Consider the following 64705-nt stretch of genomic DNA (forward strand, 5'->3'; position numbering starts at 1 on the left):
GTTGGGCCTGGCTCTGAGAAAGCGTCGCCTGTGCTTCTGCCGCCGCTGAGGAACACAAGGAGCGGGACCCAGCGCAGCGTGGCGATGGGCGGGAGTAGAGCGCCGCCGGAGAGGCTGGGCGGCTGCCGGTGACAGGTGAGTGCGCCAGAGCGTGTCCCCGAGTTCCCCCCCCTGCGATGGTCGCGTCCAGGTCCCCCGCGGTGCCGCGCTGGGCCGTACCACCCCTGTCCGTCGGACGGGGATCACGGTCCTCGCGCCCCCCCACCCTTCCGGGACTAAATGGGGTGATTGCGCGGGGGCGGTAGCACTAGCCCTGAGGGTCCGGGGGCGGTGGCAGCGGGCCGTACCATTGAGACGGCAAGGGTACCTTACCAAGTGCGAGAGAACCGAACCACTGAGGCCCTGCGGGTTCAGATCTGGCGTATGCGGGCTGGTGATTGAGCCAGTAGGGCGAGGGGAGGTCGTGGCTTCTGTACGAGGAGGCGTTGCGGGGGCGCGCCACGCCAGGTGGAGGGGGCTGTACCTTTTTGGGTCTGTGGGAGCCGTTCCTTCTAGGATTGTATTTAGAGGGGAGGGGGGTTGTACCAAGTGTGCCCGGTGTAGGGCTGTCTGGGTTTTACCACTGAGGTGCTAGAGCGGGGAGCCCGCCTTCGGATGCAGAGGGGCGCTGTGTTAGCGGAGGAGGGCTGTGATGTTTGTAATCTTTGAGGGGTTGGGACGGGCCAGGCTTCAGTGGGTGCTTAGGGACTTTTTTGGAATGTTGTGATGTCAGGTGTTAGGGGCTTATGTCTCCTGTGTTAGGTGGGAGTGCTGAGTGTTTCGATTGGCTGGGAAGAGGGGAAGCTTACCCGTTACTGCACTTTTTAATGACTTTGGAGGGAACCGAGATGGTTTACTGGAGTGCTTGGAACTAGGGGTGCCTGTGGTTTACCCCTCCGGCAAGTTCTTTCCTTCCAGACTGGGGTGGGCAGAGTGTTTTAGAAGCCACTGTCTGAAGTTTCCTGAATTTTTGTGTCCATCCTACTCGACTTTAAGGAAGGGAAGGGCATTGGGCTTGCGTTTGAGGAGGTGTGCTCTGGTGGCGCAGTGATTAAAGCACTAGGCTGCTAAGCAGAAGGCTGGCGGTTGGAACCCACCAGCTAATCCATGGGGAAAAAGATGAGGCAGTTCTGCTTTTTCCTGTAGGGCCGCTGTGAGTCCAAATAGACTCTGATGGCAGTGGGCTCTCGCCCCTCCACTGATTTAAGAGTTGGGAGGAAGGTGCCTTTGGAAGGATGCTTCTCCCCCATGGCAAGGTGGGTGGGGACGTCTAGAGCCTTGGGATGCTGAAGACCACCGTCCCTTTATTTGGATATGGCTCCTGGCTCAGTAGGCCTGGGCTGAAGTCATTAGACTACCTTTGGGCTGCATTTCAATCTTGTCCTCTCTTCCCTTCCCAGAGAAGCAGCGGGTATCTAGTCCTGTAGCCTGGTCCGGGTTGGCATGGGTGTGAAGGGGCCCAGCACCAACCCAGACCACTGCAGGTCCTGCCCCCTCAAGTCCTGAGGCTGTGTCTCTGCGTCAGCAGTCCAGCCCGTCATGTTTACCCTTGCCACCAGGTGATACCAGTTGGCACCACCATGAGCTGTTTTCCCAGCTGTTGTCTCTTCATAGGCCAAGGGGACTTGGGGGGGGGCGAATGCCGCTAGCCTAGCCCAGCCCAGCCCAGGAAGGAAGGGCACTCTGAAGGGCTTGGGGTAGTTAGATTCCCTATGGGTCAGGTCTCTCAATGAGCCAGCTGGCCCCTGCTCCCAGGCCAGCTTTTGACCTTGGCTTGCTCTGTAGCCTTTGTCCTGGGTCTGGAATTCTGGAGGGCTGGCTGCAGTCTCTGACTGACCCAGGCGACACGGGGTGGTGATGTGGTCAGAAGGGGCAATCAGTTGCTTCTGGTCTGCAGCAGCGGCTTCCAAACTGACTGGCTTCCGTGGGCCGTGGTTCCTGGAGAGAAACGGCCCTGGGTCTGGGAGGCAGCGGTGGCTCTGTGGGATTTCTCTTCACTAGGGGTTTGTTCCTCGGTTTTCTCCTTCTGCCAGCTTTTAGAGGATTTGCCTGATGATGTTAACAGCAGTAATAAAAACAAGCCTGAAAACAACGACTGACGTTTACTGATTGCATTTTGTGTGCCAGGCACTGTTCAGAATGTGTCATGTGGCTAATAATATTTACATCCTAGAAAGGTAGGTACAGTCGGCAGGATCTTTGTTTTAGAAGGGGAAACCAAGGCACATCATTTTCACAGCTAGTGACTAGTCACTGTCTTCGGCATCTGCCCCATACCAGGCACGTGACAGACCTTTTGCATATATGATTTTATTGGAATCTCGGAACACACCAAGATGTATGGCTATGCCCAATGGTTAATACTCTTGGCTGCTAACCAAAAAGTTGCAGGTTCAGGTCTACACAGAGGTGCCTTGAAAGAAAGGCCTGGCAGTCTGCTTTCCTAAAATCAGCTGCTGAAACCCGACGGAGCACAGTGCTACACCTACACACGTGATTTGCCATGAGTCAGAGTTGATTCAACGGCACCTGGTAACTGGTATGAGGCAGGTAGAAGTCTTGATACTCATTTTACAAATAAGGAAACCGAGACAGTCACTGTAAAGGGAAATGACTTACCCAAGGAAGCTGGAAGTAGTCATGCTGACGTGTGAACCTCTGGCCTGGCTTAGCCTCAGAGTAAGGCTCTTGTTACACTGTGGCTTTTGGTTCTGGGTGTGTGTATACGCAGCCTGGCCCTGGGCTTGGGCTTTGCACAGCTTGTTGCACTCAGGGATGGATATGCTGAGTTAGAAATTGAGGCTTCAAAGGGGGAATTGCTTTGCCTGGAGGTCTCTCAGACCCACAGGGACAAAACTGGGGTTTGAACGCAGGTCTGCTTGCCCCTGGTGCTATGGGCTCTTTGCTCACCAGGTCCCAGGCAGGAGTGAGTCCGTCTGTTACCTTGAGACGTACCAGCTGCATCCCTGGCATGCCCCCCCCCCCCACAAGTGAACGCCTCCACTGGCAGCCAGTTCAGCAGTGATGAAACGCCCCTCCTCAGAGTGGAGCCGGGGCATCTTTTAACCCTGGACATGGTGTGTGCTGGCAGCAGGGAAAAGAGAGAGCGAGGGTGGGCATGGGGGACATGGGTTAGAGGTAGGTTGGTATGATGAGTATGTGTGTAGGCGCTGGCACTTTCACGGCCTGGGTATGTGACTTTGGGTCACAGTGTCCACCTCTGTACAGTGGCCTCAGAAGAGCACCTCACCAGTTGCGAGGATTAAAGGAGTTAATCCTTGAGAGGCTCCTGGGACAGTGCCTGGGGCTGGGTAAGTGCTCAGTCAGCAGTGGGGCTTCTGATGTTACAGGACCGAGGCATCTGCCTTCCCTGCTCAGCCCTCTCAGGGGTCTTGGTATCCAGCGCCCCAGCCAGGATCCAGGAATCTGGTGTCCTGGTTTCCACCTGCTGTAAGGAGCTGTACTGATTGAGAGCACGGGTTCAAATGCAGCAGCCCTGCCCTGCTCTGGCTGTGTGACCTTAAGCAAGTTCCTCAACTGGTCTGAGCTCTTTTTATCATCTGTGTCCTGGGGATGATGATAATTCTCACCTGATAGGGTTGTTCTGAAGGTTAAAAGGATTAAGTTGTGGAAAGCACTTACACTGTGCTGCCATGATAGTAAGGCTATGGTGTGTAGTAAGTGTTTCCTGTTTTCACTATAGAAGAGTGCCTGACACCTGGCCAGGCCTCAGTTTGTATTATTGTTGTTAGATGCCGGCAAGTCAGTTCTGACTCATAGTGACTCCATGTGGAGCAGAACAAAGCACTGCCCAGTCCTGTGCCATCCTCACGGTCCTTGCCATGTTTGAGCCCATTTGTGTAGCCACTGTGTCACTCTGTCTCACTGAGGGCCTTTCTCTTTTTTATGGACTCTCTGCTTTACCCGACATGATGCCCTTCTCCAGTGCCTGGTCTCTCCTGTCCAAGGTAATTGAGACAAAGTCTCTCCATCCACCCTCCCTTTTTTTTTTTAATTGTGATTTGGGTGAAAATTTATGGAGCAAAATCACTTTCCATACAGCAGTTCACATACACTTGGTCTCATGACTGACCACCATCCTCCCTTCTGAGGAGCATTCCTGGGGTACTTCCACCATGGCAGTCCATGGCGTGTTCAATATTCTTTGCTAACACCATAATTCAAAGGCATCAATTCTTCTTCGGTCTTCCTTGTACATGGTCCAGCTTTCACATGCCTATGAAGTGATTGAAAATACCATGACTTGGTAGAATATTTTGGAAAAGAATAACAATTATGGTGGCACGATATGAAAAATGTCATCAATGCCCCTGAGCTGTAAGTGTGGAAGTTGTTATGTTGGTGAATGTCTTGTGTATATTTTCACCACAATGAAAGTGAAAAAAGAAGATACCATGGCTTGGGTCAGGCCCACCTTAGTCCTCAAGGTCACATCTCTGCTCTTTAACATTTTTAAGAGGTCTGTCTTCTGTGGCAGATTTGCCTAATGCAATATGTGATTTTCTTTCTTAACTGCTGCTTTTGTGAGTGTTGATTGTGAATCCAAATAAAAGCCCTGACAACTTCAATCTTTCCTCCATTTATTAAGATGTTAGGCGGTGCAGTGCTTTAGCTGCTCTGTAGACGAAAGATGTGGTAGTCTGCTTCCATAAAAATTATAGCCTTGGAAGCCCTATAGGTCACTTCTACTCTGTCTTATAGGGTCAGTATGGGTCAGAATTGACTCGACAGCATTGAGGTATTTTGTGTGTGTGTGTGTGTGTGTGTGTGTGTGTGTGGTTATCATGATCTTGCTTATTGGTCCAGTTGTGAGGACTTTTGTTTTTATGTTGAGGTGTAATTCATACTGAAGGTTGTAGCCTTTGATCTTCATCAGTAAGTGCTTCAAGTTCTCTTCACTTTCAGCAAGCAAGGATGTGTCATCTGCCTATCACACAGGTGGTTAATGAGTCTTCAATCCTGATGCTGGTTTCTTCTTCATGTAGTCCAGCTTCTCAGATGCTCAGCATAGAGATTGAATAAATATGGTCAAAGGAGATGACCTTGACACACACCTTTCCTGATTTTAAACCATGTTCTGTCCATGCCTCTTGGCTTATGTACAGATGGCTTTGGAGCATAATTCAGTGTTCTGAAATTCCTGTTCTTGACAGTGGTATCTATAACTTGCTATGATGCATCCAGTTAAATGCCTTGGCATAGTCAATATGTAACATGTAAATGTTACATGTAAATATAAATGCCTTGGCATAGTCAATAAAACACAAGTAAATGTATTTCTGGTTGTCTTAGTTATCTAGTACTGCTCTGACAGACCACAAAGGAGTGTCTTTAACCAGCAGAAATATTCTTTCTTTAAGTTTAGGATGTTGTTGTTGTTGTTGTGTGCCATCGAGTCGGACCTGACTCATAACGACCCCTTCTTTGGGTTTCCGAGGCAATATCACTACGGAAGTAGGTTGCCCAACCTAATTCAGGGTGCCTGCCCTGGGGGAAGGTCCTCCTCTCTTCAGCTTGTTTCCTGGTTCCTTGGAGATCTCCATGTGGCTTGGCATCAGTCTTCCCCCATCTCTGCTTGACTGGCCGTCTGGTTTCAGCTCTTTTACATTTCAAAAGAGATTGACTTAAGACACACCCTACACTAATTATTTAACATGACAAAGGGAGCCCATTCCCAAATGGAAATATGACCCCATTCCCAAATGGGAATATGACCCCAGGCATGTTGTTGTTGTTGTTGTTGTGTGCCCTTGAGTTGGACCCAACTCTTAGCCTCTTGGACCCCTCCTTGGGTCTCCCGAGGTAGTATCACTACAGCTCTTAGTTTACAGGGACGCAAGTCCGTGATACTGGTATTCTCTGCTTTCAGCCAAGATCCATCTGACATCGGCAGTGATATCCCTCATTCCTCATACTCTTCTCCATCTGACTCAAATTTCTGACAGTTCCCTGTCGATGTACTGTTGCATCTGTTTTTGAATTTATCTTCATGTAACGTAATTTTACACCCATGTGATGTTAATGATGTTGTTAGCTAATTCCTGCATTCTGTGGAATCATCTTTCTTTTGGAATAGACATATATATGGGAGCTCTGGTAGCAGAGTGGCTAAAGCACTTGACTACTAACCAGAAGGCTGGCGGTTCAAACCCACCAGCCACTCCTCGGAAGGAAGGTTGGGCAATCCTACTTCCGTAGTGATACTGCCTCGGAAACCCAAGGAGGGGTCGCTATGAGTCGGGCCGACTCGATGGCACATAACAACAACAACAACAATGGATCTCTTTGAATTGATTGGTCAAGTGTCTAGCTTCCAGATTTCTTGGCATAGACGAGTGAGAGCTTCCAGTGTTGCATTTGTTTGTTGAAACACCTCAATTCATATTCTGTCAGTTCCCGGAACTTTGTTTTTGCCAGTGCCTTCCGTGCAGCTTGGACTTCTTTCTTCAGTGCCGTTGGAGTCTTGATCACATGCTACCTCCTGAAATGATGGAACGATGACCAATTCTTTTTGGTATGGTAACTATTCCTTCCATCTTTTTAGGCTTCCTTCGTCTCTCAATGTTTTTGCTGATGGAATCAGTGTGTATTAGCAATTGTAAAGAAGTCATCTTATTCCTGCTGAGACTTAGAGGGGACCAGCTGCTTACTGAGCCTTGTCACCTAACAAACAGCAGGAGGAGGGCAGGGTGGAAATGAGTATCTCCATTCTCCAGACAGGGAAGCAGGTTCTGGAGGGGAGGGGCTGTTAGGTGCTGTCGAGTTGGCTGCAATAGCGACGTGATGTACAACAGAATGAAACGGCGCTCAGTCCTGTGCGGTCCTCAGTCCTTGCTATGCCTCAGCCCGTCATTGCAGCCAGGTGTCATTCCGTATCATTGAGAGTCTTTTCCTTCTTTGCTGACCCTCTGCTTTACCAAGTATGATATCCTTCTCCAGGGACTGGTCCCTTCTGACAACATGACCAGAGTATGTGAGACAAAGTCTGGGGCCATTCTCGCTTCCAAGGAACATCCGGCCGCACTTCTTCCAGGACAGATTTGTTTCTTCTTCTGGCAGCCCATGGTATTTTCAGTGTTCTTTGCCAGCACCACAATTCAAAGCCATCAACTCTTCTTCGGTCTTCCTTATTTGTTGTCCAGCTCTCACGTGCACACGAGGTGCTTGAAAATACCATGGCTTGGGTCAGGTGCACCTTAGTCTTCAAAGTGACATCTTTCCTTCTTAAAGGGTGGGGTCGGGGAGACAGATAATCAAGTGAAAACTCGCAGACCAGGCAGGTCCTGTAGCTCCCTCCGACACTGCTGCCCCTGCGGAGAAGGCGCAGTGTCTTCTCCAAGGTAGACATTCCAGATCCTTTCCAGATGTCAGGCTCTGTGCCGAACTGAGCCCCCTTCCTTCCGATGCTTTCACTGAATGTCCACCACGGCCTGGGAGCGGCATTGTGGAACTGCAGAAAGGTTTTCACACATCCTGTCACCACTCTTGAACACCTGTTGTATGCCCGCCATTGCTCCAGGTGCTGGGGATACATCAGTGCACTTGGTAGGGACCCTCACAGAGCCCAGGAGGAGGCAGCCCCTCAACCAGATGAATAGGCAAGGAGCAGGGTAGACGTGATGAGCTAGGCTGGGAATTAGAATCAGGTGTGGTGTTGGAGACTCACTGGGTGCTTCTTCACACCGGGCAGCAGGGAAGGCCAGAATGACAAGGGGAGGCAGTCATGTGGGTGGCGAGGAGCAGGAACAGCCTTCCAGACAGAGGGAACTGTGGTACAAAGGTCTGAAGAGAAGACTGAGCCGGGAGGCCTGCCTGGCTGGGCCCAGTGAGTGAGGGAGAAGGCAGGAAGTAACCCTGCCGTCCTGACGACTGGTCATTTGGAGCCTTGCAGACTGCCATCAGGAGCAGGTGGACATTGGGGCAGGAGTGACCTGGTCAAGAGTCTGGGTGGTGCAAATGGTCAATATGCTGTGCTGCTGACCATGAGGTTGGAGGTTCACGTTCACGCAGAAGTGCCTGGGAAGAAAGGCCTGGCAATCCTTTCTCTGAAAAATCAGTCACTGGAAGCCTTACAGATCACAGGTCCACTCTGGGAGTCATCTCATCGACAGCTGGTTTTAAACTGGAGGTTCAGGGCGTGGTGCCTCTTGCTGTCAAGGAGGGTCTCAGGATTCTGCACGAGGCAGACGTCAGATTCTCCAGAGCTGGTCGAGGAGTTTCGTAAGCCTCCCACGTACCCCTTGAGTGAGAATCACTGCCTTAGAACCAGCAAAGGCCCGAATGGTTGCCTCTCTCTTCTGTGGTTTTCACACTGTGTTCCTGGGGCCCCTGGCAATTACCTTTAGGGAGTGATGTTGGCAGGGCTCAGTGGGCCAGTTTTCTCCCTCCCCTTTTGTTCCTCAAGCAGCCAAGCTAGTATCAAATATCAAAGAATAATGAAGAACCACAGTGATAACTGATAAAAACAGTATTCATTCTGCCTTCCCCTGAGCTTGTGTGCTGGAGTTGAGGCCTGCGGTGTTCATGCTCTGATTTGAGAGACAAGGCCTCTTGGATCTACCTTCTCGTGAAGGCAGGTCTGTTACAAGAGAGATGTGGTAGAGCGCTGGGTCCTGAGAAACGTTGACCAGTTGTCCTCTAGTCGATTCCGACTCACGGCAAGCCATGTGTGTCAGTAAAACTGCTCCGTGGGGTTTTCGATGCCTGAGTTTTTAGAAGTAGGTCACCTGGGTCTCTTACAAGGTACCCCTGGGTGGACTTGAGCCCACAGCCTTTTGGTCAGCAGCAGAGTGTGTTAACCGCTCTCTCACCCAGGGACTCCTGATCGATGTTACGAAGGCAGGTTAAATCAGGGCTCAGGAATGGAGAGTGTGGGGATGATATCCTTATTTTGGGTGGGATAGCCAAGAAGGGTCTCCCTGAGGAGGAAACACTTGAGCAGAGACTAGAGTGAAGTGAAGAAGCCGTAGGAGGACCCTCAGCCTGCAGAAGAGTTGGCTCTGGTTCCCTCTCTCCAGTGAACACTAAGACCTGGAGAGGCTCTGTACCCTGGGCTAGGTCCCCCAAACGGAAGTGTTGGGCACGGGATCTGAACTTGAGCATTCTGGCTGTAGAGTCCCCTAGCACCCAAAGGCACTCCTGATTGTGGATGAGGGTTGCTTCCATATCACTCATTGGCTATGCCCCTCAGCGCTTGGCTTCTGTTTTTCCAAGACATGTTCCATGGTATCTTCCTAGAATGAAAAGGGCCCCATCAGAATAAACCTAGGGTCTCCAGAAGTGCCCCGGAGTGGGGTGGGATGGAAAGGAGTATCTGTCTTGGTTGATCTCCAAACCTCTGGGAGACTCAGAGACACCCCTCCCTGGGCCTCTCTCCTCGGCTTCCCAGAGCTCTTAGCGGAAGGCGCTCAGCCACCAGGCCTCTGGGCTGCACGGTGGGGTGGGGTGGTTCCGTGGCAGGCTCTTCTGGACAACCAGCCAAGCAGTGAGAGGCCCGGCTGGGGGAGCGGGACCAGGAGGGAGGGAGGAGCGTGGGAGGGGTGGCTGGGTGGGAGCTCAGCCTGGCCCCCTTGGGGCAGGACCCGCTGCCAACTCGGCACCCACAGCAGGGCCCAGGCGGGCTTGGTGTGAGAAGACTGGGTCAGCAAGCCGGGGCCGGCCAAGGGGAGACCTGCATGTCAGAGGTCTCTGCGGGAAGCTCTCAAGTCCAGTCGTCCTGCCTGGGGAGCCCGTCTGCAGATGTTTCGAAGGGTGAGGCCAGAAATTCAAGCCTGCCTTGATTTGCCACCTTGTGGGCCCTTTCTAAAGGGACTGAAGCGGCTGCCATTCCCCTGCCCTCCTTGGCCTAGCTTCAAGGTCTTCACCGTCTAGTGGTCGGTTGTCTACCCCGGCCCAGCCGGATGGGGTCAGGCCACCACTGCTTAGTAATCCCGACTTGGGGGGGCAGACAAGGTAGGTTTGAACCCTGCTCTGGCTCCGCCCTCAGTTGCTGTGGGTGCCTTTTGTGTATAGCTGTTTGGTGTATTTGTCTCTCGGAGGTGCAGTTTGCTGAGCTGAAAAAGGGAGCATTCTGTCGGGTGGGGCTGTGGGGTGGATTTGGGGAGCTGATGTGTAGAAAGTGCTGAGCACAGGGCCCGCCGAGGAGGTGCCCATGCGTCTGAGCTGCTGCCGCTGGAGATGCCGTCAGCCTGGGGCTCACCGGGTCCTAGAGAGGGGAGAAGGGGCTCTGGGGGCACCAACTTGGGCTTGTTGGTTGGCAGAGTGGGTTCACATTTGGGAGAGGGTGACGGGCCGATGGACTAAGATTCCCGCTAGGAAGGGCTTCAGACAGGAATATTAATTACTTGCACCACTGAGCCCCTGCTTGGCCAGACACTGCTCTGAGCACTCTTGAGGGTTTAGCTACATGAAGTGGGTAATAGTATCACCCCCATTTTGTAGGTAGGAAACTAAGCCATAGAAAGATATATGTATATATGGAATATCCGTATTATTACCAGAAATAGCTAACATAGTGGGCTCTCCATGGCACGGACTGCTCCAAAGCTCTACATGTCTATTCTCGTTAACCCTCATAGCAACCTGGGAGGTGGGTGCAACTTTTATCCCCAGTCTACAGGGGAGGAAACCGAGGCACAGGGAGGTTACTGGGTGTGCCCAAAGTCAAAGTGTTGATGGAATTTGGACCGAGCCCTATCTGGGATCCAGAGACAGCCTTCTTAAGACTGGACCTCTGGCTCTAAAGCAGGGGGCTGCCATTACCACCATTACCACAGTTACAATGATTCCTGTCTGGCTTTCTCTTCTGGTCAGAGCTGGCACAGAGTGGGCCTCAGCCATCCTGGGAGTGATTGGATTAGTTCCATCAGAACTGGAGTGTGGCGGCCTTTCTCCACCTCGTAGTAGAGCCCTGTCCTTGGCCAGCCCCTTTCCTTCCCTTGAGAATGGGGGAAGGGATGAGAGTGGGAGACACCCCCACACACACACCTTGAGGTATGAACTTAGCCTCCGGAGCCTGCCTGTCTTATTCCTCTAGTGTTGCTGTAACAGAAATACCACAGGAGAAGACTGAACAAACAAATTTATTCTCTCGCAGGTTAGGGAGTCATCTGAATTCAGGGTGCTGGCTCTCGGGGAATGCCTTCTCTTTCTCTTGGCTCTGGGAGAAGGTCCTTGTCTCTTTTCAACATCTGTGGGCTTGGTGCCCCTTGGAGATCTGCATGTGTCTTGGCACCAGTCTTCCTCTGGGTCTGGGAGGGTCACAGTGCAGGGACCGTGGGTTCAAACGATGTGCTCTGCTCCCAGCTCTTCTTTCTTGATTGTACTGTTGTTGTTAGGTGCTATTGAGTCAGCTCCGACTCATAGCGGCCCTGTGTGTACAACAGAATGAAACACTGCCCAGTTGTGTGCCATCCTCACAATCCCTGATACACTTGAGTGTATTGTTGCAGCCACCGTGTCAGGCCGTCTTGTGATACTGAGGTCCCCCTTGTCCACTGACCCTCTACTTCACCAAATGTCTTAGGCTGGGTTCCCTAGAGAAGCAAAACCAATGAAGCTTATATACATGTGCACATACATATGTATATAGATTTATCTCCAGAAAATGCTTAGGAGTTTGTAGAGGTTGGCAAGTCCCAAGACCATGGGTCAGATGTTAGACTGGAAGCTTTTCCTGATTCACATAGCTGCAGGGGCTAATGGACCCAAGATTGGCAGGTAAGACAGCAGGCTTCTGGCTCATGGGCTGTGGAGGCTGGTGAATCCAAGATGAGCAGGTAAGATGGCAGGTGGCTGGGGTGACTCACAGGCTGCAAGGCTAAGGTCGGCAGGCAGTATAGCAGGCAGTTGCTGGCTTGACCAGAGAACTGGAAGTCAGATGATGATGGGCCAGATGCAGGATCCAGAAAAAGCAAAAAGCCAGAGAGCTTCGCCAGAACGTCCGTCCACACCCCTGTGGACACTTCCTTTTAACTGATTGGCTGCTCATAGCAGATGTCATTATGGAGATGATTCCATTATATCAGATCTCATCACGACTACGTCATAACTGTTAAACCACTGAGAGTCATGGCCCAGCCACGCTGACACACAGCCTTACCCATCACAGTGCTCTTGGCTGGTTTTGTCATTGGTGTATTCTATTTGTTCACTACATATTTATTGAGGATTTACTTTATCCCACGTATGCTTTTGGATGCTGGGGAATGGCACCCAGTCTAGTAGGGGAGCCAGAGAAGTAACGTTTGTCCTACAGGTGCTTGGTGCAGCAAAGGGAAGGAACAGAGTCAGGGAGTCTTGGAGAAGGTTCCTGAGGAGAGAACATGTAAGTGGGATGTGAAAAACCAAAGGAATAGTCCAGGCAGAGGTACAACATGGCCTAAGGCCCTAAGGTAAGAAAGAGCCAGCCAGTGGGGCTGGACCCAGGTTGCAGGTCTGTGCGGAGGTGGGTCACAGGGCCAAGCTGAGGGCCCTGAGTCCAGGGCCCAGGTGGGACAGAGCAGGCTGGACTCGTGGTGGTAGTGGTGGATGGGCAAGGAGCAGCTAGATCATAGTCTGCTTTGGTGACAGGGCTTCCTAGGGTTGCACTTCTCAAAACTGCTGTCTATAGGACAGTGCTAGTGTCTGTGAAGTGTCTACTTTTTTTTTTTTTTTAAAGTTACGTGTTTTCATTTATTGTGGTTAGGTACCGTCAATTTGGCTCCAACTCATAGTGACCCTGTGTACAGCAGAACAAAACACTGCTGCTATTTGTAAGGTTTTCACTGACCAATTTTTTCAGAAGTGGATGGCCCCATCCTTCTTCCTGGTCTGTCTTAGTCTAGAAGCTCCGCTGAAGCCTGTCCACCATAGGTGGACCCTGCTGGTATTTGAAATCCCGGTGACATAACCTGCGGCCTCACAGCAACATGCAGGCCACCACAGTACAACAAGCTGACAGACGAGTGGTGGTGTTTTCATTTAGATAGTTCCAAAAAATTAATCCAGGCGCGTTGTTGTGAGTCATCTAGATGATTCCCTTATGCCCACATAGTGAACAGTTTTCATGTGAGCCGCCCCTTCCACGGCCCTGATAGCTGAGATTTCTGGGTGGATCTTGATTGTAGAGCTAGCCTTTGTGTAACTGTTACCTCTCTTCCTACATGCTGGCCTTATCTCCAGCTTTGTGTGGAACCCTTTCATAGGGTCTCCACAACAACCCTGAGTTGTCAAAAAATACTCTTTTGAGATAACGTAAGCACATGCTCTGTGAGATCCTACTTGCTGATGAGGAAGTTGAGGTTCAGAGAAGCTGAGGTGCAGCCCAGAAGTGGTAGAGGCAGGATTTGAGTCACCTACACCCCTCACCAGGACCTGAGATGTGCATTTGGGCCTCCCAGCTCTGTACTAGCCTAGCCTCCAGAAGGGAGGTGGCTCAGTGTCTGGGGAACAGGAGCAAGGAGGGGCAGAAGAGGTTCAGGGCTCAGGACAGATCTGAGTCCAGTCTGCCTGCATGGCCTCGGACCCACTGAATCCTTACAGTCATTGGTTAGTCATCCATGAAATAAGGATCCTCGTGGTTCCATGCAGGAGGCTCAGATTCTCTCCCTGGCCAGTGTATCTCCTGTGCAGACACCGCCTGTCTGTCTGTGCGTGGAAGCTTGCGTGCTGCTCTGATGCTGAAGGTGTCCTCAGAGCTGCCAGACTGACACAGCCTGGGAAGAAAGGCCTGGCCATTTGCTTCCAAGAATCAGCAGTGAGACCCTGTGGGTCCTGACCATCTGATCCACAGCTGGTCGCGGGGATGGCACAGGCCTGGGCAGTATTTCATGTGGGGGTCCCCATGAGTTGGGGCCTGACTGGGCAGTAGCTCCCACCCACATAGTTCTCAAATGAGTCCTGTGGAGGGAGTGTCAGGCTCTGCTGGCACAGGGCTTAGTGGGGGGACAAGAAGGTTATGACCCAACCCCTGCCTTCCGGAGGACTGCTGTCCCCACGCTTGGTTGAGGCAGGGGATTCTGTATGTTGCTTTACCCCCACCTCAGCCTCACACCAGTAGTTCCCCATCTTGCGCCCAGTAAAAGCCACAGCCCTCATGAGCCTCCAAGGCTCTGCACAGCCAGACCACCTGCTTCCCCTCCCTCCTCGCTCCCCCTCACCACTTCTGGCTGCTCCTCAGGCAGGCCGCACCGCAACCCTGGCTCTTCCCTCTGCCTGGAACATTTTTCCCCCAGGTTTTGCTTCCTCATCTCTCAGGTTTTGCTCAGATGTCACCAGCTCAGTGAACCCCTCTCTGACCACCCTATATAAATTGGAAACCCTTCCTCCACCTTCCCCCTTGCCTAATCCTCCACATGTTGCTTTATGTTTCTCCATAAATTTTGTCGGCTTCATATATAGTTATAATCTGCCTATTTGTTTTAAAGCCTGTCTCCACCCCCTCACACTGTGGGGAAAGGCAGTCAGGGGAGGCTTCCATTTCAGCTGGAACCTGAAGGAGAGAGAGGGATGGTGGGTGGCGGTGAGGATGGGTGGAGGAGCAGCATGTGCACAGGCCCTCAGGTGAGTGAAAACCAAGAGTCTGCAGGGGACCTGGACGAGGGGGAGGTGCGGCAGGGCGTGAGCTGACTGAGGCTGGAGAGTGGGCACTGGCTGGGGAGGCCTGGGAGCCTCCGTGAAGGGCCTTGGCCGTGATCCTGGGGCACTTGGGGAGGGTTGGGAGCAGGGGAGGGGTAGGGACAGAGCTGTGTTTGGAGGGGTCCCTCTGCTGAGACGTGGTGCACTTGGGCATTTGAAGCCCATAGCCAGCCAGACACGCGTATTTGACATGATTTCTGTGGGTGCCATGAGGGCGTAGGCAGTGGCAGTGAAGAGGTCAGGTGAGGGAAGGAAATCTGTCCCAGTGCTTACTCCTTTCTCAGTCTCTCTGGCAGCTGCCCACATCTTCAGCCTGCCTCCAGTCCTGTCTGCTTCCAAGTACTCAGATGAGGGTGCTTGGAGGAATGTGTGGTGTTTTAAAGAAAACAAATGTGTCTTTAATGTTTGATGGTGGAATAGATAAAAATCCACATGTTATAAAAATGTATAATGTAGGAAGTGAAATTCCCCATGACTCCACCCTCCAGAGGAAATCATCATCATCATCATCATCTGGGTTGAGCAGCTGCTGTGCTGGGCTCTGTCCTGAGGGCCTTGTGTAGATTAGTCTCGCTCATTTAGTCTTCACATTAGCCTGTTACTGTCCCTAAATCACAGATGAGGAAACTAAAGCTAAGAAGGTGACTTGTCCAAGGTCATCTAGTCAGCAAGTGACACAGCTGAGACTGAAACCTTGGTATTTGGTTCCTGAGGCCACTTGGCTCCTGCACCCCTTATTCTGCCTCTCTTAGCTCTTTGGCACAATTCCCTCTGTTTCCCCCCCACCTTTCCTTTTTTTCTATGTATGTGACATTTACACATATATTACCTCATGTGCTCAAGTCTAAGACACTGTTCCCATAAGACCTCTTCCTGATTGGGTAACTGATTTCTGAAAAAGACACTGTGCATTATGTTTATTGCCTGGATTGTGAGATGCATGTCAATTTCAGTAAGGTGAAAACTAAATATCATGGAAATTGAGATAATGTGTTTTGTGTCTTTGTGTTTCAGAAAAGGGATCCATTGTATGTTCTGTTGTGCAGTAAGCCTTTGTTCCTGAATGCTGATGCCCTCACAGTTGGCACACCTAGGTGGATTTTTGTCCTTAGAATGGTTGTGGTGTGTTCTGTTGGGTGATGGGCCCTTTCCATGGGGGTGGGGGGGTTCTGAGCCCTTCACATGTGTGAGCCCCGAGATGGAGGTGCTACTCTTGTCCCCACTGTGCAAAGGAGGAAACTGAGGCTTGGGGAGGTGATAAAGTGGTGGAGTCAGGTCGGCCTGACTGAAGGCCATTGCACTGTGTGGTGGTGAAGCCAGGACCCTACAGCCAGGCTGCCTGGGGCTGCTCCGTACTTCTGATCAGGTGACTGGGACAAGTCATGTAACTTCTTTGCTTCAGTTTCTTCATCTTTAAAATGGGGGTAATCAAGTACCTGCCTCATAAGGTTGCTTTGGTAAGATTCAGATGTATGGAGGTCATACATGTGCTTGATACCAGATTAGCTCTTTTTGGTGTAATTGTCATAGTCCACCACCACCAGGTGCCATCTGTTGATCTTGACTCACAGTGACCCTATGTGTGTCAGATAGCACTGTGCTCCATGTGGGTTTTTTTGGAAGGACATTCCCAGACCTTTCTGGGTGGACCTGAACCTGCAGCCCGTGTTAACCGTTATTATACCACACCCCTTTGCGGTGTTTAGCTTGTTTCCAGTTCGTCAATATTCCAACAATGGTATCCTTAGAACAGTAGTTCCTAACTGGGGGCATTTTGCCCCTGGGAACATACAGTGATGTGTAAAGACACTTTTGATTGTCACAACTTGGATGCAGGGGTGGGGATGCTGCTGGCTTTAGTGAGTAAATGCCAGGGATGCTGCTAACCATCCTACAGGGCCACCGCAGGACGGCCCTCACACGCAGGGCTTCAGGTCGGGTCTTCCCAGTTCAGCCGTGGCGACACAGTGAACCGGAATGACTTGAGTTTGTAAATTGTGGGTGTACTGGAACAGGAACTGGAACGGGAAGAATCCCAGATCAGTACCCTACTGGAAAGGTAACCTCCCACTTAGAAAACAAGGGCAGCATGCATGTTGTGTCGCAACCCAGTCTCTTGACCAGCAGAATCAAAAACAACAGTGGCTGGCTCAAAGATGGTGGCTGATGGTAACACTTTGATTGTGTGTTGTGCTTCACAGTGCTGGCAGTGATCTGGTCTCCCGAGTAAGGCTCCTGAAAGGACTCACTGCGCCTCTTCTGAGTCTCCCGTTCTAGGGCTTCGACCTGTGATTTTTCCTGTTTTGGTTAGGACTCTAGTACACCCACATTTTATAGAATGGGTCTGTTCTGATTTTGCTGCGTTGCTCGTGACTGAACTGGTTCAAATCAGTTCAAAGCCCTGCTCACGATAAAGACGTACCAGGGCCAAAATGTCAGTAGAGCCGAGTTGGAGCAGCCCTGGCCTAGAACTTCCATGCACTGACTTAAGCAGTGTCCGCCAGAGCGCCTCCTCAGAGGGCACGTGCACGGGCCACTTTCATCAGTTTTGCTGAGGTGCCCTCCCGAAAGGCTGCAGGTTCAGGGAGCCAAGGATGGTGGGTGAGGGTGTTGTTCCTCCACTCTTGCCTGTGTTTTTTAAGACCTTTCCCTTCAAATCCTAGCATGTAGGTGCTGCCTGTCTGCTTGACAGTAGGTTCCTGTTGTCTTCAAATTTAGCTCATGGAAATGCCCTCCTCTGGCAGTTATAGATAGGTGCAGATAAAGGGCAGGTGACAGAGGCTCCTGAGGGGTTGCCAGCACCTTGGGAAGCCTCAGCAGCAGCAGGAAGGAGGTCCCCCCAAACCCCATTTCTGCTCCAGATCCTCTGCTACTCCATCTGCCCCCATCCCATCTGTGCTGCCTGGCATGGAAACCAGGTCAGTGAGAGGGGGCGACAGGAAAAGGAGAGAAATCTAACTTATTTTGAGCCTGTGCTGTTGGCGCAGAGCTTCCCTCTGTACACATGCATTCCACAGCTGTTTATTAAGCGCCTGCTGTGTACATGGTGCCGCACAAGTCTCGGGATCCAGCAGTGACCAGACAGTAAACTGACAAGTAAACATATGTGAGTAGTTCCCAACTCAGGACATATTCAGGTTAAGGTGAACTGCACTTAATGACCTTTTTTTTTTTTTTTTTTTTAATCATAAGTAATACGTGCTATATATCATCATACAGTGTTACAGAGTGTAATTTGCTGATGTCATCATAGCTGTCTTGTTTCCAACTCCTAAAAACAAAGATCAGATTTATAAAGATACTGATAATAAAGGCAGTAACAGTGAAAACTAAAAAAAAAAAAAAGATATTTGACTTACATCAGAACTGATTCACAACACAGTCATCAGAACAGAGCCCTGTCATAAGTCACAGACTCTCTGTACAATAATATCAAACCAAACCCAGTTCACTGCCATTGAGTTGATTCTGACTCATAGTGACCCCCCCATTAGGTTTCCGAGGTGTTAAATCTTTACAGAAATAGATCACCCCATCTTTCTTCCGCAGATGACTGTCGGGTTTGAACTGCTGACCTTCTGGTTATCAGCCTTATCCATTATGTCACTGTAGCTCCTATAGTAGTATCAGTGGTGATAAACTTGTGGAGAAAAATGGAGTGTAATGGGAGATACTGTGGGGTGCTGTTTTGTTTAGGGAGGTTAGGGAAGGCTTTCCAAGGCAGGTGGTGGTACATGAACCCAGACTGAAGAGAGTAGGGTATGGCTCTGATGATACCTGGGAGAAGAACCTGCCTGGTGGGAGAACAGTATGTGCAAGGGTCCTGAAGTAGGAGTGTCCTTAGTATGTTGGAGGAGCCGCAGAAGGCAGGTGCCACTGAGGTTGGAGAGGTAAAAGGGGGACAGTGCCAGCCTCAGAAGGACCTGAGGCTCCTCTAAGGACACGGGAGGGTTTGAGCAGAGGAGCGTGGGGATCTGACTTGGGTGTTCGTGGGCGCTCCAGCTGTAGGAGGGTGAGGACAGGAGCACCAGAGCCCATCTAGGCCTCACTGGCTCCTGGAGGCAGGAGCCATGGCGACCCTCATTTTAAAGAGAAGGAGACTACGTCTGGAAGGATCTACTCCTTCCCCAGGTTTGGCTGGCTAGGATGAGGTGGGTCACTCAGGGGCCTCTCTGCTCCCCTTGCCCTGAGCTGCTAGTCTTGGCCCTGCATTGTTACATAAATCACGTCCTGTGACTCTGACCCCAGCCTGTGAGATGAAACTTCTGAGGGGCCATAGTTCGGAGACCATTGTGAAATAAGACCCAGGGGTCAGACAGATGGAAGGGAAAGTGTCTTAAATTTAAAAATAATTTACTGTGGAATGTTAGAGACGTACAGCGAGTCAGTGATGCCCACGTGCTCAGCAGCAGTGCAGTGAAAGGCCTTTGGACACCCCTTTCTAGGGGCCCCTCCCTGCTCAGAGCTCACCTCAGTGTGTGCTTGTGTCCCCATTCAGCTTTATTTCTGGTGGCGCTGATTGAGGACCATGGCTTTGGCCCAGTGCTATGCCAGTGCTTTCCTTCCCTGCGGAAGGACCACCCCCCAACACACTCCAGCCCCCTGCACCCTCCTGTCAGTGAACAGGTGAGCACCGAGGTATGCTTGCTGGGCCACACAGCCTGGGGTTGAAACTCCGTCCATTGGCCTCGGGGCTTCTCCTCCTCACCCATTACGGGTGGCTTGCTTGAGGGGGAAATCGAGGCAGGTCAGCCTTCCTGGGGTGGGAAGAGCCTAATTTTGGCTCCCCCGTATCTTCTGGACTCTCAAACCCTTTTTTTTTCCAAGGTTCCTTCTTTTGTCATAAAATGCTGAGAACTCCATTAACCCCATTTTGCACAGTGCATTGTAACAAATACCTGTAAAGCTCCTGTACACCTACCACCTGGGAAACAAAAGAGAACATGTCAGCTCCCAGAAGCCCCTTCTCCTCCACGCCTCAGTACCCTGCTCCCCGCTGTAACCACTCTCCTGACCTTTGTGTTCTTGCGTTTCTGCACAGTGTTGAGAGCTAAGATCACATCCCTAAAGAAACAGTGGGGTTGTGCCTGTTTGGAACTTGATGTGAATAGACTCTCACTCTATGTGTTATTTTGTGTCTGGCTTGTTTCTTTCAGTCTGTTGTGATGTGTTTGTGTGATTTGTTCTTTTTTATTGCTGAGGCGTATTCCACTGTAAGGGGCTCTGGTGGCATAGTGCCTAAGGCATTTGACTGCTAACAAGAAGGTTGGTGGTTCAAACCACCTGCCGCTTTGCAGAAGGAACATGGGTCAATTTGCTTCTGTAAAGATTTACCGCCTCGAAACCCAACGGGGATCACTGTGGGTTGGAATCGACTCAACAGCAGTGGGTTTTTTGGTTTTATTCCTCTGTAGGAATCAAACACATTTGTTTACCCGTCGTCTGTTGGTGGACACCGTGTCTGTTGCCAGTTCAGGGTTACTGTGAATGTTGGTGTAGAGCGTTCTTCTGCGTGTCTTTTGGTGAGCAGACGTACACATTTTGGTGTGGGGGGTGTGTCTATGGGGTAGGCCTATGGGAAGCTTTAATTCTCACTGTTTCTGCAGTGGTGGTGTGAATGTGGTGGTTTTCATTCATTTCTGTTCAGTTTTATGTCTGGTAACGCTACCCCCAGAAGTAACAGTTCTGTTTCCTCCATATCCTTGTCAACACTTGGTGTTGTCAGTTTGAAAAATTTAGCCATCCCTGTTGGGTAATTTAATTTGCATGTCCCTGTAACTAGTGAGATTATGTGTATTGCTTGGTTGTTGGGTGGGTGTCCTCTACTGAGAAGTGTCCTTGCTCCTGTCACATTGCATCCCGGGTGACCTGTCCTGTAGCCTGTAGCTCTAGCCCAGGCCCAGACCCTCAGCAGACTCAGGCCTGGATGCCCTTGGGTTCATCCCTTGTGTGCTTAGGAGGCAGTGAGTGGGGTCAGTGTGGTGCCAACACTCTACACTGTAGGGTGTGCTGCCCACGGGCCCTGTGGCTGGGGCAAGTTCCTGTGTGCTGACACCCAGACTCTAGAGGCAGCCTCCTCGAGCCTGGGTGTCCTCCGCCGGCAGCTCCCCTGTGAATAGGCCATCATCTTGGCTGCAGTGCTGGGGTTTCATCATCGCAGGACTGCGTCACAGACACCTCAGTGGAGGCACCACCCTCAGTGGGAGGAAAGGGCAGGATTCAGCCGGGACACAGGGGATCTTAAAGGTCCTCCTCCTGCCCTTGCCTCAGTGCCGCTGGCCACTGTATTGCTGAAATAAGAGTGTAAAAAGTAGCTCTGGTGAATTGAACAGTGGCCAGAGCCTCCGCCGCTTCCCTGCTGGGCGACCCCAGGTAAATAGCTGCCCCTCTCTGAGCCTCTGCCATCACTGGCACAGTCATGGCTCCTCTGGTGGGATGGTGGGGTGCACTCAGGAAAGAATCACAGGTGCAGCCAGCACCCTGCCCAAGGCCACCCAGCTGGCCAGCTTAGGGTCTCCTGGACTCTGGAGCACTGATCACTCTCAGCCCCACTGGCTGACTTCCTGTTTGTCTTTGTACTGACAGCAGCCATGTGTTTGAGTGTTTACCATGTGCCAGGCTGGAGGCTGAGCCCTCTGCTCACAGTGTGTGGCTTAGTGCTAAGGACAGACAGCCCTGGCGCTGTGCAGTGCAGGGGGGCTCATGAGAGGTGAAGCCACTGGGCCCTTGAGGGGGTGGGGTGGGCTGAGATGGGCACCAGGCCCTGCTGCTCTCTGTCCACATCGCCCTGCCTCTGGACTCTGAAGTCCCCTCCCAGCCTTCGGAGAAGTGCAGGCAGTCCCCGGGTTTCAATGTCTGACTTAACGTACAACCTGTAGAAACCAATCTCCAAAAGCCTATTATGTTAAAAATTCAAGGTACACATGAAGGTTCATAATAATAAATGGGCGCTGCTTTGTGATACCATCCAACATTGTTGTTATTACTATATTGTCAGGTTAAAGTGTTGCAGTGTATGTATCTGAAAGTGTTTCTTTTTTTAGTAGTGCATAGAAGGGTACACTGTATGCACTATATACTAAGACAAGCATTTGACTAACTGATGTTATGTACGAACTGTACCTAACTATTGCACCTTATATTCAAATTCGACTTAAAGATAGACTTAGGAACAAAACTCATTTGTAATCCTACCAAACTAAAAACCAGACTCACTGCTGTTGAGTCGGATCTGACTCGCAGCGACCCCTCCTTGGGTTTCCGAGGCTAGGACTGCCTTTAATTCCAACTTATACCAGGGAAAGTTTGATGTCAGCTGCTGCGTTTGAGGAGGAACCCCGTCTCATAGCCCGCAAGGCCCTGTGTTTCCTGCCCTGTCCCCCCCACCCCAGTGCCCGTCTCCCTATGTCCTCTTTGCAGTTCTTGAGACTCTCCAAGCTCCTTCCTGCCTTAGGGTCTTTTCATTTGCTGTTCCCCTGACTGAAATTCCATTGCCTGGATGTCTGCATGACTCCCTTCGTTTATTCAGATGTGTGTCTGCTCAGATGTTCTCTGTCAGTGCCGCTAAGACAGCACCCCCATTGCTTGCCATCTTTTTACTCTGTTGTTTTCTTCTCCACCCTTTTTCCTCCTTGACATTGTTATGTGTGTATTGGTGTGTTGTCTGCTTCCCTCAGGAATATGAGCTTCTGGAAGGCAGGGGCTGTGTCTTCTGACTGCTCTGTCTCTAGTACCCGGGACACTGTCTGGAGCTCTGAAAGATCAGTGAGGTTTGGGGGCTGCGTCAGGTCCAGGCTGGGCATCTATAGGAGAGACTTGGGTTCATTCCTTGTGTGCTCAGCAGACACACAGCCATCATGGTGGTCCATTGAATTTGTGTTTGAGGGTTACAGTGGAGAGATTTGCCCAGAAGAGGGACAGTACACGGAGAGTACCCTATGCCATCTCTAGGTCAGGAAGGCTTCCTGGAGGAGGTGGCTGGTTCAGCAGAGACTGTAGGGGGAGGGAGAAGAACCTACAGAAGATGGAGGTGGTGGAGGGCAGAGGGAAGGGTTCGAATGTCAGAGGCTGAAATAGAGAGTGGGGTGCGAGGAGGGTGTGGCCGGCTGCAGTCATTTTCATCATGGCCATTAGCCTTTAGGGAGGGCTTTCTGGGGTCCAGGTACCGTGCCATTCACTGTGTGGCCTTGGCTCACGCAGGGCCTCCTCAGTGGTGGGAAGCACTTTGTTCTCTTGTTGTGAGGGCACTGGGGAGCCATGGCGGGGGCTTGGACGGGTGGGAAGGACGGGCTCAGGCTTAAATGGAGTGTAGATTAGAGGGGTTAAGAGCAGAGTCTGGGAGTCCAGGGAAGGCTCATGCCTAGGGAAAGGGAGAGGGAGGTTCAGGCGGCCCAATGGACAAGCCACAGGACCCAACAGGCTACAGTGTAGGATGGTCGGGCAGGAGGTTGCTGGAGAAGGTCAGCACAGCCAGCCCCTGAAGGGCCTTGATTACAAGTTGAGGAACTACAGGAGCGTTTTGAGCAGGGGAAGACAGGCCAGACTTGAGGGTCCTTCTAGCTGTGGAGGGAGTGAGGGTGGAGGCGGGGCGCCCAGGGAGGTGAGTCAGGCTGTAGAGAGAAGTGATCGGTGGAGAGAAACATCCAGACTGGAGGGTTCTGATTGGGGCATTGGGGCATGGTGTGAGCCCTTTTGGGTGCCAGCCAGGCTTGCTGGAGGAGGGAGCCCCGGCCTTGAGTCGTTGCCTTTGCAGCTTAGAGTCCCGACATGATTTCTTACCCGGGTTACTTCCCGGCACTGTCCATCTTGTCTTCCTCCCGCTTCCTCCCACTCACCTCCCTTCCCTCTGCCCGGCTGGGCAGCCTCCACTGTCACATGCCAGGCAGTAGCGTGTCCAGCCCACCAGCTCCCCTGGGGCACGAGAGAAAGCTGATGCCCACGGTGTCCCTGGAGCCAGCTGCCACTTCTCTGGGGCTGTCGTAGCTCCTAACCTGCTGTCCGAAAATAACCCCAGGCTGTGAAGGCGAAGGGCGCCTTGGGCTTCACGGCCCCCGTCCAGGCCCGTGGCTCCAGGTAGGGACCCAGCTGGCAGTTGCCTCGTGCCCTTCTCCCCTCTGCTCCGGGAACCTGAGACGCAGCAGCAGCTTTGGCGTCGGTCAGTCTGTCGGCTGCTGGTCCCTGACGACGGAAGTAGAGGTTGCAGGGAAGGGACTGAGCCCCAGGACTGGCTGCTAGGCCCCAGACAAGTGCAAAGCAGTAGATTGCTTTCTCGCTCAGGATCCCGGCGCGCCCGAGGCCTGTCTTGCCTCAGTCATCTGGTGGAGGGCAAGGAGGGAACTAAGGCCGTGAGGTGACGTGGGGTGGAGGCAAGGAACTTGGGTTGTTGAAGGTGGCAGATTGGTGGCCTCCTGGTCTAGAAAAGAGAGCGTGAGAAAAGAGGGGAGAGAGAGAGAGAGTGAGAGTGAGTGAGTGTGTGTGTGTGTGTGTGTGTGTGTGTGTGTCGGGGGCAGGGCAGGGAGCAGGGCTGGTGGCTTGGAGCACCTCCCTCGGGTGCCCAGGGCTGTCTGATTCATCCTGGGTTACCTCAGTGCTGGGGCATGGGAGTGATGCAGAGGGCGGAGCTGAAGCCACCTTGATGCCCGCCCAGTGATAAGTGTGGTGGGGGGAGGGGCTGCCTCCCCTCAGCATGGGTGTCCTGAGTGCAGGGACTGGCTTGCGCATACCCCAGGGAGCTCTGCTCCCCGAAGACTGGGTCACTGAGAGCAGGGTCACTTCTGTCCCCCTCCCCCACAGACAGGGCACCATCTCCGCCCCCAGACTGGGCCCCCTCAGGGCCAGGGCTCTCCCACACCCTCACCAGCTCTGTTCTATCCAGAGCACAGAAGAGCAGCCAGAGCAAGGGTGTTCTGCAGCAAGGGGCTGGGGTGGGATTCCCTCCCACTCTGATGGGCTCCCCTCTTGTCTTGCAGACTCTGCTCTGTCCACACCTCCTGCATGTCCTGCTGCCTTGAGCTGTCCTGAGTTAGGTGCCAGCGTGTCACGCTGCCACCATGAATGAAGTGTCTGTCATCAAAGAAGGCTGGCTTCACAAGCGCGGTAAGGGGCTGCTTTTGCCCACCGACTTGCCTGTCTCCCTCCCACCCTGGCTCTCCACCTGAGAGGCTTCACCAGCCAGGTGGGAACCAGCATTCCGCAGCCCACCTGCCTGCCCCCAGTCCAGTAGCTCCTTGCAAGCCCATTTCGTGGAACTCTTCAGAAGAGGGGAGCTATGGCTTTGGGGCAAGTACCTGGACACCCTGTATGAACCCCAAGGCCAGGCCTCGGGCTCTGCTTGTGTATTCGCCGTCTCACTCATAGCCCCATTTTATAGATAAAGAAATGAGGCCCAGAGAGGGCTAGTCCCTTCACTGACGCTACACAGCTAGTGTAGGTGGTGTGCTGGGCCCTCCGAGGACGGAGGTGCACAAACAAATCCATGAGTAAGAAGACATACAGTGCCAGGTGATAAGTGCTGTGGGGAAAAGAGGAACTATGAAGAGGAAGGGGCTGGAGAGAGAAGGAGGGTCAGGGGAGGTGACACGGAACAGAGGCCTGGAGCAGGCAAGGGAGTGAGCCGGCCACATGGCCGGGCGGAGCTGTCCCAGGGAGAGGGACAGCAAGGACAAAGGCCCCGAGGTGGGAGTGTGCCCGGTGTATTCTAGGAACAGCAAGCTGGCCAGTGTGGCTAAAGCAGAGTGTACAAGGGCAGGAGGGAGGAAAGGAGGCCTAGGGACAGCATAGATAACACTGAGCTGGGCCCTGCAGGTCCCAGAAAGACCTTGGCTTTGGCTGTGTGCAGCGCAAAGCCCTGGGATGTTGCCAGCCAGGGCATGACGCATTCTGATTGTACAGATGAGGAAACTGAGGCCTGGAGAAATGAAATCATGTACATGTAGGGAAGAGATTCAAACCCCCAGGGCTGTCTGTCCCCAGAACTGTGTGTGTAATCACTGCGCTGCCGTGTGGTGTGTGTAATCACTGCGCTGCCGTGTGACGCCAGCAGCAGGAGCCTGGGCTGACAGTAGGTTTTGTCCCAGGCCCCAGGGAGTGAAGAACAATGTCCTGGCTCTCGTGGATCTTCCCCCTGGGAAGGAAGGGTGCCAGGCCCAGTGGTAGCTGCTTCTTGTACCCTACCGTTCATTCAGCAAACATGTGTTGAGTGCCTTCTGTCTTCTAGGCACTGAGCTAGGCCCTGGGGACACAGCAGTGAGCCACACAGCCAGGCACCCTGTCTTTGTGTTACTCTTGTGTTTTGGCAGGGAGGGCAGCACGAGTGCTGTGGAGCTCAACCTAGCAGCATGAGAAGGAAGGGTATGAGGTGGGGGGCCACTGTCAGAGGTGGGGTGCAGGAAGGACTTTGTTGAGAGTGATCTGAAGGAAGCAAGGGAGTGAGCCTCCTGGTTAACTGGGGAGAGAACGTGTGGGCAGAAGGCATGGCCAGCCAGTCCTATGGCAGGGAGAAGGGAGCAAGAAGACGGAGGTGGCCGTCCCTATAGGAACCTGGGAAGTGCCCGCCCCTTCTGCCCTGTGTCACCCCACACCCTGAGCAGTGATGGAGGGGTGAAGGCGACCAGGTCTCCCGGACAGACTGTGTGGAAGAGCCCCGTTCCGTCTGCCTTTACCAGGCAGGTAAGGCATTCCCGGCTCAGGCTGGCCTTAGTCCCCTAGCCTGAGCCCTGCATATGGGGCTGTCAGTAGAGGTCTGTATTATAGACAGATGTCACGGTCCCACGCCTGACTGTGCTGTTTCTCTTGCTGTAACCATGAGCAAGCTACATCACCTCTCAAAGCCTTGGCATTTGGCTTCACCTCTGTAAAATGGGCTAACAGCATAGGCCTCCACAGTGGCTGCTTCAGGAAGGTGGTGGGGGGTTTTGCTGGCTTATTCATCGCTGTAGCCCCAGTGCCTAGAATAGTGTGCTTGGCGCACAGTAGGCATTCAAGATGTGTTTGTTGAATGAGTAAGTAGGATTGTGTGGGTAAGTGGTGTTAGGGTGTGCAAGGTTCTCCAGCTCCTCTGGTCCCTAAGCCTGAGTTTCCTGAGGCCCTTGGCTCCCTAGACTGGGTCACAGGAGCCTGGAGCCGGCCAGAGCACTACAGCGTGGAGAGCTTTTCTCTAGTCTAAGCCCAGGTGATGGTGTGAAATGGGTCTGGACCCCTCTGGGGCCTTCAGTGGCTCCATTCATGTTACAAAGGGCCAGACAAGCAAGCCACAGCCTCCCCTCTGTGCTGGCGTGGCCTAGCCTGGCACACAGCTCCTCTGGTTTGCACCAATATAGAACCACACGTGGGCATTTTGAGGCCTATAAGCAGTGGCTGGCGGAGGTGGGTGGGGTGAAGCATGGGCCCTGCTGACTGTAGTTGGTTGTTTGGGCACCTGTACCATCCCCTCTACCTCACAGTTTTTAATAATAGCAACTTTCTGCCGAGTGCCCACTCTGTGTTGGTCACTGGGCTCTCCTCTAGGCCAGCCCAGTTTTCATTGCATTTTCTTATACCTGGGGAGCTGAAGCTCAGTAGGGAAGATGACCTGCCTCCCCAAGGTCTTAGCCAGCTGGTGGCAGAGCCGAGGCATGGACCCAGGCCCCCTGACTCCTGATCCAGTGCTCTCAAGGCCTGGCCCACCCGCTGCTACTTCTCAAGCAACAGGCATAACGAGAGCAGAACTGTGTAACTGGAGCTGGAGTCACCCACACCACATGCCAGCCTGTTTGCTACACGACCTTTAGTGTCCTGTGCCCAGTCCCTGCTGGGCCTCACCTGCCAGTTTAGAGGCAGCCAGCACAGTGGTCAAAAATGGACAGAACAGATGTGGGTCCCAGTCCTAGCTTGTGACATTCATACCTGTGAGCCTTGGGCAAGTGTTGGAACTGCTCTGTGCTTCAGTTTCCTCATCTGTAAAATGGGTTAAGGATAGTATCTGTCTCTAAAGATTGTCACCAGGAAGCTTTTCCTCTCCTTGGTTTCTTTTTGTTCTTAGCTTGTTATTGAAACACATGCAGACATGTGCTTGGATCATAAGTTTACCCCGACTAAACCAGCACCCAGATCAAGACCTAGAATAAGAGTCCCTGGAAGTCCCCCATGGCCCTCTTAGTAGTCACTGTTTCCCTAACTCCAACACATGGGTGACATTTCCTGGTTTTTGACCTTTATGTAAATGGAATCTCGAGGATCCACATTTTTTTTAAACAGCTTTTTGAGATAAAATTCACATCATATATTTCACCCATTGAAAATGTCCATTCAGTAGTTTTTATATCACAGTTGTGACCATTTTTTTTTTACCCCATAAGAGACCCTGTACCCCTAGGCACCCACTGATCAACTTTCTGTCTCTAGAGATTTACATGTTCTGGACGTCCCATGAATGGAGTCATACAGGATGTGCACTTTTGTGACTGGCTTCTTTCACTTATAAGTTAAGGTTCATCTGTGTATCAGTACTTTGTTCCTCTTTATTTCCGAATAATGTTCCATTGTGTGGATGGATAGACCACATTTTATTTATCCATTCATCCATTGATGGATGGGTGATGAGTTTCCACCTTTTGGCTGTTAGGAGTAGTAGCCATCATGATATGGACATCGGTGTGCAAGTTTTTGTGTGGATGTATGTTTCACCATCTCATTTTTTTAAAAAATGATATCTTATTGTGTTTTAGATGAAAAATTACACAGCTTTGTTAGGTTTCCTTTGACAGTTTATACAAATTGTTCTCTGTCATTGGTCACGGTTTTTTTTTTTTTTATTAGGATTTGGGTGAAGATTTACAGAGTAAATTAACTTTTCATACAGCAGTTCACATATACTTTGTCTCATGTCATTGACCAAAATTTACAATGCAGCAGCTCCCCTCCCACTTCCTCCCCATAGTTACCTCCTCCCAGTGTCCATCCCTTCATACTCTTCTGCACCCTGAGCTATCTCCCTGTGCATAAGCAGCCCTTCCTTCTCCCATGATTGTTCTCTCCAGGGCGTGTGTCTACTTGAGGTAAATGTTTAACTCACATGCCTGTACTTTGTTTGGCTGGAAACCACAGTTGTGGGTTCAATTCCAGACCTGAAGGGCAGCTAGGGGCCATAGTCTCAGTGGTTACACCAGGCTCCATTGGACCAGCAAACCTGGTCCCCATCTTCTTTTTTTTTTTTTTTTGCCTCCAAATGATTTTGAGTTTTGTACCACATTGTTCTCCCTCTTTATGCAGGATCTCCCACATCCCTTCCAAGTGGATGGCAGTGGTAGCTGGGCACCATCTAGTTCTTCTGGTCTCATAGTTGTACATGTTGCAGATCGGATGGTGTACCAGTCGCTAGGACTGATTGTTTCCATTAATTTTGGTTTTCTTCTTTCTTCTTGACGAGGAGAGACCCGTTGTTACATCTAGATGGCAGCTTCCTAGCTTTTAAGGTCCCAGTAGCTACTCGCCAAAGTAGTAGGTGGAACAATGTTTTGTATAGTATGTTATGCCAATTGAGTTTGATGTCCCCTGCGACTGTGGTCCCAAGCCCGCAGGATCAACTACTCGGTCCCTCTGGGTAGCTGGCTGGTCACAGTTTTTTTCAGTGTGCCAGCATTTTCATTGTTTCCATTCTGTTTGTTCTATTTCCGTTGATCTAGCTTCCCTTCCCTCCTTGCCTTCCCATCTTTGCTTTTGGGTAAGTGTTGACTGTTTGATCTCATACAGTTGATTGTTTAAGGGAGCACATTATTCACAAGTGATACTGTTTATTTTATAAGTCAATGAATTGTTTCACTGAAAGGCTAAAAGTGAAGAAATAACTTCAATTACAAGTTCAAAGGGTATCTTAAAGTGATAGTCTCAGGTTTCTCTAGTCTGTTGGTCCAGTAGGTCTGGCCTTTTTTGGGAATTTGAGTTTCGTTCTCCATTTTTCTGCCATCCTGTCCAGGACCTTCCGTTGTAACCCTGGTCAGAATGGTCAGTAGTGGTACCCGGGTACCATCTAGTTCCTCTGGTCTCAGGTTAGAAGAGGTGGTGGTTTGTGTGGATTCTTAGTCCTGTGGACTGGTTGCTTCCTTGAGCCTTTGATGTCCTTCATTCTCTTTTGCTCCATATGAGAGAGACCAATAGTTTCACTATCTATTTTAATCTTTTAACAGCTCTCTGAGGAGTGAGTCCTTGTATGTGTGTCTCTCTGTGTGTGTGTGTGTGTGTGCACGTATGTACGTAAGTGTACGGTCAGAGTGATACAACTCCCATCCAGTCAGAACAAACAGAACAGATCCTGGAAGCCTGCTGGTCCCAGACAAGGCTGAGGGGGCACTCGGAGGGGCTTGCACGGAAGTGTTTTGATATTTGATTCCGTGTGCACTGCATTGCTGCATACCAGCCCTGCTGTGCTGGGAGCTCTGACTCTGCAGTTAGGAACTGAGACTCTGAGCCCTGGCCTGAGTTTTCCTCCCCTCCCTTCTGGCTCTTGAGGTTTCTGTCCTCCCTGCACCCCCTCCGTGGGGTTCGTTCAGCCTCACAGGCCACAGGGCACGTGTGTTTGGAAGGCTGGACCTCCCTCAGGACTGGGCCGTGAGCTGGCAGGGAGGCCTGCTGCCGGCCACATGCTGAGGCCCTTTACCAGGCGCCTCCCTGCCAGGCATGGCCTCTGCATCGCTTGGGCCCAGCCTAGTACCCCAGCCTGCGTGAGCAGGGCCTCCTCAATCATTCTCTGGGAGAGGTGCTCTCCTGCCCACCTCTTGTCAGCTCTCCTCCCGCCATGTCCCCCTTGTCAATTCCTGTCACACCAGGCCACCTGCCCACTTGGGACATGACCCCCCCTTTCCCTGACCTCTCTGTCCCCTCTTGCCTTGTTTCAGGTGAATACATCAAGACCTGGAGGCCCCGGTACTTCCTGCTAAAGAGTGACGGCTCCTTCATTGGGTATAAGGAGAGGCCTGAGATCCCCGACCAGTCCTTACCCCCCTTAAACAACTTCTCTGTCGCAGGTGCGTCTCATGGCAAGGGGTCCAGAGGCTGGGTGCTCAGAATGGCCTGGCAGGTGTTGGGGGTATGTGGGCCCCAGTGTCCTGAACATATCTGCCCTCAGATTCGTTTCCTGCCCTGCCCTGTGCGGCCTTATTGCTGGGTCTGGCTGAGCTCTGCATGGTGGGAAATGGAGAGCAGGAAGAAGGGAGAAGCCAGTGTTTTCCCCTACACCCCACCCCGGGCATCGTCTCCTCCCTGGGTCCAGCTCCTGCTAGCCAAGACCCTGTGGTTCTAGCGTGGTGGCAGGTGCCTCTGGCCCCTGGGCTCTGCTGACAGCCCTCCTCCTGCTGTCCCTCAGCCTAGCTGCTTACGATTCTACGTCCCACTCAAGCTGACGTCAGAGTTGACCTTACTCCTCCATTCCCTCTGTGGTATCTGGTGTGATCTTAGCTTCCTGGCTAGACCCAGCCTGAAGGAAACGTCATAGGCCCCAAGCCCTCCACCTGTGTTCTCCCAGTGCCTGCCCCTGGCCCTCCTCTAGTCATCTACGCTAGGAGGAAAATCCATAAGAAAAAGGAGCCTCTCCTTCTGAGCACTTACTCTGCACTGGGCACCTTCTGAGACCTTCACACGGATGATGGCACTTAGTCCTCAGAGCAGTGCTTTGTCCCCATTTTACAGAGGAGGCCTCATAAAGCATAGCATGATGAAGGAACTATCCACAGTCACTACGTGGCAGAGCCACGGTCTGACCTGGATTCGTGGTCCTGCCACCCAGCTCCCTGCCCTCTGGCGCCTTCCTGCCCTGCTTACTGATAATCACCAAATCCTAAGAACATTTCAAAGGGCACACCATCTCCACCGCCAGTCCGTAACCCAGACCACCACCCTCAACCAACCAGGTCCCTGCCCGTGCTGCTTCTCAGCCTCCTGCCTCAAGCCCCCCCTGCCATCTGGCTTTCTCTAGAATGCCACCTCCCTGTCCTACGCACCACCACCCTGGGTTCTCATGGCATCGGTTACCCCAACATCTCTGTTAGAAGATCCAACTTCTCACTTGAATGCCTGACCTGTTCCAAGCAGCTTCTCTCCCTGGGTGTCCCCTGGGCCCCTCAGCCCATCATGTCCCAAACTGGCCATCTCATCTTTCCTTCCTTCCCCCAACTCTCTCCTCCTTCCTGTGTCCATCTCAGGGTCAGCCCTGCCTATTCCCCAGATCAGAGACCTCTCCTGTGGCCTGTCTGCCTGCCTTCCCCTCCCCTCCCTGTGGCCCCATGCTGGCCCAGCCCCCTGTCCTCTCCTGCTGGGTCCCTACCCAAACCTCTTCCCTGGGTTCTAGGCTCACCATCTACACGGTAGCCAGAAAGACCTGTCTACATCCGTTCATGTCCCTCCCATGCTTAAAAGCTGTCCACAGCTCCCTGCTGCCCTCAGGACAAAGTCCGGATTCCACACTGTGGCCTCCAAACCCCTGCTTGGGCTGGCCGGCCCACCTCTGCAGCTTTCTCTCACTTCTCCTTCCTCATACTCTCAACATAGCCAGTCCCCGAGTAGCTCAGGTCCCCCTCACCGCTGGGCTTCTGTATGTGATCTGACTAACTAAGTTTCCTTTCTCCTTCAGGGCTTAGCTCAGATATACCCCTCCCTGCCCCCCAGGCTGGGGTGGGTGCCTCATCTGGGCTTGCCCCCATCAGAGCCCTGACCACTGAAAAGTCACTTTCTGGTCACAGGTCTGTCTCCCCCCACTGGACCTGAAGACCCGTGAGGGCTGGGCCAGGACTGTCTCGGTCACCAACGTGTCCCTGACACCATCTGGCATAGGGCTGGACTGGACACATAGGTGCTTGGGGAATGTGGACTGCAGGCCACCAGAGCTGTCTTTCACCCTGCCTCTCTTTCCTCTGTCCCCAGAATGTCAGCTGATGAAGAGAGAGAGGCCACGGCCCAACACTTTTGTCATACGCTGCCTGCAGTGGACCACAGTCATCGAGAGGACCTTCCATGTCGACTCTCCAGATGAGAGGTGAGCCTGGGCCCTCCCGGGCCGTTCTTGGAGAGTACCCAGGCCCAGTGGGAAGAGAAAGAACTCAGGTGGACACATGCCCCCAGGGCCCTGCACAGGAGATTCTAGTCCACACCCTGTGGCGGAGCTGTCCCCCTGGCTGAAGCTTAGAAGAGCTGGGGTGCTTGGTCTGAGGACCACACTCCCTGTGTGAATCACCGTGGAACTTGTCAGCTTCTGGGTCCAGCATCAGGTGCTGACCCTCTGAGAGCTGCATTTGTAATGAATATTCCCACTGATTTTGAGGCGGGTCCAGAGACCTCACTTCAATTGAGAAAAATCAATTTATTTTGGAATAGATGGATGTATTTATCTAGTTGAAAACTCAAACGGTACAAGGAGGTTGATGTGGAAACTGCGTTCCCACCTGCTGTTGCGTCCAGTCCTTCCCCTCAGGTAACACGTTCTTGGCGTTCTGGCAGGTTTCTGTGTGCAGATAAGCTCATAGACGCTCTGACTGTTGCCACATCCCGTCTTTTTCCTTTTTATATAAAAGGTGGAGTGCTGTACACATTGCTCTCAATTTGCTTTTTTCACTTAACAGTTTCTCGTGGAGAATCTTCCCACTTTAAAATACTGAGAACTGCTGCTGGTTTTTTTTAAACAATTCATTTGCAGTTTTTTATTGTTGTAAATATATATGTACAGCACAACATCTGCCAGTTGGACATTTTTTTACCTGTGCAGTTCATTGACACCAGTGACGTTAATCACATTGTGCCGCCGTGACCAGTACCCACAGCCACATTTCCCATCGCCATGAACAGAAGCCTGCTGCTTGCTGAGCACTGACCGCCTCCCCACCCCCGGGACTGCCCATGAATGGCGGCCTCTGTACATTCGCCTGTTCTAGATGTTTCTGTCATCTAAGTGGCACTGTGCAGTACTTGTCCTTTTATGATTGACTTAACTTCACTTACGATGTGTTCAAGGTTCATACGTGTTGTAGCATGTATCAGGACTTCATGTCTCTTTATGTTTGCATGTACCACATTTTGTTCATCCATTCCTCAGTTACTTCTACCTTTTATCTGTTGTGAATAGTGCTGTGTCACTGCTTTCAAAACTCTTGGATATATATATCTACAAGGAGCTCTGGTGGTGTAGTGGTTAAGGCATTGGCTACTAACCGAAAGGTCAGTGGTTCTCACTCACCATCTGGTCTGTGGAAGAAAGATGAGGCAGTCTGCTTCTGTAAAGATTTACAGCCTCAGAAACTCAGTGGAGGTCGCCGTGAGTCAGAATCAACTCAGTGGCAGTGGGTTTGGTTTTTATATATATCTAGGAGTGGAATTGATGGTTCATAAGGAGCTCTGATGGTGTAGTGCCTAAGGCTTTTGAGTGCTAATCAGAAGGTTGGCAGTTCAAACCTACCAGCTGTCCTGTGGAAGGAAGATGGGGCCATCTACTTCCATAAGATTTACTGCCTCAGAAGCCCAGTGGGGATCACTGTGGGTCAGAATCGGCTCGATGGCAGTGAGTTTGGTTTCACCCATATCTGGGAGTAGAATCGTTAGGTCATATGGCTGTTCTAAGGAGCCCTGGTGGAACAGTGGTTCAGTGCTTGGCACTGAGCTGCTCCGTGGGAAAAAGACGTGACAGTCTCCTGTAAAGACTCCAGCCTTGGAAACCCCTTGGGGCAGTTCTGCTCTGTCCTCTAGGGGTGCTGTGAGTTGGTGTCAACTTGGGTATGGTAGTTCTATGTTGAACTTTTTGAGGAACTGCCAGGCTGTTGTCCACAGCGGCTGTACCGTTCTGCATTCCCACCAGCCACGGATGAGGGTTCCACTTCCCATCTTCACCAACACTTGTCATTTACCCTTTTTGTTTAACTTAGTCATCCTGGTGGGGGTGAAGTAGCATCTCATTGTGGCTTTGATTGTACCCCCTCATGACCGCTGAGGGTGAGCTTCTTTTCATGGATTTGTTGGCCATTTGTATATCTACTTTGATGAAATGTCTTCAAATCCTTTTCCCATTTTTTTATTTGCTTGTTTGTCTTTTTGTTTTTAGGTTGTAAGAGTTCTTTAGATATTCCAGATATTAAACCCTATCAGATACATAAGAAGAATTCCCCTAACTTTTCTCCCCATCTGTAGATTGTCTTTTCATTTTGTTGAACAAAAGTTTCTAATTTTGATGGTGTCCAGTTTATCAGTTTTGCCTTTGTTGCTTGTGCCTAAAAATCCATTGTGATAAACTGTGTCCTAAAGCAGTATACCTGCGTTTTTTTCTAAGAGTCTGATGGGTTTAATTCTAACATTTAGGTCCTTGATCCGTTTTGAGTTAATTTTCGTATATAGTATGAGATAAGGGTGCAGGTTCACTTTTCTGCTTGTGGAGATACAGTTGTCCCAGCACCATTTATTAAAGCTACTATTCTTTCTCCATCACGTGGACTTAACACCCTTGTCAAAAATCAGTTGACCATAGATGTTGGGTTTATTTCTAGACTCTCTTGTTCTATTCCATTAGAATATGTATCTCTTATTAAACCAGTACCAGACTGTTTTGATTACTATAGCTTTGTAGTATGTTTACAAATCAGGAAGTTGCAGCCACTGTGTCAATCCATCTCACTGAGGTCTTCCTCTTTTTAGCTGACCCTATACTTTATGAAGCATTGTAACCTTCTCTAGGGACTGATCCCTCCTGATAACATGACCGAAATACGGGAAGCGGATTCTGGTTGGCACTCGGCTGTCAGTCTCTTGTCCTGTGGAGGCCTGTGTGTTGCTGTGATGATAGAAGCTATGCCTCCGGTATTTCAAATACCACCAGGGTAACCCGTGGTGGACAGATTGCAGTGGTGCTTCCAGACTAAGACAAACTAGGAAGGTGGACCTGGTTCTACTTCTGAAAACATTGGCCACTGACAGACAACCTCATGCATAGCAGGGGCACATTGTGTGATGGATGCTCGAAGATGAGCTGCTCAGGTCGAAAGGCACTCAGAATGCGACTGAGGAGGAGCTGCCCCGCTTTGGAGAGTATTGACATTTTAACAATATTAAGTCTTTTAGTCCATGAACACTACATGTCTTCCCATTTATTTATTTCTTTAGTCATTTTCGAGGAGCTCTGGTGGCACTGTGGTTAAAGCGTTAGGTTGCCAATCAGAAGGTTGGTGGTTCAAACCCACCAGCTGCTCCGTGGGAGAATGATGGGGAAGTCCACTTCTCTAAAGATTTACAACCCTGGAAACCCTTTGGGGCAGTTCCACTCTGTCCTGTGGGGTTGCCATGAGTCAGAATTGACTTGATGGCAGTGGGTTTTGGTTTTCTTTCAGGGATTGAGCTAGTCGATGCTTCCAGCAGTGATACCTGGGAGTGTCTGTGCAGCCTGTGTTTTCAGACGTTTGGATTTTCATCAGTAGATAGGTGGAGGGAATAAGGGAGGAGGGCGGGAGGGGGTCCACGGTGACTCTGCTCAGTACCTGGACAATGCGGCGGGCTCCTGGTCGCCTCTCCTGCCTTCCCCGTGGCCTCCCCCACCACCACCTTGTTTGAGAAGTGTTGACAGAGTAGCACATGAATGAGCGTCTGCACACGCCCACGGGAGTCGCCAGTTTAACGTCCACCACGTTCACCTCCCCTGCTCCGATTTAGACTGTGTCTTTGGGACTTCTCATCAGGCATCATGACACTATTCCTTAGTACTTCAGCAGGCCTCTCTCAAGAGCGAGGACTTTCCCCTGCGGAAGCGTGATGCCGTTGTCACCCCCAAGCTGATCATGATGTCTCTTCACTAATGGCCTTTCAGCTGTGCCATCCTTGAATTTCCCCAGTTGTCTCAGAATGATGTTTTTCCAGCTCGTGTTTTCCAACTGAGATTCCTTCGAGGCACACACCGTCTCTTTGTCCTGTTTTACTCTAGTTCAGCCCTTGTCTTTTATTCTCCAACTCTTTTTTTTTTTTCTGGTACAAACACATCACATTTTTTTTTTTACTCTTTCAATCAATTGTAGCGGTTATTATTTATCTTCATCTGTCTTCATTTTAGAGAAAGCTGGGGGTCAAATAGTAAGGTTAAGTAATAGCTGAACCACACTCTGGGTATCGTTGGGATTTGGACCTACCTCACTGAGTGACGTAGTGCCTTAGGCATTTGACTGCTAAGCAGAAGGCTGGTGGTTCAAACCCACCAGCCACTCATTTGAAGGAAGACTGGGCAGTCTACTTCCATGGAGATACTGCCTCAGAAATCTGAGAAGGAGTCGCTATGAGTTGGAGTCAACTTGACAGCAGTGAGTTGTTTTTTTTTCTCCGAGTCCCTGGGTGGCTTTTTTTTAAAACACAACTAGGCTAGTTGTCCTGTAGCCTGTTCTACCTTCGGGATGCATCTGCCACACCATTGCCTTCCGGTGCTGTTGATTTTGTTCCTCTGGGCCTGTGTTCCCTGGGAACTGGAAGGTAGGTCTAGTCTAGAGCAGGGTTGGCAAACTGTGATCTCCTGCTACTGTAAAGTTTTCTTGGGACACAGCCCTGGCCATTCATTGATGATTATCTATGGTTCCTTGGAGGAGCTCTGGTGGCGTAGTACCTAAGGCATTAGACCGCTGACCAGAAGGCTGGCGGTTCAGACCCACCAGCTGCTCCTCAGAGGGAAGGTTGGGCAATCTACCTCCATAATGATACTGCCTCGGAAACCCAACGAGGGGTCACTATGAGTTGGATCCAACTCAATGGCAGTGTGTTTGGTTTTCGGTTTTAGATGGTTCCTTGGAAGTGAGAATGGTTTTGGTCTCTCCTCCTTTTATCATGTTGTCAGAAGGGATCATTCCCTAGAGAAGGATATCATACTGGATAAAGTGGAGGGTCAGCAAAAAAGGGGAAAACCCTCAGTGAGATGGATTGACACAGTGGCTGCAACGATGGGCTCAGGTATAGCTGGCCCGGGACCAGGCAGTGTTTCATTCTTTCCTACATAGGGTCACTATGAGTTGGCACTAATTCAGTGGCACCTAACAAAAACAACAGCATGGCAGCTCTCACCTTGCTGTAGTAAAAGCTAGCCATTGCCACAGAGACCGTATCCCCCTGCAAAGCCGGAACGATTTGCCATCTGGCCCTTTGTAGGAAAGATTTGCTGTCCTCCGGTCTTGCTGTGATCTCCTTAAAGTAAATCTTTTTTTTTTTTTTGCTTTTGGTGATTATTGTTAGTTGCTATTGAGTTCTTTTTTTCATGTGTGGTAGAAATATATATATATAACAGTATTTGCCAATTCAACAATTATTTACATGTATATTTCAGTGACATTGATCCCACTCATTCATCATATTGTGCAGTCATTACCACTTCCCTTTTCCAGATTATTCACTGTTAACAGAAACTCAGGGCCCCCTTAGCAGTGCTCCGCCCCCCACCGTAGTAACCACCAATAGGCTTTGGTTTCTATTACATTTGCCTATTTCATATAAGTGGGATCATACAGCATTGTCTTTGTGACTGACTTTGCTCAGCATGATGTTTTCAGGTTTGCCCATGTTGTAGCATATATCAGGACTTATTTCTCTTTATGGCTGTGTGCTGTTCCATTGTATGGATAGAGCACTTCGTGTTTGTCAGTTCTTCTGTTGATGGACATTTCAGTTGTTTTCCACCTTTTGGGTGTTGTGAGAAGTGTGCAGTGACCTGTTTCTGTTTGTGTTCCTGCTTTCAGTTCTTGTGGGTGTACACTCAGAATTGTGGTTGCTGGGACGTACAATAGTGTGTTCAACTCTTTGAGGAACTGCAAAACTGTTTGCACAATGGCTGCACTGCTTTCTGTTCCCACTCGCAGCCTTCTGGTTACATCCTTACTGACGTCTGCTGTTTTGTTTTTGTATCTCTTAGCCATCTGAGTGGGGGTGAAATGGTAGCTGTTGTGGTCCTATTTGTGTGTCTCTGATGCCTGATGAAGGAGCTCTGGGGGTATAGTGCGTAAAGCAGGGGCTGCTAACCCAGAGATGAGCGCTTTGAGCCCACCAGCTGCTCCAGGGGGAAAGGTGAGGCAGGCTGCGTCTGGAGAGCTTGACAGCCTCGGAAGCCCCACGGGGCAGTCCTCTGTCCTTCAGCGTCGCTGGGAGTTGGAATGACTCAATGGCGGTGGGTGTGAATGGCTGGTGGTGTGGAGCGTCTTCACATGTGCTTGTTGGTCATTTGCGTATTCTCTTTGGTGAGACGTCCATTCAAGCCCTTTCTTCCCATTTTTGGTTGGGTTGTTTATCTCTTTGTTAGTTGAAGGAGTTCTTTATAGGTTCAGGATTTTAACATAAATCTTACCATGTATTTTCTGTACCCAAAACTGTGAGTGGCTTTGAGTCCCACTCAGAGTAAACACCAAAGCCTGTGGCCTGCAAAGTCCCCATGGTCTGGGCTGTCCCAGGGGCATTTTCTGCCATTAATTGCATCACTTTAGCCACACTGATCTTAAACCCATTCCACTGCTGTTGAAGCGATCCTGACTAATAATGACCCTATAGGACAGAGTACAGGTTAGCAGTTGACTTTTCAGTTAACAGCTGAGCACTTAACCTCTGTGCTATCAGGGCTTCTACACTGTTCTCCTTGCTGTTCCTTAAACATGCCAAGCACACTCTCGCCTCAAGACCTTTGCATTTACCCTTTGCCTGGAGTTGAGTTCCTCTTCCCCTACACATTGTTATGGTTCTCTCTTCTCAAATCCTCCTTCTCAGAGAGTCCTGCCCTGTCCCCTGACACTTTGTTGTCCTTGCCCTCCTTTGTTTTCTTCATAGCACCCGCCTACCTGGAGGGACATTTGATGCTTATTTATTTGTGTCTGTTTTTGTTGTTATGTGCCATCGAGTCGGACTGACTCATAGCGACCCCTCCTTGGGTTTTCAAGGCAGTATCACTACAGAAGTAGATTGCCCCATCTTCCTTCCAAGGAGTGGCTGGTGGGTTTGAGCCTCCAGCCTTCTGATTAGCAGTCAAGTGCCTTAGGCACTACGCTACCAGAGCTCCTACTTGTGTCTATACATATACATAAATAGGTGTTCAGTAAATGTTTATTGAATGAATAAAAGAGTCATTACAACTTATTTTTTATCGAGTCAGGCCCTGCTCTAAGTACTTTAGGTACTGTATTTTTATGCAAATAACATGTATGTTACTTGTTTTTTCCCAAAACCATGTAAGCATGTTATATGCATGTATGAGAATGATATATGTGAAGAATACAGTATAGTCAGAGGCAAGACATGCCACCACCCTCCAGCCCTCTTACTAACCTTGACACCAACCCTTCCTCCCACAGCACCCACCACCTCTCTGCTGAGTTCAGTAATTCGCTGCAGTGGCCACACAGAGCTCACAGATATGGAGTTTATTAGGGAAGCAACAGGCTACAATTCAAGTTCAGGAACACGCTCAGTGTCTTTCACCAGCTGGCTGTCTCTTTCTCAGCAGTGTGTCTCTTGCATCTCTCTCTTTCAACAAGTACGTCTCTCTCAGCAGAGTATCTCTCAGCCAGTAGTCAGAGAGGCTCTCTCTGCCTCTACTAGGGCTCCTTTTGAGCCTGGCAGAGTGGCCAGAACCAACCAATCCCAACATCGGAGTTCTACACACCTGAGAGAGACTGAACTTCCCAGAACATCACTTCCTGCTGCTGTCAACAGAAATCCCTCAGGTGGATAACTAACAATCAGGAGCTCTCGGTTGCTCACGGCAAGTTCCACCATGGAGTTTACAGAGACTGTGGCTAGAACAGCCACACATATAATTCATACACTGCACCAGGCTTGGCCCTTTTGTGGTGCCGCTGGGTGGGTTCAAACAGGAAACCTTACTTAGCTGAGTATAGACATCTGCACCACCCAGGACCCTCTTGGACCATCTTTAGGAGGCAGTTCCTTGTCTGTAGAACAGGGATAGTGATGGTCAGTGGAGGAACAGAGAGTGGTAGGATAGAAGAAAGAAGAATATCTGAAGGGGTGAGTTTTCCTCACCAGGAGGGGCAGGGTCAGCATCAGGCAACTTAGGAGGGTGTCTTGAACAAAGAGGAAGCCCAGCTGCCCTGTAGCTGTGGGCCAGAGAAGGGCATGGTTAGGGAGAAGGAACCTCCATCTGCTCAGTAACTGTTTGTTGAATGAATAAAAGAGTAATTACAACTAATTATTATTATTATTATTATTTGTGATTTGGGTGAAAGTTTACAGAGAAAATTCATTTTCCATACAGAAGCTCACATACACTTTGTCTCATGACACTGACTATAATTTACCACAATGTAACAGCTCCCCTCCCACTTCCTCCCCATAGTTACCTCTTCCCTGTGTCCTTCCCTCCATGCACTCCTGCCCCTGAGCTGTCTCCTTGTGCATACACAGCCCTTCTATTCTTCCATGATTGATGTCTCCAAGGAGTGTATCTACCTAACATAAATGTTCAGCTCATATGCCTGTCTTTTATTTGGCTGGAAGCCACAGGAGTAGGTTCAGTTCCCAACCTGAATTGCAGCTAGGGGCCATAGTCTCGGTGGTTCCATCAGACTCTATCAAACCAGCAAACCTGGTCCCCCCCCCTTTTTTTTAAATGATTTTGAGTTTTGTTCCACATTGTTTTCCCCCTCTGTCCGGGATCTCCTCCATAGAGCCCCCTCTGAGTGGTGGACAGTGATAGTCAGGCACCATCTAGTTCTTCTGGTCTCATAGATGTATAGGCTGAGGGTCACATGGTCTTCCCGTCCCTTGGACTGATTGTTTCCATGTGTCATTGGTTTTCTTCATTCTCTGCTCTGGACAAGGAGACACCCATCATTGCGTCTAGATGGCTGCTTACAAGTTTTAAGATACCAGTCGCTACTCATCAAAGTAGGATATGGAACAATATTTTGTGTAGTATGTTATGCTAATTGAAATTAATGTCCCCCATGACTATGGTCCCGAACCCACAGGTCCAACTACTTGCTCCTTCTGGGTAGCTGGGTGTGGCCAAGAAGTGACTACAACCTTGTCCCTTGTTAGCTCTACTATATACCTGAAAATTCATATAGAACATACAAATGTTGTTGGTGTTATGTGCCATCGAGTTGGACCCGACTCATAGCAACCCCTCCTTGGGTTTCCGAGGTGGTACCACTGTGGAAGTAGATTGCCCAATCTTCAAATACACTTGTAGAGAAACATTATTTGCCAACCCTATGAATGGTCGTGGGCACACTCCCCCCTGCATAGACATATCTAATAGTTCAGCCTGTCCACCCATCTATCCACCTGTATCGCCATGTTTGCCTTCACTGACAACACAGTACTGTATGTGCAGAAGGGTTCATCTTTGTTGTCTGTACCTCCCTTGTACCTCTCTGTGTCTTCCTCTTCTTCAGTGCCACTGTGTACAACTAGTTCTTCATTGAGCCAGGCCCTACTCTCAGTACTTTCTGAATACATTTTTATGCAGATAAAGACATATATTGTATGTTTTTTCCCTAAAACCACGCAATCAGATGATGCACGTTTGCAGGAACAGCAGGCTTGTGCTGTACTGAGGACACCGCACCTCTGGTCCACCACGCTTTGCTCTGGGCTCATTCAATCAGCACAGCGGTGCACCAGGCTGGGGCCTAGGCTCTGGAGTCAGACAGGGTGCTGCGCTGCTTCCTCAGGGGCTCTCGGTGGCCAGGAGCAGAGGAGGACCGGAAGCGCTGGGCGGGGCCTGCTCCTGCGCTTGTTGCCCTTGCTCCCTCCTGCCCCCCACCCTGCCCGCGGGCCTGGAGGCCGGCCCCAGTCCACACCCCACACAGCATCACTGACTCACAACAGAAGTGGGATCCTGCCATCCCCTCTGTAAACCCTTCTGTAACATCAAGGATTAGGACCTAGACCTTTAACGTGGTGGCACGTAGAGTTTGGTGTGGAATAGCTGTGTCCTTCTCCCTGCCCTCGCCTCTCTGCTCAGCTCTGGTGGCTGCAGGCTCCTCTTGCTCAGGGCCCTCCGCCATGCCGGCCCTTCCCTTCCCTGCACATTGGCTCCTTCTCACTGTTTGCCTGTTGCACAGATTTATACCAGGAATATGGAATATGGGGAGGCCTACATTCTGGTGACGTCCTTCATGCCCTGGCTGAAGTGCCTGCTCTCAGAGAGGCCTTCCCTGACTGCCCTCTGAGGAGGGCTGTCTTCTCTGGCCTCTGTCTGTGTGTGTCTATACATCTACCCCCTCCACCAGGCCAGTGGCTCCATTAGACTCGTTCCCTCCTGCATCCCAGTGCCCATGACAGGGCTGGCACACAGAAGACACTCAGTGCATATTTGCTGCATGAATGGATGGATGGATGGGTGAGTGGATAGTGAGTGAATTCCTACAACCCTTTGAGGTGCTTATTTTCTACCAGGCCCTGCTCTAAGGGCTTTATTTAGAGTTTCTTATTTCATCCTTACCTGATCCTATACTACCACCATTGAGTTGATTCAGACATAGTGACCCCCATTAGGTTTCCAAGGTGGGAAATCTTTAGGGAAGTACATTGCCCAGTCTTCCTTCTGCAGAGTGGCTGGTGGGTTTGAACCATCAGTCTTCTGGTTAGCAGTCAAATGCCTTAGGCACTACGCCACCAGGGCTCCTTTACCTGATCCTATAGTCCGTACTTAAGTCAGGGACTTCACTGGGGCACAGGGAAGTCAAATGACTTACCCATTGTTACCCACCAAGAAGGGGCAGAGCTAGGATTTGCACCCAGAGTCTGTGTTCTCAGCAACTGTTTTGATCTCCAGTTTAAGGGAGAGACAAATAGGCCTGAGACATTGGGGTACACAGCAGCACCCGGCTAGCATATAGGGAACTGAGGCCCCAGGCTCCTGGCTCCCTGCACGCTTCCTGTCTGGTTCCTCCCATGCCCTCTCCCTGCCCTGAAGCCCGAGCGAGGGACGGGAAGGTTCCTGAAAGCACTTGATGGGGGTATGTTTTTGGGGGTATGGGAGGGATGCCTAGGTTTGTATCCCTAGGCCTTTGCTTACTGGCTGTGTAACTGGTCAGGTGTCTGTCTCAGGTTCCTTCTTTATAGACCACTTCCGGCTCCCTAGAGCTGTTGGGTGGACTGAAGGAGCTACTTCACTGGCAGCACTTACCAAGAGCCTGGCAGACGACCAGTGCTCTGTAAGTGGTGGTGGTGGTGATGGTGGTTGGTTGTTCTCTTGTCGATCCTGACTGGTGGCAACTCCTTATATGCCGAGTAGAACTGGCCCTTAGGTTTTCAAGGCTTTTGGAGCAGAACTCCAGGCTGTACTTCCGAGGTACCTCGAGGTGGGTTTGAACTGCCAGCCTTTCAGTTAGTAGTCCCACACTTAACCATTTGTGCCTCTTAGGAATTGCTCTGTAAATGGTAAGTGTTACTGTTGCTGTTGTTTAGTAGAAGAGTCCCTCCCTAAAAGGGGGTCAGGTCAGCATTTCTGAGGGGTGGCCTTTCTTCGTCTGCTCCTGAGCTCCAGAGCACAGTGGCCCCCAGTCCATGACTTGAGAGAGAGCCCCTGCTTGACTCCCTTGGGACTCATCCGGGAATTGGGGCTATTGAAGCTAGCTTTCATCAGCTTCTCCTAAGGCCCCCGCTGGCGCAGGGGGATCAGGGTGAGAGAGCCTAGAAGGAGCAGGGTGGGCCTTGGTGGCGTCTCACTTCTGCCGCAGCCTGCCTGCGTCCTCCTCAGGTGACTCCACCTGTGTGCCTGTTTCCACATGAGTGGTCTTGAGAATTGAATGAGGTGGTGTTGGGGGAGTTGGCGCCTCTGCTGTTCTTTTTTCTCTCGTGGCTCGGGGGTGAAGAAGGTCGATTCCCCTGGAGGTTCTCCTTTGAGGGGCACAGGTTCACCCTAGCCTTAGTCCTGGGCGGGAGTTCTCCTCTGCCCCAGACATCATGTTGCAAACCCTTGAGGAGTATCCTGGATGAGGCCATTACTTTTCCTCTGGAAGTGGAGTGCTGCAACCATGCAACCTCAGTCCAGTTGGAACAGGATCTGGCTTCGTCGGGCGGTGGCAGAGCCCCAGTTAGGCGCTCCTGACCTCCTCCTGTGCCCTGGTGGGTGGACCACGACCCCCTGTCTGTCAGCAGCTTGAGCCCGAGTGGACAGGAGCAGTCTCGGCCCCACACCCCGTGGGAGCGCTCGGTGCTCTGCACACAGCCGCTCCCTGGCTCCTCGGTCCACAGAGGCAAGCAGGCCGGGCCGGGCGAAGCTGCACTGTGGCACAGTGGTGTTTGAGCCCTCGCCCTGTGTGCCTGGAGCCTGTGCGCCGTGCCGGTGGCCTTCAGAAGGCCCCGCAGAGGTAGGCCTCAGCGCTGCTTCTGGTGTTTCTGGTGTGGACGAACCAGAGTTAAACAAACTTACAAGTTTCTCTTGATGAACTGTGTGTCTCCTCTCGCTCCCCGCCCCCTTGCTCTGTAAACCTGATATCACATTATGAATCTTAGATTTCTTGACGCGACAGTCCCTCAAGATCTCTGTATTACATTGCTTTATTCTCTCTTTTCTTTCTATATTCATCCAATCTTGTAGGAGATTTGTAATTTCTCTGAGCCTCAAAGTAGGCATTTTTACAGTTCACAGAGAACAAATATATTTTGATAAAGCCCATCATAGAATGTGTCTCTCTGCTTTTTTTAAAAAAATAAATAAATAAAAACAGCAGGAGTATTAATATGGGACTTGGGGTTAAGGCTGTGACTTGCTCCAAAAGGGGCACAGGTTAAAGCAAGTTGAGCAACACAGGCCCTGGCCATGGGTCAGGCCGAAGAGGCCAGCGTCCCCCTCCTCAGAGTGGGCTTCTGCCTCCTTCATTCCTTCCCACACACTACTGAGGACCTGGGCCAGGTGCTGGGGGTGCAGCACCTATTGGGCAGGCGGAAGTGCCTTTCCTTCCAGGGCGGACATACTTGGGCTGCAGGACGGCACACTCTGCCTGGACTCGGGACAGCCTGTGCCTGGGGACGGAGGGAGGGCGGCAGCCTGCCAGGTCCTCGGTGGCTATGTCGTGTGTGGATGTGGCTGTTTTGGGAAGCGTGATCTCGCACTGGCTGGGCCCCTTTGAGAGCTTCTTTGTGTTAAGGGGCCCCTTTGAGCTTCGTTCTCTGTTACCTCTTGGATTAGTGCACCACCGAGATCAGCGAGAATTGACCCTCGGCCCTGGGGGGAGGTCATAGGAAAGGCCTCTGTGCTTCCTGCTCCCAGGCCAGGAGCAGCTGCTGCGACTGACTCAATTCTGTGTTCTAATCTATGCCTCAGGGACCTCTGGTGGTACCGTGGTTAAAACATTCGGCAACTAACCAAATGGTCAGTGGTTCGAACCCACCATCTGCCCCATGGGAGAAAGATGAGGCAGTCTGCTTCTGTAAAGATCACAGCCTTGGAAACACCATGGGGCAGTTCCTCGTTGTCCTCTAGGGGCGCTGTCAGTCGGGATCAATGCCATGCCGCAGATACCTCCCCTGCGCAGGAGGAGGGCGTGGTTAATAACAGTAAGTGCCGTGTAAGCGTAGGTCGCTAGAGGACGGTGGGGGTTAAAACTCCTGTTTGCCCCTGACTCCCTCTTTCCCTGCCTGTGGAGCAGATGGGTGTGCACAGACATGGCCCGTTTCCTAGCTCTCGCAGTGCAGCCCTGCACACTGGGCTGCTCTGACTGGAGAGCCCTCAGCTCATTGCTGCTCACCATGGAGACCTGCCTGTTCTTCCTCTCAGCTGTGGAACACCTCATGCAGCCATGCAGGCATGCACTTCCACCCACAACAGCCCCAGGAGTTAAGTGCTGTTGCCAGGTTTCACTGAATCTAAGACCCTACCCTCTGGAAGACACCATTATTTTATACAATACCAAAAAAAACCCAACAACCCAACAACAACCCACCCGACACAGGTTCACAACGCTGGTAAGCAGCACCCAGATTCCAGCCCTGTCAGAACCTGGGGAGAGTGTTCGTTGTGGTACTCATGGAATGTTGAGTCCATCCATTTGAGGGCTGGGAAAGTGGCGGCTTGGAGCCACGCAGCAGAGTGGTGCAGAGGTGGCCTTGGGTTCCACTCCCCTGCTCCCTGTGTGACCTCAGGTGGGGGCCTCACCTGCCTCGTGTCAGACAGGAGCAATGCCCCCTGGCTCCCAGGGCTGCAGGGTAGATTTGAGGAGAGGTGTGTGTGTGTGTGTGTGTGTGTGTGAGAGAGAGAGAGAGAGACAGAGACAGAGAGAGAGACAGAGAGAGAGACAGAGGCTCAGCCCTGTCTGGCTCTCGGGAGTGCTGCAGGAAGGCTTGGCGGGGCTTACTTAGATCTTTGTGAGCTGAGAGGTTGTATTGTCCGCTTGCCTCATTCTTAGTGAGCATGCTGCCTTTCCCCCTTGTCATGTGGTGGTTTTATAAACAAAAGCAAAAATACACAGAGGAGTTAAGACGCTGTTCTGGTTAACCTAGTGCCGCTCTGACAAGAAATATACCACAAATGGAATGGCCTTAACAAACAGGAGTTTATTCTTGTAATTTGGAGGCTTTAAGTCCAAGTTCAAAGTACCAGGCTCTAGGGGCTGGGTGAAAGCCCCTCAACATTGGGGGTCCAACTCTGCTTCCTGCTTCCCCACTGGGACACTCAGACAGCTGCTGGCTGCTGAGGCTGAGAAGCCCGAAGGTTGACAAGTAAAAAGGCACAGTCCCGATGTTACCAAACCACATGGCAGGCCATTAACTTAAGTCCACTGTAAGTCCCAAGGTCGGCAGAGCATAGCAGGCTGCTGAGCAATGACATGGCTACATGCAGGGTCCAAGCGTGCCATAGGCTAGAGACCATTCCCAAGGCTTCTCCTTATATCCAGGAAGCAGACCACATCCCAAAGGCAGCTACTCAGCTGCTTGTCGTAGATCCCACCATGGAGTTGATTGCCAGTCTCATCATGGGGAATAACTATCACCAGCTGCCCAGCCACTCTCAACCAGGCCCAGCCAAGTTGACACACAAACATAACTACCACAGATGCATTGCGCTGAACCACCTAAACATCTCTGTACTAGGTCAAAACAGGAATATTGGCAGTCAGTGTCGTTCAGCCCAATATGTTTTCCTTTTGGCCTTTCGCCATCTTCTCTGTTTTTTCCCCAGCTATGTTTCCCTCTCCACAGACAGGGCAGTTTGCAAGGATCAAAAGGAAAATCTTCCTCAGCAAGTTCTAACTCAGGAGTGACATACTTGACTGTTCTCCAACCAGGGTGCCTTTTGCTAGGGCCCAGTTCTCTGATAGCAGCTCCTTCTACATCTTGTCCCATCAGGACCCTGCTCCGACGCCTCCCCCCGCCCCAGGGAGACATCCGCTCACTGCCCTCACCCCTGGGAGTCCTGCCAGCCGTTCTGACCTCACAAGGGGAAATCTTCAGATTTTTTGACTAAAAAATACTTCCTTTTACTCTTGGTTTTCTTTTACAAAACATTTGTGGCTTGTAAACTTGAGGTTTTCATGTTCTGGAGGAACTCCGAAGAGCACGGAGTCCCTCCTTTAGGGCTCCTGATGGCAGCTCATTTTCACGTGTCTGTGGAGAAATGTGACTTGAAGCGCACCTGCTGGGCCCCTTGCCGGCCAGTGCTGGCTTATCGCTGGTCTCCCTCCTTGTGCTACTCCTGCCTCCCCCGCCCGCTGAAGCTGGGTCACCCTCGTCCTGGGAGCTCTCCCTGACTCAGAATCCTCAAAGGCTGTTGGACCATTTGCTCACCCACTGCAGGGGTGGGGGCACTCACTGCACCGGGACTTAGGCCCTGGTGCTCAGGGCCCCCCTGGCATGCACATATCCTCACAGGGAGGAGTGGATGCAGGCCATTCAGATGGTCGCCAACAGCCTCAAGCAGCGGGGCCCTGGCGAGGACTCCATGGACTACAAGTGTGGCTCCCCCAGCGACTCTTCCACATCTGAGGAGATGGAAGTGGCGGTCAGCAAGGCACGGGCCAAGGTGGTAAGTGCTGGGGGCAGGGGGTGGTGGTGGTGGTGTCGGTTATGGGCACCCATACACAGTGTGCAGTGGCCCAGCAAAGAGACTCCGTGACTGCTGGGCGGGAGAGGTGGTTCCAGGGGGTGGATGCCCTGGGAGCTGCTCTGTGTCCACGGGGTGTGGGGCAGCCTGGGCAGAGCCACTGCTACAGCTGGTGTTCAGCTTGTACACATAGGCACCATCCCAGCCTCCTCTTTTTTTTTTTGTTATTTCTTTATTTTTATTTTTACAGAGCAGGGTTTGTTTTACATTCACCATTATGTGTACATTTAGTTTCACTCCCCATTTATCATCCCCAACCCTAACCCAGTCTCCTCCCCTCCCTGCCCAGTGTCTCCCCTCCCCCCGTGCCCCTCACAGTTGTGCACTCCTGCGTGTCCCGCATTTTCTCTGTGCAAATGTTGCCCCTCTGGTGCCCCGTGGTTGATTGCTTCACTGGATGTATTTCCATAGAGTATGTGGGTGTGTCGTCCTGGGTTGAGTGGTCTACGTGTACATCTTGTTAACTATTGGGCTGAGAGCCAGCCCTTGAGAGTGATTTTTATTCCAGGCCCAGAATGTATCCCAGGGCCATGGTAGTGGGGGTCTCAGCAGACTCCATTCGACCAGTAATTCTGGTTATTATTGAGGTTTTGGATTTTGTTCCATGTTTTCCTTCCCACTCTATCCAGGATCTCCAGATTTGATCCTTTCCTGAGTGGTTGGCATTGTTAGCCGGGCATCATCTAGTTATTCGAGGGCCATCATGTACTAGGGCTGATTGCTTCCAAATGCCCTTGTTTTTTTTCAACTCTTCTTCACTTCTGACGATAGGAGACCATTAGCTGTATCTTAGATGGCCGCTTGAAAGCTTTTAAGACTCCGGTTGCTGCTACTCACCAATGTAGGATGAGAAACAAGACTTTTATGTATTTAATTGTGCCAATTGAGTCTGGTGTCCCCCAGTACTATGGTCCTGAGACTGTAGGTCTGTTGGATCTCTCTCCCACAGTGTCTGTCTCTCTCCACTCTGTGTCTGTCTTCTGTTGTTTCTGTAAGAATTGCAGGTATTTTGTATGGCTGATGTCTGTGCACCCAGCCTCCCCTTGGGGGTGATGAAGACTTGCCGCTCCATGTCCAAACTCTAGGCCCGCCCCTTGAGGGCATCATGCTGGGAGCACAGTGGACTAAAGGCCGCTTCAGAATGAACAGCTGCTTCCCAGAGCCTCCTTCCTACCTTGAGCCTGAGCTGTTTGGCCACAGTGTTCTTTGCTTTTTCTCTTTCTTTGTTAAAATGTCTTCCTGTCAGGCATGTGCCCCCTGATGACTTTCTCTTTCTCTCCCTCCGGGAAGACCATGAATGACTTTGACTATCTCAAACTCCTCGGCAAGGGCACCTTTGGCAAAGTCATCCTGGTGCGGGAGAAGGCCACCAGCTGCTATTACGCCATGAAGATCCTGCGAAAGGAGGTCATCATTGCCAAGGTGGGCTTCTCGGCCTCTCCCAGCCGTCCCTTCCACCACCCGTGTCGCCTCTCCCCCAAAGGCTGTCCTCCCTTGGACTCAGTCCTGTAAGGGTCAGTCAGAGAAGGGGCGTGTGAGGCCCAGAAAAGAGCAGGCCTCCTGCCAAGTCCCCATATCCTGCCCTCTGGGTGCCCTGGAACCCATGGCTAGAGAGGAGGTCCCAGGAGAAGATAAAGGGCCTGTGAAGGGCTGGGGAGGGTGGGGCTCAGCTCAGCATGTCCCAGGAGGAGGGCTGAGCTGGGAATAGATTTAGGTTTCTTTCTTTCCTTTTTTTTTTATTTGAAGTTTTTAGAATGGCAAATTCTAAACCTATACAAAATTAAATATATATGTGTATATATATATATACAATGAAAACAAAACCAAACCCACTGCTGCCAAGTCACTTCTGACTTACAGCAATCCCCACTGGGTTTCCAAGGCAGTAAATCTTTACAAAAGTAGATTGCTCCCATGTAATTATCATCCAGCTTCAGTAATCACCAACATTTGGTCAATCTCTGTTCCTTTCCCCTTTTTTAAATTTTTATTGCTGATAGCATATCCTAGACTTAATGTTTCACCCCTCTGTCCTTACACAGGTATCTTTAACAGGTAGAGGTTTTAAAGAACATAGCCATGGTGCTGTAATCACACCTGGAGCTCCTGGGTGGCACACATTGTTAACAGGCTCGGCTGCTCACTGCAGAGTTGGAGGTTCCAGTCTACCCAGAGCCACCTTGGAAGAAAGCCCTGGCGGTCTGCTTCCAAGAGACCACAGCCCCTGAACCCAATGGGCACAGTTTCCCTCTGACACCTGTTGGGTCTCTGTGAGTCATAATCGAGTTGACTGAAGTGGTTACTGGTTATTATCACACCCAGCAAACTAACAGCAACTCCTGATGCACTTGGCCCAATGCAGGATTTCTCAGCTTCAAAAAAAGAAAACCAAACTCATTGCCATCAAATCGATTCTGACTCATAGCGACCCTCTTTGGGTTTCTGAGGCAGTAAATCTTTACAGAAGTAGATTGCCCAGTCTTCCTTCCGTGGAGTGGCTGGTGGGTTTGATCTGCCAACTTTCTGGTTAGCAGTCAAATGCCTTAGGCACTATGCCACCAGAGATATTTTGGGCCAGCTCGTTTTCTGTAGGGGACTGTCCTGTGCATTGTAGGGTGTTTACCAGCATCCATGGCCTCTGCACACTAAAGTCAGCAGCAGCACCCCCCTTCCGCCCATTGGTGACAATCAAAATTATCCCTGCACATCCTCATTGTCCCCTAGGGGGCAGCACTACCCCAGTGGAGGACCAGGGGTCTGAGTTGTCATAGGTGGACAAGAGTTTTGGCAGCTCTCCGGGTGGTGGGGCAGCGCAGTCAGAGGGCGCACTTGAGCCTGCATCCCCCGGGGGCCTTGTGCGATAGCTGGGTGCACTCCCAAAGTGGGGAGTCTGGTCCGGGTAGGCCCGAGTGGTTGCAGTCTCCCCAAGTTCCCAGTGATGCTGCTGCTGCTGGGGTGGGTCTCTAGGGCCTTGGGTTGATGCAGTTTGTTCTTTTGAGAAGGACACTTTGCAGGTGGTGATGGCACGTTGTGTGATGTCACTGCAAGGGCTCTTTATGTCTGGTGTCCTGCAGTGACATTAAGATTGCTCTGTGAGTTCAGGACCCTGTGGGGCTGGGGGCTGCCAAGGATCTTTGTTTGGGTCATTGTTTGATCAAGGCTTGTGAATGGTTGGTTGAGTCCTTTTGTTCCTTCTGTGTTTATTGCTGGGAATGGAATTGCGTCTCTAAGACGTGGTGCCTGGCTTCCCTCGGGGTGCTGGGGGTGTGGGCAGTGTTTCCCAGCAGTCTCACCTGCAGTGTTCTCTGTCTGCAGGATGAGGTGGCCCACACAGTCACCGAGAGCCGGGTCCTCCAGAACACCAGGCACCCGTTCCTCACCGTGAGTCGCACGCCCGTCTCAGTCTCACCAGCCCCGTTGGAGAGAGCTTAGGGAGAGCTGAAACCTGCCACTGCGAAGCCCAGACAGGGCGTAGGCTGGGTGGGGCCTGCAGGTCATCGGGGTGGCAGCCTCTTCAGAGACAGTGACTTGGTGTGAGTGCCTCAGCAGGCGGGTGCACCGCATTAGAAGATGGCCCACAGAGCGTACTGCTGTCTGCGAGTCAGGGCTCCAGCACAGCTGGGCAAAGCGCGAGTGCCGTGTGTCTGTCTGTGTAAACCCAGAGGCAGATGTGTCGTCCTTGTGCCACGTAGACGCCTCCTGGAGTTACTGGCTCCATCAAGGGCGGCGGCTATTAGCTGGACGGCCCAGGTTGAGGATGACGTGCGGGTTGGTCATAGAGGTTGCTGTACACATACCCAGTTAAGCCACAGCACCTGCTCGCTCTCACAAGGGACTCGGTGTAGAAGACGTGACAGGAGCATTGTCGTGTGGAGAGGGGTCACCCAAGGGCCCTGTGAGGAACTCTCCATAGGACTCCTTAGAACACACTCCAGGAACTACTGTTTGTTAATGGAGAGCTTGTCTGTCCTATGGGAGGCCACTGCTACCATAGGACAGCCACCATGTGTCACTCTGTGTGTGTGTGTATGTGTGTAAATTCAACGTCTTTACCGTTTAAACAAGAGATTTAAAACAAAGTTTGAAGGCTTCCTTGAAGGCAGGCCAGGAGATAGCGCCACACAGTAACCCTTTCCCTGCCCTCTGAGCCGGGGTGTTCACTCCCATCCCCCGGAAGGTGAGGCTGGGCTTTGCTTATGCTGCCTGAGTGCGGAGACCCCAGGCCAGGGCTGCGGGCTGAATGCAGAATTAGCTGTGCTCCCGCCTCCTGGGCTTGGCAGAGCCCTCCTCCTTCCTCCCTCCTTCCCCGCAGGCGCTGAAGTACGCCTTCCAGACGCACGACCGCCTGTGCTTCGTCATGGAGTACGCCAACGGTGGTGAGGTGAGTGGGCTGTCCCCGCCTCGCTTTTGAGTGTTTCCTGAGAGTGGGGGAGGCCGAGAGGGAACTGAGGGTGAGAAAGGGGCCTGGGGGTGTCAGAAACACCAGACTTGCTGAGTGTCATCTTGTTGCATCCTCCCCGACACCCCCTTGGTGCAGGCATCATACTCCCTGTTGTGCAGGTGGGAAACCTGAGACTCAGAGAGGTGAAGTGACTTGCCCCTGTTCGCACAGCTAGAGTGTTGGCCGGCCAGGGTCCGGTGCAGGTCCAGAGACATGTAGAGAGGGCAGTGGGGGAAGAGGACGGCTGATACCTTGCAAAGGCTGTTCTTTAAGCCCCCAAAAATGTGGGAGACTTGAAGCTTATTCGATCTCTGTTTTCCCGTGTCCTAGTGCAGATAAATACAGCCACTCCCTGTCGCTGAGGGGCTCTTGCTCCCTCCCTCACCCCTGCTTGTCCCTCACACCCTCCTCTGTGCTGTGTGTGGTTGGTACTCGGGGCAGCTCATTTGCTTCACAGGCTCGATTTGATGTCTCCCCACTTACTGTCAGTAGCCCCAGGTTTTGGGTTCCTGTTCGCTTGCTTGCTGTCACCAGTTGTCCCTCGTGCTGTGCCTCCCTCCCTCTCCCATGGGTGCTGTCGGGATGTCCCTTGCTAGGCTGTGTTTTCCTTTAGATGAGCCCTTCTCTGCTCACCATCCCTCACTCTGGCCCTCTCGCCGTCACTTGCTGGTTCGTGAAGCAGGTGTCACTGTGTCACTGGGCTGGGTGCCAGGGTCTGGGAGGGTGAAGGCAGGTGAGTGGGCTGGGACCTGACACCCCCGGCCCCGTGCCCTCCCCTGGCAGCTGTTCTTCCACCTGTCCCGGGAGCGCGTCTTCACAGAGGACCGGGCCCGGTTTTATGGCGCAGAGATCGTCTCTGCCCTCGAGTACTTGCACTCGCGGGACGTGGTGTACCGTGACATCAAGGTGAGCCCGCAGTCGCATCTCAGCTCTGCTGCCTGAGGGGTGGGGAGGGCCGAGGCTGGCCCGTGGTACAAACATGACACTCATGCCACGGAGGGCAGGCCAGGCCCCCTGCTCTCACTTGCTAAGCTTCCCCTCCAGTGAAGGTTAGGCTGGCCTGTGTGCCTGGGTGCCAGCTACCTCTGGGTCCCTAGCCCTCCCCACCCAGGGGCAAGGCAGTGATTGTCACAAGCAGCCCTGTGGTGGGGACCTTTCCAAGCCTCTTGTGAATGCTCCTGTGCCGCTGTGTGTGTGTGGGGGGGGGGGGGGGTAAGTCAGTGTAACCACCTCAGAAGATGGTCTGGCATTGTCCACCAGAGATGAACACACGCACCCTGGACCCAGGAGTCCTGCCCTTGGTAACACGTACACTGCAGACGGCACATGTGCCCATAGCAACGCAGTTTACAGTCATCCTCAGCTGGGTGCAGACCAGACACCTACTAAAGGGAGAGCAGGGAGAGGGCGCTAGGGTACAGCCAGGGCTTCGATGCAGTGAAACCGGAACTGGATTTGTAAAATGTGGATGTACCAGAATGGAAAAACTTCAGGGTCAAGCCCTGACGTGGGATACTGGAGGATATGGAGCCCTTTCAAGAGCCTGATGCTAGAGACTGGAGTGCTGTTAGCACTGTGGAGAGCGACACACATTCCCGGTGGTGAGGCCGGCACCATTTTCTGACTCTGCTGGTCAAGAGCTTTGGTTGCTGTGCGACCCGTGTGCAGCCCTCGTTGTCTAAGAGGGAGATTTAAGTTACCCGCAAGGCATCAACCTGTGAATTTTCCCATCCTGGTTGTCATCCTGGACATCCACGTTGTATAAATCTGAGTCTGTTTTGGTTTTGCTTTTGTCACCCATGACTGAACCGAAAGAACTGGTTTGAAGCCCTGGGTCGAGCCACCCAGTGGTGTCCTGTGCAAGCAGTTCACATGAACATCCCAGACCTACGCGCCCCATGTGGCAGCATTTCCCAGGTGTCCTGCTGGGTGAAAGCAGCCCACACAGACAGGCGTCCACGTAGGTGGTAACATGTTGAAAGAAAAGCAAGGAAGGGAGAGTTACTTCTGAGTCGGGAGATGGTTAATAACTGGGACACATGGGTGTCCTCTGGGGCTGGGAGTGTTCTTTCTTGACCTGGTGGAGGAGGCTATGCTAGAGTCCACTTCATGCTTTTTATTCAATTGCCCATTTGTATTTTATGTTTTGTGCCCTTTCCTGGTATATAGTTCAGAATTAACAATCAAACAATCCAGAAAACCAATAAAAGACAGTGTCCCTCCCGTGGGAGGTTGGGAAACCATAGCCAGTGTGGGACACCCACTCACCCCTGACCTCCTGGCAGCTGGGGGCTGGGCCTGGCTGCTGTTTTCCAGCTTCCCTGGGGTGGGGGTGGGCAGGTGTAGGATCTGTGTCGTGTGTGCCTGCTGGCCCAGCCTGCAGTGGAGCTGATGCCCAGAAGCCTCTGGCATTTTGGCCACCACCACAACCACAGCCTCCTAGGAAGAGGCTGGGGCCGAGAGGCCTAGGAGGATGGCGGGAAGCCCTGGAGGGATATGGCCCTGATACAATGACTTTTCCTACAGCTGGAAAACCTCATGCTGGACAAAGATGGCCACATCAAGATCACTGACTTTGGCCTGTGCAAAGAGGGCATCAGTGATGGGGCCACCATGAAAACCTTCTGCGGGACCCCGGAGTACTTGGCACCCGAGGTGTCTGGGGCTGAGGGACACAGGGGCATGTGAGGCCAGGGCTGTGATCCCCACTCCCCCTCCAGCCCATTCGGGGCCCCTGTCAACTCCTCACTGCCCCCCTCCAGGTGCTGGAGGACAATGACTACGGCCGGGCCGTGGACTGGTGGGGGCTGGGCGTGGTCATGTATGAGATGATGTGCGGCCGCCTGCCCTTCTACAACCAGGACCACGAGCGCCTCTTCGAGCTCATCCTCATGGAGGAGATCCGCTTCCCGCGCACACTCAGCCCTGAGGCCAAGTCCCTGCTGGCTGGTCTGCTGAAGAAGGACCCCAAGCAGAGGTGAGGGCTGGCGCCCACCCCGTCCAGCCCAGCCACACCTGCCGCCACGGTTCCCGGGCCCGGACAGGGCGGTGTCTGCAGGAGCACGCGCTCCATCTCCGTGTGCCCCACATGGCCGCCTGTCATCCCCACACAGCTCCCTCAGGGAGTCCTCACAACTCCACGCTGCCTTGGTTTATGGTGGGACGCTTGAGGAAGGAGCAGAGTGGCCTCTGGTCTGGGTTTACAGGTGGTAGAGCTCGGGTGTGAACCTGGCTGTGCCTCGCCCCCCACTGTGGACTCAGGTGCTGAGGGCAGGATGTGAGGGCACACAGGGCTGGGTGGCAGTCTCCCTGGTTCTGACTCTGGGCACCTGAGCTCCCCTTCCTGAGCCTTGGTTTCCTCATCTGTGAAGAGGGTGATTATGGCCAAGGGCAGGTTCATTAAAGGCTGTTTAGGGCCTGCACATAACAGGCTCAGGCCTGCACTGAGTGCCCGTCCCCCAGGACCCGGTTGCCCTGGTGGTTGGGTGCTGATGCCTGTCTCTGCCCAGGCTTGGTGGGGGGCCCAGTGATGCCAAGGAGGTGATGGAACACAGGTTCTTCCTGAGCATCAATTGGCAGGACGTGGTGCAGAAGAAGGTGAGCCCCACCGCCCACCCAGCCCGGCAAGCCCGCACAGGCCTGGCTTGCTCGTGGGTGACCTGGGTCAGGTCCTCCCCTCTCTAGGTCCCTGAGTCTGGGCTCCTCTCCTCCTCCGTAGCTCCTGCCACCCTTCAAACCTCAGGTCACATCTGAGATTGACACAAGGTACTTCGATGATGAGTTCACCGCCCAGTCCATCACAATCACCCCCCCGGACCGCTGTGAGTGTCAGGGCCCTGTCGCCCAGGGGCCTGGGCTGTGGGGAGGGGTGGGGTCTGCTTGCAGGGCCTTTCATTGTAGGTCCCCCTTAGGAGCTGGTGGCTGAAGGGGTCAGTGGGACACAGGAGGCATTGGCTGTAACTTGTCCCAGAGCTCAGGGAGCTGTTGCTAGTGGGATGACACGTTGATCGCTGTCTTCTTAAATTGCCCGGGTCTTTGGGACTGGATTGGCCCAGGGTCTTTGGGACTGGCTTGGCCCAGTGCTGGGTAGTGCTGGCAACGATAGTGTATGAGTCAGCCCTGGGCTTGCCCTGAGGAGCCTCAGGCCGGCTGGAGAGATGGACCTGTAGCCAGATTGTGACAACCCCGAGTGTCAGGACTGGGCAGGGGCACCCAGAGGAGCAATGCCTGGCCCTGCCTGCTGTCAGGAGGCTTCCCCAAGAAGGACACGTGTCCGCTGAGCCACGGTTCAGGCTGAGAGCATGTGCAGATGCCCTGGAATGGGAGCGGGCATTGCCTGGTCACGGAACAGGAAAGTCAGGCAGGGAGAAGAAAGAGGGTGTGGGGCCGCTGTGAGGAGTGGGGATGTGTTCCAGAGGGTCGGAGGCACGGTAGGGCTTTACACAGGGGCACCAGGGTTGCCTGAGGGCTTTGGCAACTTCCCAGGCTGCCATGTGGAGATGGATCGAAGCGGGCAAGAGTGGAGGCCAGGCCATGGCAGGGGCCCACGAGGTCTGGGCTGGACGAGGGGATTCACCGGGGGAAGGGGCGGGCTGCTCGGGGCTGGTGGGCCAGGGCTCCGGCCTGAGGAGTGGGCCGCTCCGGGGTGTGGAGTCTTCCAGGAAGGAAAAGCCTCCTGACAGCTCCTCTGCAGGGCTGACTGCAGTCCCTCCTGCGCCCTCTCCGTTGGGTGTCCCCAGGGAGTCTGAGCCCTCTGAAGGAAGGTCGGGCCCCAATCCACCTCCCCACCCCCACAGATGACAGCCTGGGCTCGCTAGAACTGGACCAGCGGACCCACTTCCCCCAGTTCTCCTACTCAGCCAGCATCCGCGAGTGAGCAGGCCCTGCCAACTGACCGCCACTGCAGGAGGCTCGAGGCGCTTTTTAAACCCCTTTTATTTTGCTTTTTTGTTTGTGTCCCTACTCCTTACCTCCTCACCCCATTCCCAGCTCTTTCTTCAGCCCTTTCCCCAACTCATCAGTGTCCCAGCAGCCCTTGCCTCAGGGGGCGCCTGCCCCCTTCACCCAGACTAGAATTGGAAGACTCCACCTCCTGCCCCAGGACGGGGCCTCTGTGGGGCAGAGGAGATTATCTTGTAATCAACACAGTCCCCAAGAGGGGTGAAGGTGGGGCGTGGCCACCCGTCTACACGCTGCTGCTGGACAGAGGTGGCGGCTTTCTTGAGGGACGCCGCGTCTAGCAGTGGCCCCGGTGCGGCCTGCCATACCTGTGGCTTAGGCTCCGAGGGGCCTGGCGTGGGGCAGTCCAGCCTCCCCCCGTGGGGGCAGAAAAGCAATAATATGTGGGGCCCGGTAGGGGCCTGGGGAAGCTGTGAGATCAGAGGGTGTAGGGCTCCCTCAGGCAGATGGCGTTGTGCCCTCTGCTCTACCCTTGGGAACCAGGAGGAGTCTGGGGTGGACACTGCCTCCTGGCCTTGCCTTCTTTTCACCCCACCCCACGAACTACTGTCCTGACTTTGGGGATGAGGCAGGAAGAACATTTGGGGGCTATTCCTGCCCCCAGACCCGTGCCTTACCAGGATTTCCTTCCAGCTGGCCTTCCTTCTTGCCGGACCCTGGGCCTGGCCCGGCCCCCGCAGAGGGTGAGGGCTGGGATAACCCCTTCCCTCTGCCTGGGGCAGAGGGGCTCCCGCCTTGGCTGTTACACATCTCGCACCAAGACAGTATTGGGCCCCATGGATGGGTTGAGGAGCAGGTGGGGGTGGGAATCTGGTATGTATTGGGGTAGGTGGTCTCCAAGCAAGGAGGCCCCCAGGTCCCCTTCCCCCTCCCCCCTCCAAGGCCCCGTGTCCTGCAGCCTTAAGGTGCGCGTGAGTACATGGCAGTGCTGTGGGTCCATGGTGCCCAGACTCTGTGTCAGGGACACGAGTGCACAAGGATATGTATGTATGTGCTGTGTATGTGAGGGCAGGCGTGTCCGGGCCCTCAAGTGTGTGTGTGCATGTGTGCGTGTGTGTGTGGATTTGGGCCCCCATCCCTGGCCCAAGCATTTCATCCCTTGGGGTGGGGGGTGGGGGGTGCTGACCTAGTAGGAGGAGCCATACCTGCCCTGCCCACGTCTCCCCTCCTCTCCCTTCCCCCCCCCGACCCAACATCTCCAGGTGTTTGGAATTTAGATTTTGTGGTTTTGACCCTCCCACCCCCCTCCTGTACTAGACAGTTCACAGAAAGACTTCATGGGGTGGGGATGGGATAGGTTGGTGTGGGTGGGTGGGGGGTCTTTGACCTGTGTGTGTGTGTGTGTGTGTGTGTCTTTTCTCTGCCATCTGCCCCACCCTCTGGCCTTTCTTGATTTTTTCTTGTATTTGTACGGTACAAGCAATAAAGATCAGGGCCCAGCCTGCACATGTGCTGGCCCGACACCTGGGACCCTCCCTTGCTCATGGAGTTTAGTCCCTGCGCACCAATCTTGCCCATCCGCTCTGTTCAGAGCACCCTGCAGAGCCAGAAGGTGGGGAGGCGGGGGGGTGGGGGGCTGCTAACCAGAGGCTGGGGGGGCGGAGCCAGTGAGTTGAACCTCTGGACTTGGATAGTTTGTTTGGGGGCAGGGTGTGCCCTTTTTTCTCCCTGCTGTACAGCGTAGTGGTAACAGCTATATGAGCCAAATGCTATTAGTCGGTGCTAATTTTCCCATCAACACAGACAAAAGTTCGCTACTTCCCAGAGAGGTTTCCCCTGTCCTTACCCTCACCTGCTTCTGGTAACCACTTGTAACCTTTTGTCACCATACAGTGTTCCTCCTTTTGGGAGGGACTTTGTGGAATAAGCTCAGCATCACGCTTTCAGTGCGCTCTGGTGGTGCGGTGCCTGAGGCACTTACTGCTAACCAGATGGCCGGCGGTTCAAACCCACCAGCCACTCCTCAGAAGGAAGACGGGGCAGCCTACTTCCGTAGTGAATACCGTCTTGCAAACCCAAGGAGGGGTCTCTATGAGTCAAATCCGACTCGACGGAAGTGAGTTTGATTTTTTTTTGGTATCGTGTTTTTGGGTTCACCCACCTTGCAGCGTGGATCAGGGCTTCACCCTTACTTTAAGACCAAGTAGGCTTCCACTGTATGTGTGTACCACATGTATCCATTCATCTGGTGATGGGCACTTGGGTTGTTTCCTCCTTTTCACTATTGTGAATAACGCTGCAGTGAACACTGGTGTACATATGTCTGTCTGACATTTTCAGGCCCCTAGGCTACATACCTAGGGGTGGAATTGCCGAGTCATGGTACTTTTATTTTTAATTTTTTGAGGAATTGCCATACCGTTTTCCACCATGGTTGTATCATTATACATTCCCACCAGCAGTGGATAAGTGTTCCCATGTCCCCACATCCCTGCCAGCATTTGTTGTTTTCTGTTTTTTTGATCAGTGCCATTTTAACAGGTGTGAGGTGGTAGGTCCCTCGTAGTTTTGATTTGCACCTGTAATGGCTACTGAGAATGAGCAGCTTTCCATGTGGCACTGGCTACTTGAATATTCTTTTTGGTGAAGTGTCTATTAATGTCCTTTGCCCAATTTCTGATTGGGTTACTTGTATATTTGCTGTTAAGTTGTAGAAGTTTTGTATACATATTTTAGATATTAGACCCTTACTCGCCATATCATTCCCAAAGGATTTTTCTTCCAATCTGTAGGTTGTCTTTTTACTCTTTTGATGAAGTCTTTTGATGAACATAAATATTTATAAATTTTTGTGAGGTCCCAGGTGCCTGCTAATGCTTTTGTAGTTGCATTTGATAATCTATCATTAAAAAAAAAAAAAAAAAAAAACCTAGGTCCTATAATTTGGCCTCTATGTTTTCTTCCAAGAACTTTTATTGTTTTCTTTAACATTTAGATCCTCAATCCATTTTGAATTCGTTTTTGTGTAAGTTGTGAGGTATGAGTCTGGCTGCATTGTTTTGCATGTGAATGTCCAGGTTTGCCAGCACAATTTGCTGAAGAGACTGTTCTTTCCCCATTGAATGGACTAACACACTTGTCAAAAACCAGTTTCCATAGATGTCTGGATTTATTTCTGGACTCCTAATTCTGTTTCATTGGTTTGTGTTTCTATCGTTGAACCAGTACTGTAGCTGTACAATATATTTTGAAATCAGGAAGTATGAGGCCTCCTACTTTGTTCTTCTTAAAAATTGCTTCGAGTATTTGAGACCTCTTTCCATATAAAGTTGAGGATTAGTTTTTTCATTTCAGTAAAGAATGCTGTTACAATTTTGATCAGGATTGCATCGAATAGATAAGTTTAGGTAGTATTCATATTTTCACAATACTGTCTTCCAATCCATATGCTTGAAATGTCCTGCCATTTATTTTTGTCTGTTTTAGTCTCTTGCAGTAGTGTTTTATAGTTTTTGTTGTATAGTTTTATTTTATATCTGGTTAAGTTTATTCCTGGGTATATACATATTTTTTTAGGTGCTATTATAAACAATGTTGGTTTCTTGATTTCCTTTTCAGATTTCTCCTTGTTGGTGTATAGACGCCCGACTGATTTTTGTGTTGATCTTGTACCCTGTAATTCTGCTGAATTCTTCTGTTAGTTCCAGCAGCTTTTCTGTGGAGTCTCTGGGATTTTCTATACATAGTATCATATGATCTGCTCCTGGAGATAGTTTTTCTTCCTTTCCAATTTGGATACCCTTTATTTCTTGCTTTTTGCCTTATTGCTCTGGCTAGGACTTGCAGTACAATATTGGAGAGAAGTGGTGATACTGAGCATCCAGTCTCCTTCCGTTCTCAAGGGGAAGTCTCTCACATTTTCTCTGTTGAGTATAATGTTGGCAATTGGCTTTTCATAGATGGCCCTTCTATTCCTATTTTGCTGAGAGTTTTGGCAGGAAAGGGTGTTAAGATTTTATCAAATGCCTTTTCTGTGGCTACTGAGATGCTCATGTGGCTCTTTTCCTGTGTTTTATTAATATGATGTATTACATCGGTTGACTTTTTTAGTGTTGAACTATCCTTGCATTCCTGGAATAAATCCCACCTGGTCATGGTGTATAATTCTCTTAATATGTTGTTGGATTCTGTTTGCTAGAATTATGTTGAGAGTCTTGGCATCTGTGTTCATGAGAGATACTGATGTGTAGTTTTCTTGTGATACCTTTATCTGGTTTTGGTATCAGGGTAATGTTGGCTTCATAGAATGAGTTAGGGAGTATTCCTTCCTTTTCTGTGTTTTAGAAACGTTTGAGCAGGATTGGTGTCAATTCTTTGACTATTTGGTACAGTTTCCTGGGGAAGCCACCTGGTCATGGGTTTTTTGTTGTCATTGGGAGGCTTTTGCTGACGGACTCAGTCTCTTGTGATGGACCTGTCGAGATCTTCTCCCCGTGTTGGTGCAGGGAGAGAATGTGCTTCTAGGGTGGGGTTCGTTTCACCTGTTTCCAGGCTTGTTAGAGTACCGTTTTTCATAGTTCTCTGTTGCGATCCTCTCTCAGGTGGGTCTGCTGTAATAGCTCCACTTTCATATTTTATTTTGGTTATTTGCATCTCTCACTTTTATTTGTTGTCTGTCTGTCTAGCTTTTCTCTGTTTTACTGATACCTCCCCCCCAAAAAAAAAAAAACCAAAACTTCTGGATTTGCTGACTCTTGTTTTTCCATTCTCTGTTTCATTTATGAAACATGAAACATTCATGAAGGAATACTTCATTTATTTCTGTTCTGATCTTTGTTCTTTTGTTTCTTCTGGTAGCTCTGGCTTTCTTTTGTGCTTTTCCTATTTCCTCAAGTAGAGTTAAGCTGTGGATTTTGGATCTTCCTTCTCTGCGGATGCTGGCATTTATCACTGTGAATTCCCCCCTTAGCACTGCCTTCCCAGTGTCCCATAGGTTTTGGTATATCGTGTTTTCATTCTGTTCAATACTAAGTTTGGGTTTTTTTTTTTTTTTTCCCCTTCCTTGATTTCTCCTCTGACCCAGTGGATTTTTAGTAGGGTGTTATTTAGTTTTAGCCTTTTCCTTCCTGTTACTGATTTCTAGTTTTATTCCATTATGGTCAGAAAAGGTGCTTTATAAATTTATTGCTTTTAAAATTTATTGAGATTTACTGTGTGTCCTAAAACATAGTTTATTCTGGAAAATGATCCATGTGCATTGAAGAAGAATGTGTATTGTGTTGGGTGGAATGTTATATATATGTCTGTTAGGCCTAACCAGTTAATAGTACTGTTCATATGTTCTGTTTCTTTATTGACTTTCTTCCTAGTTCTATCCATCATCATGGTGTATTAAAGTCTCTTACTACTATCGTAGACCTGTTTCTCTCTTTAATTCTGTTAGAGTTTGTGTTATAAATTTGGGGCTCGAATGTTCAGTGCATATAGATACTTACTGTGAATTGACCCTTTCATCATTACACAGGTGTGCATTGCTTAACGTCCACAATATGTTTTGTGAAACATGCAAACACCATATTATAGACAGGCAGACCCTGTACAAACCATAGTTGAATCTCCAAAAAGCCTATTATATTAAAACCCTATGCGAGCCTGCTGGGCAAAGCCTGAGAGCTGTATCCACTGTACACAAGTGTGCAGTTGGAGCAGGCCAGGGCTGCACTGGGAACCAAATCAGGACTCAGCATATGTCCAGGCACAGGTTGATGGGGAGTGGATGGAGCATGCAGAAAGGTGGCCGTGGGGGTGTGTGGGTGCCGACAGTGCGGCTGGCAGTGGGGGTCCTGGCTGCCACCTCCCTGTTGGTATGACTTCATCATGTGCAGCCACCACTGTCCAGAGCTGGGAGCCTGCAATACTTGTACTGTGTCCCTTTTAATGTCTTACCCTAGATTTTGCTGGATATTGATATTGTTACACCTGTTCGCTTTTGGGTACTATTTGCTTAAATGTTACTTTTGTTTGTTTGTTTTTCCTCAGCCTTTGACTTTTAACCTGTTTATATCCCTGTCTCTATCAAGTATGTCTTTTGTAGGCAGCATATAGGTGGGTCCTGTATTTTATCCATCTGCCATCTCTGTGTCCTGACTGGAGTGTTTAATCCATTTACATTCACTGCCATTATTGATAGGGGAGCATTTACTTCTGCCATTTTGTTATACTTTTTTGTGAGACTTATGGCTTCTTTGTTTCCCGTCCCGTTGACTTCTTTTTATCTATTGATTTCCTCTCTCTTGTTTATGATCCCTTTTTCTTTTTTTTCGGTGGGCGCTGAGCTATCTCGTTTCCCCTCTTTATTTTTGTGTATAATTTTATTATTTATTTTCTTTGTGGTTATCATGGGGAATACTTTTTACATCTTATATTCAAAACTATCTTGATACCAACTCAACTTCCTCAACATATAAAAAGCCTGTTTCTACACCAATTCCTCTTCTTTTGTTTGGATGTTATTAGCAATTCCATCTTTGTATCTTGGCTTCCCTGTAATCTAAATTTATTATACTGTTATATATATATTTAGTTACTATTTTCCTTTTTCCCACCCCTATAATTTCATCATTGTTAGCATGAAGGAAATGGCCGTTGTATTTACCAACTGTAGATAC

At 51.3% G+C, this 64705-nt stretch overlaps 1 protein-coding gene across 1 annotated transcript; it reads left to right on the top strand.

The window, feature by feature from the left end:
- Window positions 1-24725: 24725 nt before the first annotated feature.
- AKT2 (AKT serine/threonine kinase 2) lies at window positions 24726-58014 on the top strand. The gene is made up of 13 exons (XM_007942986.2): window positions 24726-24771; window positions 30546-30674; window positions 32566-32677; window positions 48466-48619; window positions 49988-50119; window positions 52013-52078; window positions 53010-53078; window positions 53922-54044; window positions 55665-55793; window positions 55901-56115; window positions 56648-56735; window positions 56857-56959; window positions 57935-58014. Exons 1-13 carry the CDS (start codon window positions 24726-24728, stop codon window positions 58012-58014), a joined length of 1446 nt encoding a protein of 481 aa, XP_007941177.1.
- Window positions 58015-64705: the final 6691 nt, after the last annotated feature.

Source organism: Orycteropus afer, unplaced genomic scaffold (assembly GCF_000298275.1).
Source record: "Orycteropus afer afer isolate SDZICR_OR568_19922 unplaced genomic scaffold, OryAfe1.0 scaffold00099, whole genome shotgun sequence".
Taxonomy (NCBI): Eukaryota; Metazoa; Chordata; class Mammalia; order Tubulidentata; family Orycteropodidae; genus Orycteropus; species Orycteropus afer.

Bases quoted from the DNA above. Each gene is read 5' to 3' on its own strand.
- AKT2 (XM_007942986.2), top strand. From the start codon at position 24,726: ATGAATGAAGTGTCTGTCATCAAAGAAGGCTGGCTTCACAAGCGCG. The intron at 24,772-30,545 runs GTAAGGGGCTGC...GCCTTGTTTCAG, and splicing joins AGGCTGGCTTCACAAGCGCG to GTGAATACATCAAGACCTGG. The intron at 48,620-49,987 runs GTAAGTGCTGGG...CCCTCCGGGAAG, and splicing joins GCAAGGCACGGGCCAAGGTG to ACCATGAATGACTTTGACTA.